The sequence below is a fragment of the Terrapene carolina genome, unplaced genomic scaffold, assembly GCF_002925995.2.
Source record: "Terrapene carolina triunguis isolate 2854851 unplaced genomic scaffold, T_m_triunguis-2.0 Scaffold58, whole genome shotgun sequence".
NCBI classification, from domain to species: domain Eukaryota; kingdom Metazoa; phylum Chordata; order Testudines; family Emydidae; genus Terrapene; species Terrapene triunguis.
Window position 1 is genome coordinate 38,585,820 of NW_020664409.1, and position 72,089 is coordinate 38,657,908.

The 72,089-nt window shown below is 40.0% G+C and overlaps 1 pseudogene; it reads right to left on the reverse strand.

Annotated features, from left to right (window-relative positions):
• Positions 1-11,398: 11,398 nt before the first annotated feature.
• LOC113408000 lies at positions 11,399-13,181 on the reverse strand (annotated as a pseudogene).
• Between the last annotated feature and the right edge of the window lie 58,908 nt (positions 13,182-72,089).

Below are 72,089 nucleotides of genomic sequence, written 5' to 3' on the forward strand. Positions count from 1 at the left end.
TATATTTTTTGTTTGTGTGGTGGTTTTATTTATTTAATTTATTATTTTTCATACATAAATTATCACTGGATGAGCTCCTTAATTTGTGATTTTAAACTGGCTGCTTTCTTGCAGGCATTCTGACAGAAGTGAGGAGGGATTTGAATTATGCAAAGAGATACAGAATGGACATCACTAATGTAAACTTTCCATATATCAACTCACCAATGTATTGGGGATATAATCTAAATGAGATTTTCCTCCACCCTTTTATTCATCATCACTAAATTCCAAACCTGCAAACGGACTTTGAATGCAGGACCTACTTCACGTTTTCCCCTCTCTCTCTTTGTTTCACAGATACCTATTGGAACTGAATCAAGCTACAAAACAATTACGAGAACACATCCTATGGGGCAGGAGTTAAGGATAGTGATTTTCTGTTGTTTCTGTAGTCATTTGCCCCTGTACAAAGTGGGCGTAAACTACTACCATGTCAGGAAGGTAACACTTTACACCCACTCTGCACTCTTCTAAGTTACTGCACAAGATGCAAGGCAGTGGAGAATCAGGACCATAATCTCTTTATCTAAGTCAATTTATGATGTGCATTGGACAAATTGCCAAGCCACAACCCACTCCTGCTGTGCCTGCAGAGAGCTGAGCCATATTGTGAATGGAACATATGGCCCTTCTAACAGCACTTACGTTGTAATCAAGTCTCAGCATGACAGAAAGATATGTCTTAGATGCATTATATATAGACATTCTTTCAATCGTTCCCATTTGTTACTCGCTCTGTTATAGACTGGGAAGGATTTTCAGTTTAATAAGGATGATGCAAATCCCCTGAATTGTGATTTGAAAAATGCCACATATTTACATTCATAGCTAAGTTCTGCAGGCTTGAAAAACAAGTTTCAGTGCAGTGTTCTGTAAACGCTGCAGTGCATATTATGGGCCATGTAACAAGTTGTCTTGCTCCCGAAAGGCTGGAGGCCTGGGGCCAGCCAACCCTGATTACTAAGGAGCCACACCTGAGAGAGATCAGGTGATTTCCCTGTTAAACATAGCAGCAGTTGGGAGGAGGAAGAGGCTGGGCCATACACAGAGTTCAGAGACTGCTAGGAGTGAGCAGGCGCTAGCAGTGAGTTCTGGGAGTTGGGACTGAGACTTGAGCCAAGTAGGGCCTCAGATTGGCCATCCAAAGCATGAAAGGCCCCAGACAGGAAGGCCTGGGACTGAGAGTAGGAAGAGGAACTTTTCTTTTGTGTGTATTTTTGTTGGACTTGGAATTCACTTTTATCTTAATAAACCCAGACCCCAAGAAGGGATGTTTTTGGCCACAAAAAGGTGTGTGGAGTTTCTTGAGCAACCCAGTAGGGAAAACTGAGGTGAGGGGCCATTATCAGGGCTGCCCTGAGGCCAACAGGGAGTGTCCAGAGATGGCCACTCATTGACCGGCCAGATTCTGTCAACCTTCCTGATGTTGATTCGTCCCTTGAAATTTGCTTGAAGTTGGCAGAATATGACCTTAAGTCATTGTGACCATGTTAAATAAAAAGATAACAAAGCGAGAGAGTGAGAGAGAAGATAAACAGGCTATGTGCAGAGGTATCAGGGCTAGACTGTGGTCAGTCCTTAAATGGTTCATACAGTGGAGAGTAGCCAGCTCCCCTTGCACACCCAACATAAGGATTGGCCAGAATTATAGCCCTGGCTCATGAGCTGCTGCTGAGATGCTGCCCCTCTGGAAGCAATTCACCTGAAAGAGACGGGATGGGCAGAGCCATTAAAACCCAACCTACAAGATGGCCATTGTATGTGGCGTATGCTGCTTTCCATAAAGGAGAGTGACAGATTGTACTTCTGAACATGACAAGGGAGCTCAGGAAAACTCAGCCTCTCTGATCCAGGGCGCCTTCAGTTTTCCTGGGCTGGGGCAGATTTGCACGGCCCCTTATTGTGGCCTGTGGCTAAAGCCACAACATAGCTCATAATTGACAACTTCCTTGCCACCTACAATGCTTGCATGTGTGTGCACATTTATTGTTATGTTATTTGTACATGCCAGTGTAGAATTAATTATCCAAGTAAGCAGTGGCAGATTCTTTTTCCAGAGTGCCCTTGACTGGAGGAGAGTATGGGAAGCTGTAAGAAACAATGCTCATCGAGAAATAATAATGACGACGATGATAACATACTGTAGATAGGGCTGTCAATTTGCTCTAACAAGTTATTCAATTTGAAACATTTTTCTCTGGCAATCAATCTTTACAAGTCAATCCAAATGGAAAGCAAAATATTTGGCAGGTTATTTATGATAAAAATAAATGCAGCATGGGGAAAAATTTGCAGGAAGTAAAGAAAAACAACAACAACAACAGAGAGTTAAAGGACAATAAAAAAAAGGAGGGAGGGGAGAGACAGTGACACATTATCAGTGACCTGTGCACTATATTTCTCATACACAAACAAAACATTATGCTGCATACAATATAATTGAGCTTCCAAATAGAATTTCATTACATGTTAAAATGAGAATACATTAGGCATGGCTGTCCCTGTAACATTGTTATGATTCATCAAATGTAGTTATGCAGTGAAAGTTTCAAAAGTACATTATAGACAGAATAAAATAAGTTAAATGAAGATCACACCAAATGTTTGCATTTCTTTGTCATAAACAAGGGAAATGCCAATAAATTCATGAGTGTACTCTCCCTCTGGGATGAAGAATGTTCATTCCTAAAAATATCAGCAGATAATTTAATATTTAGTTATTATATATAGGTTTTGATAGGTTAAAAGCCCTGTGCAAATATTAACTAATAAATCCTCATAAACACCCTACAAAGAAGGCAAATGTCATTATCCCTATTTTATAGATTCAAGAGTGTTGAGGTTACAGCACAGAACTCTGCATTAGTTCGGTGCCAGAACTGGGATTGGAGTTCTCGATTTCCTGACTCTCAGTGATGTGCTCTTTCCTCCAGACCATGCTGCCTCCCCATTTGTTTAAACAGATTTACAGGTTTTTTTTCTTATAGCCCTTATCTGAAGCCAATACCACTGGTATATTTCATTGGTTTAGTTGCATGAGCTCTGAAACTGAATCTCATAATCCATTCACTGCTCTATTGCATATTACTGGACATGAATTAGGAAGCTCTCCCCTTATTAAGTGCCAGAGGAGGCTCTGTGAGTTTCATGGATTATAGATTTTAAGGCCAGAAGAGACATTATGGTCATCTAACCTTCTGCATAAAACAAGCCATAGCATGTCATCAAGTGATTTCTGCATCAAACCCATAACTTCTGTCTTAGCTAGAGCATATATTTTAGAAAGACATTGAATCTTGATTTAAAGACTTCAAGTAACAGAGAAATCTGCCCCATCCCCAGGTAAGTTATTCCAATGGTTAATTATCCTCACTGTTAAACAATTTGTGCCACATTTCTTGTCTGAATTTGTCTAGTTTCTGCTTCCAGCACTGGATCTAGTTACAGCTTTGTCTGCTAGATTAAAAAGCCCTCTATCATCAGAAATCTCCCCATGTAGATACTTGTAGACTGTGATCAAATCACCTCTTAACAGTCTCTTAGATAAACTAATAGACTGAACTTCTTTAATTGGTCACTGTAAGGCAGAGTTGCCAGAGCTTGGATCATTCTTGTAGTTCTTTTCTGTACCCCCTTCCAGTTTTTCCAATATCTTTTTTGAATTGTGGACACTAGAACTAGGCACGTATCCCAGTAACGGTCATGGAATTTCATCCTAACCATTGCATTCATGAATAGTGTTTGTACTTTAGTGCACTGGGCATCAACCTTCCATTTACCGATGTGCTGTATGGACCTTGAGAAACATGTTGAGATCAAGGGCCTTAGTGAGTAGAGGCCCATTGTGTCACTGCCAGGAACATGGTCTTTCCCATCCACTGGCAGTATCCCGTCTCTCTGTATGTTGGTAAAAGAGAGAATATAGTCCTACATTTGTAAAATTGTGTCTTGTTTGCTGTGAAAAATGACATTTTCCCCACAGCAGTAATGGATCCGGCATTTTACACTGAAAGTGTCTCACTTAAAGCTAATTTTAGCATGATTTGACTATGGCAGGAAGCTAAATCAAACCACTCATATTTGAGTTTCCAGCACACTTCCACCTTTATACATGGAAAGAAGTTGTACTTTTACTAAGATAAGTTTATTAAGTATATCTTGTTCCTTTGTAATATAAATGTTCTGTTAGCATTACCAATCTATCAATTAGTTTTACATACCGCATTGCTGATTCTACATAATAATCCATTTTATCATCACTTTCCCTCTCTTGTGCCTTGCTATCATGAATAGTGTAAAATAAATATTATATCATATCACTAATCCTTTTGACTGCACTGTGGTTGAGGGTATGGATGGATACCTTAGTCTTTATGGATGGATCTCTTAGTCTTCATTAGCCTGAACAAAGAGGAGATTGCTTGAAATGTGGCCTCAGCACATAACATGTCCCATCATTTTAAATTTAAGACAAAATAGAGGCGCCATACTGCTTTTGGAATGAATCTGGTCATCCATTAAATTTCCTACCTGCATCAAATGGGTGACTGCTGAATGGACATGAAGATAAGGTATCTAGGAGAGGGGTCTGTAACAAATAGCATACAAGCAGACCTTGCTCTTAGGTTCTTCTGGTCTTAGGTTTGTATAACAGTAAAGAAAGTAGGGATCGATGGGTAATGGTTTTCCTGTCTGGCAAAAAAAATGAGACTTTTTTTTTTAAAGTCTCTGTCCCAAAATAGGACATAAAATTGTAATCTCAAAAATGTTCTTGAGCCAAAAATCAAAATCAGTTGAGGTCAATCAAAATATTTCATTTTGATCATTTCAAAAAGTTTAGCTTCATATTTGACTTTTAATTTTTTTTTTTTTGGAAAAAAGTTAACTAACTTAAATTTTGAAATGAAAAGGCTTTATAAAGCAAAAAAAATTGAATTTTTGGCTTAAAAAATGTTGAAATGGGACATTCTGACAATTTCAGAACTTTCATTTTCAAATCAGGAAATTTGTTGAATCTGATCCTTTCCCACCAAAAGGTTTCAGTTTCAACAAATTGGCATTAAAAAAAAAAAAGTTTCACTGAAAAATTCCCAAGCACCTCTACATGGTGCCCACAAGTGATCAATAGGAACAATGGTCCTGGTGCCTTATTTTCCTTATTAATAGCTCCAGAAGTACCTTAAAATACTTTAAACGTTAAAATCTGCCATGGAGTATGCTTGCTTTTTCTCCAGAACTGATCCTTGCAGTGCCATCTGTAACTCAAGTTAAAAAATGCATATGTAGAGGTAGAGTTCCCTGCTTGCTTAGGAACATCAGCCTTTATGCATCATCTAAAAGCTGTCATTCCACATTGTCTGACAGCACCATCTGGTTCTGAATGTGATATTTTAGCTCTGGCCATTTCTGGAGATAGTAGTGCCTCCACCATATTTAACTCAAGTGCTTCTACTTCTGCTGCATCTGCTGAGAGTGTCATGCTGATGCTGTCTCTCCAAATGATCCAAAAGCCAGATTGTTTAAATAGAAGCAATGAATAATTCAATAAGAAAAAGATAGAAAAGTAAGTGGGCTAGATCCTTAGCTGCAATGGTGCTATGATTGGTGCAGCTGAAGAAGGAAGGCACCCTTCACAAGCTGCCCAAAGCTTCAAGGGTTTTTTACAGTAGCTGAAAATTATGGGGAGAGAGGGGAGACGTGGCCTTTGCCCTTCCCCAAATTCCAGCCGCTAAACCATGACCCTGGAAGGGAGAAAGTATACCATATGATGTCTCTGCACTATTGAAGTATCCTTTTATACAGGTGAAATCCTCTGGAAATCAGAGTTGAGGGCAAAGCTGTAGACCACCGCCCAGATTGGCGCCCATATGCTAAACTCTTTATTTAGCAATGGTTCTAAAATTATAGTAATAACTCTTCCATTTTCTGGAGGAGAAACTTTATGCCAGGAGATATAGGGATGGATTTATTGGTATGCTCAAACTGCCTTCCACCACTCTGGTGACAAAAATCAGCTATAAATCTGACTTAAGGTGCTGGTTAAACTGGGTTTATGGCTGCCTTGCATCACTGGGGTGGTGGAAAGCAACAGTTTTTTCCTCTGGCCCTCTGTCTGGAAATTATCAAGCCTTAGGTGTACCCTCAAAGGAAGAGACAAGGGGACAAAAAAAGGGAGAAGGATGCACATCTATCTACTGATGTCTGGACTAGGAGTCAGATATTAGATCCCCATTTATTGGTTTGCTTTACCTTCATCCTTTCATAATGCACAACTGAAAAATGGAACGATAAAACAAAACAAAAAGCTCAGATAGGTCTCAGCTTGCCAGGGAAAATAAGAGCACCAATTTAAAAAGTGACAATTGGATGAATAATTGCGTACACAGTGGACTGATAGTGGCACTAATATTTCAGGAGTATTTGAAGACAGTTGGCCGATATCAGGGCCGAGGAACTGGCCTTTTGCACCACTGTGGGAGTGCAAAAAATCATAGAAATGCAGGGCTGAGGGGACACTTAGTCTAGGACCATTTGGAGCAGGGATGAAAGTAACATAAAAGACTTACCAGTATGGGGGTCTGGCTCCTGGCCCCTGGAAGGGGCGGGGCTTTGGGCAGAAGGGGCGGGGCTGGGGGGGGGGTCAGCCCTTCCAATTTAAAGAGCCTGGGCCTCTGGTCACTGCCACGGTAGTGGCAGCGGCTGGGAGCCATGGGCCCTTTTAAATGACCGGGCCCCGGGCCAGCTGCCCCTTTGGACTCCCCCCTGCTCTTGGCGGTCCTACTGGTAGGGTCCCTACCTGCAGGGCCGCCGACGGGAGGTGGCAAAAGTGGCAGCAACGTTAAAGCGCTGCAGTGGCCTGTACCTGCCCACTTTCACCTCTGATTTGAAGGGACAACATCTCTGTTCTGAGGCAGGCCAAGTATACTTAGTTCATTCCTGAGAGGTATTTGTCCAACCTGCTCTTAAAAACCTCCAATGATGGGGATTCTACAACCTCCTTTGGAAGCCTATTGCAGTGCTTAATTATCCTTATAGTTAGAAAGTTTTTCCTAATTTCTAAACAAAATCTCCTGTGTGCAGATTATGCCAATTACTTCTTGTCCCACCTTCAGGGGACATGGAGAACAAGTGATCACCGTCCTCTTTATAACGGTCCTTAACATATTTGAAGACAGCCCATTTTTTTTAAATCTTTCCTCATAACTCAGGGTAAACATTTTATTATTTTTGTAGCTCTCCTCAGGACTCTCTCCAGTTTGTCCACATGTTCCTTCAGGTGCAGCACCCAGAATTGGACACAGTACTCCAGCTGGGGCCTGACTAGTGCTGATTAAAGGACAGTTACTTCCTTTGTCTTACAGAGGACACTCCTATTAATTCAATCTGGGATGATATTAATCTTTTTGCAACTGCATCACCCTGTTAACTCATTTTCAATTTGTGATTTTACTGTGATTATAACTCCCTGATCCTTTCCAGCAGTACTACCTCCTAGCCAGTTATTCCCCATCTTGTAGTTGTGTATTTGATATTTTCCTTCTTAAAAGGACTTTGCACTTGTCTTTATTGAATTTCATCTTGTTGATTTCTGACCAATACTCCATGTTATCACGGTCATTTTGAATTCTAATCCTGTTCTCCAAAGTGCTTGCAACCCCTCCCAGCATGGTGTTACCCTCCAATTTTATAGGCATTCTCCACTACACTATTCAAGTCATTAGTGAAAATATTAAATAGTACCGGACCCAGGACAGACCTCTTCGGGACCCCCTTAGATACATTCCCCAAATTTGACAGTGAACTATTGATATCTACTCTTTGAGTATGGTCATTCACCCAATTTTGCAAAGAGGTCATAAAGCTGACCTAACTAAGCAGTTGAGGATTCACTCAGAATGGGGTAATCCCTGTTGGGCAAAGTGCTGATGTAGAGAGCTCTACACCACCACCTAGTGGCCACTCTGGCACAGGGATATGTTCAGGGCCAAGGAGCCTGGCAGATTCACTGCTGTCTTCTAGTGATCCTCTCAGTCATAATAACCTCTTGGAGGCTGTTACCAGCCAACATAAATGAGAAGAGCTTAAGGCTACTCTTATTTATGCTGAGGGCCAAATTGCCCCTGGCAAACCCAAAGGATCAGGTGGGGCCACCTGTGGCTCTCCCCTCAGGTGTTACCCTGAGTTCAGCTCAGATGGATCCAATAGGTTACATATTACACCTTTGGCCTAGTTTCATGGCGTCTCAATGTTTTAGTGTAGAGTTTTTGGGAAGATGAATAAGGAACTACACAATTAGCAAACAACAACAACAAAAATGGGGTTGATTAATTTAGGGTCTCTGAAGGCTTCTTGTTTTTTGGAGAACTAAAACAAATCTTATTGGTGTTCAAGGTAGAATTCTGTCCTACACTCTTCACCAGAGAATACTGAACAGTAAAAATTACACACTACAGAATCATTGCTTAGCGTAAAGCACATTCTGAATAGGGATATGCCACAGCAGAGATATCCTTCTTGCCCGGATGCTCATTGGTACCACTGAACTACATTCTTAACCTACAGGTATTCTGAAACAATGGAAGTAAGTCACTGTTTGGAAGGATGATTTCTGTAAAACAGAATGTTGCAGATTCAGCCAGAGTGCTGGTTGGAGCTATCCCTAGGATAACAGTTGTCATTAAAGGTGGGTAAAATAATCAAAATCCCCAATGATCTTTTGCATGGAGTTATTCAGCAATCATCTTGTTTTCTTTAAAGCTGATCATCTAGAACAGTGGTTCTCAAACTAGGGCTGCCGCTTGTTCAGGGAAAGCCCCTGGCGGGCCGGGCCGGTTTGTTTACCTGCCGCGTCCGCAGGTTCGGCAGATCGTGGCTCCCACTGGCTGTGGTTCGCTGCTCCAGGCCAATGGGAGCTGCGGGAAGCGGCGGACAGCACATCCCTCAGTAAACAAACCGGCCTGGCCCGCCAGGGGCTTTCCCTGAACAAGCGGTGGCCCTAGTTTGAGAACCACTGAAAATGAATGGAGCAAAACTGGGCTTATATTTGGGGGTGCGGGGGGGCAGGGCGCTGTTCTGCAGTTGTGGGGCAAGGAGGAGAGTGAAGCAGTAGCATGCAGCTACATTGGAATCATCTTAATACCAGGGATGCTGCATGCTGGGCTGGCTCCTGGCACAAAATAGAGCCAACTCACCAAGCTATGGCAGCGGTAGACAACCTGCAGCTCGTGGGCCACACGCGGCCTGTCAGGGTAATCCGCTGGTGGGCTATGAGACAGTTTGTTTACATTGACTGTCCACAGGCACAGCCGCCCACAGCTCCCAGTGGCCGCGGTTCACGCAGGGATGTGCTGGCTGCCGCTTCCTGGAGCTCCCATTGGCTGGGAATCGTAAACTGCGGCCACTGGGAACTGTGGGTGGCCGTACCTGCGGACGGTCAATGTAAACAAATTGTCTCATGGCCTGCCAGTGGATTACCCTCATTGGCCTGAGGTTGAAGCTCCCTGGTCTTGCCACCATTCCCCTGGCTACAACTCTGACATGCATTTTGTTTACAGGAACAATGAGAACAAGCATAAATTACTACCCATCATAAGGCATGAATTCAATCATTGCTGAAATAGTCCTTTAATACAGACATATTCAAAAATTCCTAACATATAAACACAATACAGTAGCTGAAAAGGGATGATCGACCAGTTGCAGAGTGAAAGTCTAAGAGGAGATTAATTCCAGATATTAAATCTTTGCAGCACTCCAGACTCCTCAGTTTGAAACCTCATGACTTCCACCACTAGCCACAGAATAACACAATCATTCTGGAGGTTCAGTCTCGCCTACAGGCAAGAACTTGTCCCATCATAGCAGGAACAAAACTAGCACAGCGGGATATTCAGTACCAGGCATGGCAATAAGAGTCATCAACCAAAGAAGCAGTGTTCTTACATGTGAGTTTAAACTTGGGAATGTCATCTTTATAAATGTCTTTCTCAAACTGTTGCTATACCAAACTAGATGCATAATTAGTATAATCAGTTCCAGCAAATAGTGTGGCTTATCTCTAGAGCACCTACTCATAGTTACTGAAACTTTATAAGCATACCGGAGAACAAAGAAATGAAGCTGAATGGATTTTCTCAACTTAACCTTTTGGTTACTTAAATAGCTGCCCCAACAAGTGTATCTTCTGAATGAACACCCTGTGTGACTGGAGAGAGATCATTACAGATGCAATGACAATGACTCTTCTCCAACTATGGCCCAAAAGGAAACTTTAATGGATCAGAGAATGAGTGAATCCTGTTAAATATATCAACATTATCAAACCTTTTGTTAAAACACATTTATGTAATGAGAAAACATTGTCTAGCTAGGCCATAGCAACAAAAATGAATTTGTTGCCAGATTATATTTATGCTCTTGGCTTCTAGCTAACACAGAAACTGGGCACTTGATAGATAGATAGATAGATGTAGGGTGTTTGGGTTGGATAATTGTCTCTAATTGTGAACCACTAGTGTAGTCAAGGGTAAACAGAGTTTACCCACTTCTTATTTGGGGAATATGGAGTTTACTTTAGGTTAGTTTACCCAATTCTTTTTTCTACCACTGCTGTCAACCCTTATTTACAGGCTTTTTGCTATAAATTCCAGTGTAATATACTACTTTGTACCCCATCTCTAATTCACGGATATATTGGCAAGAGAGAAGAGGCATAAATCATAGTGTGTTATAAAGAAATACAAGATGCCTGTTGATCATTTTTAAATTTGAGGAATATGAAGAATAATTTCTTTTCTGCCTATAAGTTCTATGATTCTGTAATGCTCTTTGAGGCAGGAGAGATGGATGAAAGTTGAGAATGGAAGAAAGATGGGAGTTCAGGGAATCCACAGTTAATCAGTGGAGGTGAAGGAGTAAAGCTAACATGGCTGTTGGAGAGCTTTAACCCAGAGCATTAGGTACATTTGGGGATATTTTAATGAACCATTGGTACCTGAAGCCCAATGGAATTTCTGGTGCATTCATTTATAGTGCAGAAAAATCAAATCATGGATAGCTTTGGTCCACACATATTCATTGATGAGCAATCACCATGGGGTGGGGTGGGATGAGGCTGAGTGATATATAAAGAAGAGGAGTCCATTTAGAACATTGGTTCCAAAACTTTTTGGCATCACGCCCCCTTTTTAATTTTTGAGAAACCTTCACGCCCCCCCACCTCTCCTTTACCATCACCCAACCCCCTTTTAACAAATGTAATTTGTAATTTAAAATTAAAAATAAACATAGTTTTTCTTGGCATAAAAAATTAATAAAAATGTAATTTAAAATAAGAAATAGCATGCACGAAACAAATTTAATGTGAAGGATGTTGCTGCATTTTCTTCATGAGTTGGGAAATCCTAGGTTTGAAAGATGAAAATGTGCAACGCAAATCGTTTTTGACATCCAGTCGATTCCTTTGTTTTGTTTTTATTATGACTAAACTTGAAAAGCTTTTTTCACAGAGGTACTTCGACGAAAACGGAAGAATAATATATAGCACTTCTTCTCCATCTTTCGGGTAAATTGAGAAATATTTTATCCAAAATTCCTCCAGGCTTAAGTTTTCAAAAATATCTTTCGCACTTGAATCGTATTTCATTTCGAGTGCTTGTTCTTGCAATACTTCTGGCAATGAATTGACATCAATGTTGAATGGATTACGTGCTAATTTATGAATGGGGTTGCCAGAAAAGTTGTCTGGAAAATAGCGGATGAATTCGTCAGCAAGGCAGTCCAGATGAAACAAAATGTTGTTCTTCGGATCCTCTTTACAAAGTTCAGCGAGTGATGAAAATGTTAGAAAAGATGAAAAGTTATGCGTCTGAGCTTGCATTCGACATTTCCAAAGCTTTATTTTTTCTGTAAACGCTTTGATGGCATCATGGTGCACTATGTGTTTACAGCGTTGTTTCCTTGCAGCTTCAAATTGAGATTGTTCAAAGATTCAAAAATGTCCACGAGGTATGCCAATGAAAGTTGAAACATTTGGTTCATAAATGCATGATATAACTCTTCTTTTTATTGTTGCTTGAGGAAAATTTCCACTTCGTCTTTCAGTTCGAATAATCTCAAAAGTATGTTCCCTTTGGAAAGCCATTGTACCTCCGTGTGAAACAAAATAATTTTATGATCCACTCCCAAATCCACACAAAGAGCTGCAAAAAGTCTTGTATTTAAAGCTCTGTTCTTCACAAAATTGACATCTTTGATGGACAAATTCAACGAGTCATGTAAGTCATCTGGAAGGGTTTTAGCAACCAATGCTTGTCTGTATATGATGCAGTGAGTCGTGGTTACAGCTGAATTTTTTTCTTTCACCAATGTCACAAATCCAGAGCGAGAGCCAAGCATCGCTGGAGCACCGTCTGAGCAGACTCCAACCAGATTTTCCCATGAAAGTCCATTTTCTTCAAAAAAGTCAGAAACCGTTTTCATAACATCAGAAGCCTTTGATGTGGTCATCAATTCCTTCGAAAAAAGCAGTTCTTCTTTTACAATTCCATCATTAATGAATTGAACGTAGATAAGAAACTGACGGCATTGTGCTACATCAGTGGTATTGTCGCACTGAATTGCAAAAAAAGGAGAAGCTTTCACTGCCTCCACAACTTGAAGTTTTAGATCTTTCGCCATGTCATCGATGCGAAGTTTCACGGAATTGTCAGAAAGCGAAATTTCCGATATTTTTTCTTGCTTTCAGCACCAAGCACAATATCATAAGCTGCTTTCAACAAGCAAGGCTTCACAAGAGTTTCTCCTATTATATGTGCTTTCTTGGCTTTAGCGATGAGCAACGACAGTTCGTAAGATGCTTATACCACTTTGGCCGATGCTTGATGAAAAGCTCCAGTAGTGTCCAGCTTCATGCGTTTTAAATTTTGAAGTTTATCAACAAAAAACTCTTTTGCTTTGTCTTTCAAAGCGCTGGGGTTCTTTGTCAAGTGTCGCTCAAGACGACTGGGTCTCAAGGCATCATTGCTGAGAAGTGTGTGCCATACTACGCATTGAGGATGATTGATCCTGTTTTTTTCCATAAAGGTGAAACCATATTTAATGTAGTCTTCATTGTACTTCCTTTTCTTAATTTTGGCCATAATATACTAATAAAAAAAATCTATAAAAATATTTTTCCTGATTCATGAATAATAACGGACGCAAGTTAATTTGAGTTATTGTGAACGTTTATTTACTACTACTATTACATACGGATGCGTACTGCCCTATATATACACCCCACCACCAGTCCGGCAAGTAGCCGGTCTTGCGCGGTGAGTGGTGGAGGAAACCACTCCCATGATAGAACAGTCTCAAACACTCTCGCAAGCGAGCTAGGAAGTTTTAAAAAGTTCCATCGCTTTCTACATCATTCTTCGGCTTCCCTGTAGACCAAAATCGCACTCCTACACATCAAAAGGCAAAAAAATAAAAAATATTCGCATTTTGTGGTATGAAATTTGAAAATATTGCAGTTATATACTTTTATTTATAGTTGTATTTTTATTATTGTACTTTGTTATACCTTTATTCTTGTCTACTTATATTCATAATCAAAAATGAGAAGATTGTTAATACTTTATTGTAGTTAAGTAATATAGGCTGGTAATTGGACAATTTTATGAATAGTTATTATTATGTATACAGAATATGTATAATTTATTGTCTGTTGGTCTATTAAATAAATAAAATATTTTTTTTATGCGTCCCCCTTGGAATTTCTTCAGGACCCCTCGGGAGGCAGCCCCCCAGTTTGGGAACCGATGGTTTAGAAAGTATAGTCCAATATATGGCAACAGCCCAAATTCTATTTAAAATAACTGATTTTATTCATTAAAAATGATAGTATTCTACACACAGTGAGGAATAGGGAACAGAAAGACAGTGCCTGTAAAAGGAATAATAAATATACAGCACAAATATAACTTCTCTGCAAGGAAGGCCTAGCTTACTTAATTCATCACAGCATTTGATGCTGCACCCTGTATGACTTTTGGAGAGCTCTCTAATTTGTATCACACAAGAGATGGGTTTTAATAAATAAAACATTTGCATTGCACGTGTGTTGACATCCCATCCTCTTCAGCTGGCCTACTGGAGGATAGGGTGTTCTGTACCTAACTGGCAGGAAAGCACTTTTGGTTAGTTGCTCATCAGTAGGACACGCTCAGGAGTATGCTCCAGTTGCACTGCCCTCTCTCCAGTAATGGGAGCTTAATCGCTAAAGGCCCTTCTATAAACCCATCTTAACTGGCAGTTCAAAACAGTCAGAGTGTACCAGTGAAACCGACTGTAAGAGTTTTGGCTTATTATCCGGGGTATACAAAACTGCCCTTCGAGATAACTATATTTTTCATAGGTATTTGCCAACAAGAGGTAGTGTCTACATGAAATAAACTTTACTCATTTCTCTCCTCCCTATATTCAATATGATTAATATGAAGATGATAATTCACATAAATCACTAATCGTCACTGTTCACAACACATTTACCAGATATTATTGCTTCTATCCTCATTTTATATCTATAGGACATCTAGGGACTGATTTTCAAAAATGACCTCCAACTTGTGGGCTCACGTTAATCATGCCAATATATTTGCATGTGTAAGACACTTTTCATTAAAGCCCCTTGAAGCATTTTACAATGATTTACTAATTAAGCTTCAAAACACCCTTAAGCCGCACAAAATAGGAATATGTAGCTACTGTATCACTCACTTCTGAAATGCAGGCACCTTTGGAGCAGAGCAACGCGGCCGTTTACAAGCACACAACAATACACAACAGTTTAGAAGAAGAATTCTATGTCTTACTGAAATTGTAGGGGGAATCTGAGTAATTAATTGAGTTGGAGTTTGGCCAGGACAATGAGGTTAACATCTTTGCTCTTACAAAAAAAAAAAAAAAGGTGCTATGGGACCTTAGATTTTACAGGAATCTGGTTTTACATCTCATCCAGAAGACAATAGCCCTAATTCTGCTCTTAGCTACACCAGTATAAATTAGAAGTGACTCCACTGAAGTCAGCGGAGTTACACCAGTGTCTCCTGTCATCATATCGGGAAAGGCAGCACCTAATGAATCACTAATGCTTCCCACAACATCCAGTTATTCCCTGCTTAACTTGTGAGATCAACTAAGAACACAGTACAAGATCTGGTTGTAGGCTCATATCTAACTATGTTCATTGGACAAAGTTGGATAGCAGAATTGAACAAAAGAAATAGTTAAAACTAGAAAGCTTTATGTCTATGACTCAGGGCCAGATTCTCAAATGGTGTAAAATGAAAATAATTTCTGGAAATATTAGACATGAGTACTGATGGCTATTTGAATTATTTTCACTTGTTCTTCTACACATTTTGTACGTTCTCTTTAACTTTAATGGCATTACAAACATGTCACATAACACACTACATATTTACTCTGTTCGGTTATCAAGATCTGTGTTACTTACCAGTATTTTATTTTATTTTATTTTAAAGATGACATTAAAATGCACAGCTGTTTCAAATGGAACATAAAATCCACCAAAAAGCCAGATTTGCAGAATTTTGTAGAAAATTGCAAACATTCAGCTGTCATACTACCACCCATTATAATGAGTATAAATAACCTCCATTTAATATGTGAGGATTTTTTAAAAGATGTTTGCATTGAAAGAGAACTCCAGGTGCTTTTAGAGTTATTTGGGACATTTTCCAGTTAACAATATGGAAATACTGTCACTTAAGCCAGGGAGCTTGTTGCTATGGGGACACAATAGCAGCAGCATTTGATAACTTGGCAGTTGTTACACTGGCAAAGAGAGAAACTCAGCGACAGGGACTGTTGAATAATTTCAGGTGGATGTGCACTAGGGATAGATGAAATGGTTCAGAACATTTAAAAAATGAAAAATATCTTTCTTTTCAACTCGCAATCTCTCCTTCGCATATGGTCTTTTTGGTACACTACACTGGCTCAGCAGCTTTAACACCTATGAAACTAGTAGGAACGACAGCCCTATCGACACATCTAATAATGGATTCACAAATGAATTTTGGAATGGATATGCAGTAGACAGCACAGTGTAGCAGAGATGACAATGAGATATGGAAGCAGAAAAAGCCAATGTGAGTTTTGGTTGGTCACTTTTTAGAGTATACACAATGTGCCTCAAATGGCATGTGACCAGGATTCACCACTGAATTTGGTCCGCTGGTTGGATCATTAACTTCCCTGGCCCGGGCCAGGTACTGATGGAAAGTGCGATGTGAACGCTGATCCAGGCCCCCAACTAAGACATGTCTTAGGATAGAACAGGGAGGTGATAGTCCCTTTCTAAATCACTCTGATGATACTGTAGCTAGAATATTATATCCACTGCATCTCAGGACATAGAAAGTTGTGGACAAACTGTAGGGAACTCAGAGAAGAGTAACAAATGTGATCAAAAGCTGGAGGGATTGGTTTATAATGAAAGATTAAAAAACTAAATTTGTACACGGCTGAATGGTTACTAAAAAGAGGTATGATAACTGTCTAGAAATATTTGAAGAGTATGAATGTCAGAAATAGGATGAAATGTTTAGGAGAGTCAAAGATATCCTTGGGAGGAATTGGGATGAAATGAAGGAAAGAAAAATCTAAGTTAAAAAAAATCTCTATAGTGAAACCTATTAGATTGTAGAATAGTCATTGTCATCTAAGGGGAATGGTGAATGCCTCATTGAATCATTATAAATGGGACTGGACAATGCAGAGTAGAAAATATACTTTAGGGAACAATCATGCACTGTCAGGAGGTAAACTAGATCATGCAATAGGTCTTTCTATCTCTAATCTTGGAAGGCCAAATCCTGTTGACCTTACTGGAACAAAATTCCAATTAATATCTGTAAGGACAGCAAGCTTTGACCTATGATTTTATGATTAAGCACAAAGAACCAATACACCAATGACAATTCAATAGTGCACTTGTGGTAGTGCAGGGAGCTATGGAACAGTGATCTTGGATTCTGCTATATCTACCAGTATTACATATCATGTGTAAAGTAATTACATATCAAACCACTAGAAATTCTTACAAGACTATGGTGATCACACTCGATCTTTGTTCCAACAAATGAACTTTCTCTGTTCCCTTTTCTAGTTTCTCCTTCCATTATGTACTCTTAAACTTATCCCATTCATTTGTAAAATGCCTGGATTTGTTTTTCTTCTCAATGCCAATACAAAATCAAAGATATAATACACACATAGGGCTAGATTTTCAGAGACCCTTTGTATTCACAATTCCAGTGGAAGTCAATGAAAGCTGCAGGACACAATATCTCTGAAAATCAGCCTTATGTAGATAAATAAAGAAAAGCATATGGATGTTGTACATGACACACCATAGGAGAAATCTCTTAAGAGACCGTGAACTAATGCAGCTACATGCTTTATGCTGCAGTCCAACTTGCAATCACTAGGCCATCTCACCACAGGGGACAAACGGGTATTGAGAGTTATTGAACATTGCCAATTTTCACCGTGAAGTTATTTAGCACAGATGTTTCCATAATTGTGACACACTGGGAAAATCCACATGCTCAATAGCCCTCAAACTCATGCTTCCATCTGTGCAGTGTGATGGTCTACAGTTACTGCACATGTCTGCAATATCAAACATACAGGAATACTGTCTGGCACAAGTTCTATTGGAAGATTTTTCCTAGTACCATCTGTGCTTTTTTATTTACTTCTATTCCTGTGTTTCTGTATTTATATTTAACACAATTATAAGCAGGCAATATAGATTTTATATGTGCTGGTGAAAATGAGAGTGTATAAAGAACCATATAAAGTTGGTGGTAGAGTTATAAAGCTCTCACAAGGGATAACAGCTGACAGAATGGGATTTAATTGTGGCATCTATAACAGTTTTCCGATCTGCGTCACTGACTCAGTTTTGACCCACAACGGCAGTGTCTGAAAGTTGTTACTATAGCCATACCAAGGATTGTACCTGGACTAAGTTTCAGGGCCAAGATTCAGTTAAGAATTTGATGACACTGAAAACACTGGAAGTGTTCTTTTGTGATTTGGCCCAGTATGGTGAAAATCTTATGAATTCAAATGATATTGAAAGATTTCTGCCATCAGGTATTTGAGATCAGCCATTCTTATCAATTTCCATCCATGTTCAAATTGGTTTACCAGTTAATCTGGAACCACAACAGTGGGGATGGATTCAGATGCAGGGATTAAATTAGGAGGTTTTTCATTCCCTTTAAATTTATAGTGGCTTGAATTGGAAGTTTTAGCCCTTCTCTTGTTATTACTATTTGCTGAGTGTTCCATGGCTCATTTGGGATGAAGTGGTAGACTCTGTCCAGTTTGTAATGGCCAGTTGCACACATCACAAAACCTGTTTTAACGGTGATCAGTCTCAGCAGAGAAGCCAAGATCTGAAAAGCCTGGAGAGTGAACTGTTCTCTCACCCCTACATGTGGTCCCTAAAGGTTAGGGCTGAAAGACGTTGGAGGAGAAGTCTGAGGAAGCTGGCCATGCCATTGATCACTATCTTAGTTAAAAGATTTCAATTTTTAGTGCTGTCAATTTAGTAATAAACTGTATGAAAATAAATCTTACAGAAAAGATACCAGACCATTAATCTTGGAGTTTCTCATACTTCAACAATGTGCAATGGCATATACATAAATCACATGCAGTCAGAGGTTATGAGGTCTCACTCATTTCTATTAGTGGTGTTTTTATTCAATTCAGTTGTAAATATCTCATATTTTTCAAGTGGTTTGCTAGATGGGTAAAGCTATGGAACTGGATAGGAGGGCTAAGCATAGAGGATGGCATGTATTTGTAGTTCTTTTGTCAAAAATCAGATTGCAATATACATATCACTGGTAACAGCTGAATTTTGAATTGTTTTCATTCTCTTTCCTTTTGGTCTCTGCAGTATTTTCTCTTTCTGAACACCCCTTCCTTTCTGCAGTAGTGTTGTATGTTTGGAAGAAGAGACGAATTATAAAAAAAAGCACAAAAGAAGGTAAGTCTTCTATTGTGCTTTTTGTATAATTCTTCTCTGCTGCCAAACATATAACTTTTTTTGTTGCAACCTCTCAGAAACAGCATTGAAAGCCATATCAACACAACTTCATCACATTAAATACAGAGAGAGTCTGCCTTTCTTCTTGGATTTCATTCTGTTTATATTCTTGTTTGCAGCCAAATATTAAGTGTGCCCACTATTTATTTGGGGCTTGATGATTCATTTAGGCAAAGCAAGAGATGCTGCACAAATTGCACCACTGCAGGAAAGATGGTCCCTCCCTGTTTGCCTTTGTTCTAAGGGAGAGGTAGTAATTTGATGCTTTTCTGTACCAGCAGCAAATGATGATACCTCCTATGCTGGCTGGTTCATTAGGTGGTGGAGCTAAAGTTACATCAGTCCTATCTCTCCCTATCCACATATTATATGGGGAGGAAGTAGATACACATCACTCTCTGATTCCTTTGTGTCCAGACCCAAGTTCTGGGTAGCCTTCATAGATGTGTAAGTGCGTGCGTGTGCATTTGTGCGTGTGTTCTTATGCCTCTTTACTGCCTTGCATGAGCATGAAATATGAGTCACAATCTAGCCATTATTTTTAAAACAGCCAAATTCAGGCTACTTATATTTGAATCAAAATACTATCCACAGTCTTATTTACTCCATAATGAAGTCAGTGAGAATTCTGGTATCCAAAGACTGGTATTTGTAGTAGGAAGGAATGCTACATCTAGTCATCAGATAGGACAGTAATTCTGCTGGTAGTTCAGACTCAAGGAGGCGAGTGTAAATAATGGCGAAGGCAGCAAATGCGTGGGGGAGAGCATCAGAGAGCTTGATGGAAGGGAGTAGGAAGCGGTGATTGGTGATGAAATCCGTTAATCGCTGTCTCTGGCAAAATAAAGTAGCAAAACAGAAAGTGTGCCAAGAAGTACAAAGGGAGTAAGCTAACTTCAAAGTCATCCAAAGAGTCCAGAAAATTTGAATCAGTATTATTTTCAGTCACTCTCCCTAAGCGGCCATTGATTCCAGAAGCACCAAGACAAAGAAATCAGCTGCGGGACAGTTTTATACCCTGAAGCAGTAAATCCTTGTTGAGGCATTTGCACAAACTGCCCTAAAAATATCAGTCAAAGGAGTGAAAGGGTGGACACCTAAGGACAACAATGTCGTCATGCCATTTAGAAAGGAAAACTTTGGCTCAGGAGGAAAAGGGCCATGAAAACAAGAGCGCAGGTGGCCATGATAATGTATGTATAAACCAGTCAAAAAATAGATGTGCTTCTTGCTTGTAGATAGATATAAACATATGGCTAAATCCTGCTCACACAAGGAGTTGCACGGATGGCAATGGGCGTTCTCATGTGAGTAAGGGATGCAGAGTTTGGCCTATGAATATGAAATTACACTTCATAGAAAACATAACTCTTAAATAATCTGTGTATTCCACAACAAGTGAAATATTTCAGAAAGCAAATCATGTAGTGGCAACAGTGAGATGTCAAGCAATCAAAGACAGAATTGGTGGAAAGATACAAGGGCAGTTTTAACTTATTAACAGAGTCCTCTGTTCATTCACTGGCTGTATGTACATATTGCATGTTACTGCAGTTGCAACTAAAACCATGATTCATTGGCGGAAGCTCTACCATGTGAGCTAAATAGGAGTCTTCCTCTGGTCAGTAGGATCTGTCAGCAGAAAGCCCTCTTTATCTAACGGTTTATTACAATACCATGTATAGGCAAAATTCTGAAAACAATGGCCTCTCTATATTCCCTTTAGTTTCCAGAAAAAAAAAAATTTCATGAGACTGAAGGTACCATATTGTCTAGAATATCCCTGAGTGCAAAAGGGATTAGTAGAATATTGTAGATGATGTAATATCTTTAACTGGATCAACTTATGTTTAAAGAGACAGGCTGTTGAGCTCCACAGAGCAATTCTTGTCTTTTTCACTGACAGAAGTTGGTCCATCTTGTCCAGGGGTTCTCAAACTGGGGGTCATGACCTCTCAGGGGGTCACGAGGTTATTACGTGCGGGGTCGTGAGCTTTCAGCCTGCTTCACCTCCATCATTTATAATAGTGTTAAATATATAAAAAAATGTTTTTACTGTATAAGGGGAAGTCACACTCAGAGGCTTGCTGTATGAAAAGGGTCACCAATACAAAAGTTTGAGAACCACTGGTCTTGTCTCTCTCATATCCTGGAACCAACACAACTACAACTACAACAACACTACAAATACTAGAATACTATCAGCTACCTTTATATCAGCAGCAAAACAAAAAGAAAAAAATTGTGTAAGTTTATCCTTCTCCAATTTCTCCCTGAGTTGTCCACCATGTTGTGTTCTACTACTTATCTATCATAAACGTAGCTGGAGGCATTATGATATACCAGGCAAGATTTTTAGTCTAAGTAGTGAGAATCCAGATCACTTTCTTAAAAAATGTGCAACTCCCCAAAATTATATATTTACCCTTGTAACTCAAAAGAGGAGGCAGATAAGTGACAGAGTAAAGAGGATTAATAGACTACAGCTATGACTAATCCACAGTGGGTGAAAAAAGTCTCTACTGTAGCAGACAAATAATACAATTCAAACATCTATGTGCCAGGTGTATGTTTATTTTGGCTGCTCAAGTGGAGCTATGTGTCTTCCAGCAATGGTCTCACTTAGGGTTAAGCAGGAAGAGGGGCCCATAAAAGAAAAAAATAAATCTACAACTCACCACGTTTGTTTTCTCTGATTTCCTTTAAAGAGTTCTTTCCTAGAGTCACCACCAAACACCTGGTTCTTAGTATGACCCATTGGGGATGAATATGAATTTGTCTAGATAGCTAATGGAGAGATTACTATGCACAGTGCAGTTAACTATGAAGAGTGGATATTTTGACTCTGGCTTGTCTCTAACCTTGCCCTCTGTGTGTCAAGATAATATTCCATAAAGATTTAATAAGACATAATGAGTAAGTGAAATTTATGAAGCATGCTTATGGGATATTTTTCTTACACTGAGATTTTAATTCCTGCAGGTCTTGGACGTTAAAATAAATGGAGATTCATTTTACAATGTCAAAAGTAACTAACTGCAAGTCGTTTATTTAAATATCTCTACTCATTTTGCACATGCACAAAACAATGATGTTTGGTATTTAGTATTTATGAGTCCTTGGGAACATTAACAGTGCTAATTTGGCACATCACCATGCTGTAGCTCTCAAAAGAGAGGGGAAAAAACCCTATCCCCCTAACAATGCACTGATTACAGTAATAATGTAATGCTCTGAAAATATCCCCTCCATTTTCTGAACCAGGACTCTGGAGCAACTGAAGAAAAGAAAGACATCCCCTAACTATGCCATCTCCAAGTTTTATACTAGACCCACTGCATGCTGGGAAAGGATATTTTGGGATGTGGGTAGGAAGTGTTGCGGGAAGATAAGAGCAGAGGACTTTTGGGCTTTAGTTTGGACTCTGCCACTGACTTATTGTGTGATTATGAGGCAAATCATTAACATCTCTGTCTGTTTGTAAAATGACTATAATAATAGTATCCTACAATAGAGAAATATTTGAGGCTAAATTAATTAGGGACAGATTCTGCCTGCACTTTAATTGGGTGTGCAGTAGCATAAAGTACATCTGACCATCTCAAACTCTGCTCCCCTCTACGCCTCCAGGGACACAGGCCACCTCAAAAAGGGAATGGGAGGAGGTGGGGCCATGGTTTGCCTACTCTGTGTAAGGGCCACCCCTCAGGAGTGTATTGCTCAGGAGTACTGGGATTTCTGCTTCATCATTCTCTCACTAAAGCTTTGTGGATTCAAACTTCTTACTCTCAACAATGGGTTGCGTATCTATGGCACTATGAGATCGCCAGATGAATGATGTTGCATAAGGGCAAAACTTCAATTTGATATATACAGTGTTACTTCGGGGGGGAGGGATAGCTCAGTGGTTTGCGCATTGGCCTGCTACACCCAGGGCTGTGAGTTCAATCCTTGAGGGGGCCATTTAGGGATCTGGGGCAAAAATCTGTCTGGGGATTGGTCCTGCTTTGAGCAGGGGGTTGGACTAGATGACCTCCTGAGGTCCCTTCCAACCCTGGTAGTCTATGATTTGAAATTTGCAAGAATGGCCTATATTTGAGCTTTCACAGACTGCTGCACGTGATCATAATTTTCCAGTCAAGTTCTTTGTGAAAATACCAACAAGAAGATGAATGAGACAGTCTTCTATTTATCTCCTGTTGAATTTATACCTTCTTTTCTGCTCCTAATAACCAAACACTACCACTACCAAACCAAGTAGGAGTTGCCTGAACCTATGAAGTGTTGCGGTCATGCCAGTACCAGAATATTAGAGAAACAAGCTAAGTGAGGTAGTGTATTTTATTGGACCAACTTCTGTTGGTGAGAGAGACAATAAAAGCAGGGCTGTCAAGCAATTAAAAAAATTAATCGTGATTAATTGCACTGTTAAACAATAATAAAATACCATTTATTTAAATATTTTTGGATGTTTTCTACATTTTCAAATACATTGATTTCAGTTACAACACAGAATACAAAGTTTACAGTGTTCACTTTATATTTATTTTTGATTACAAGTATTTGCACTGTAAAAAAAAAGAAATAGTTTTTTCAATTCACGTAATACAAGTACTGTAGTGCAATCTCTTTATCATGAAAGTTGAAATTACAAATGTAGAATTATGTAAAAAAAAAACGGCATTCAAAAATAAAAATGTAAAAGTTTAGAGCCTGCAAGTCCACTCAGTTCTACTTCTTGTACAGCCTATCACTCAGACAAACAAGTTTGTTCACATTTGCAGGAGATAATGCTGCCCGCTTCTTGTTTACAATGTCACCTGAAAGTGAGAACAGGCATTTGCATGGCACTGTTGTAGCCGGCATTGCAAGATATTTACATGCCAGATGCACTAAAGATTCATATGTCCCTTCATGCTTAAACCACCATTCCAGGGGACTTGCATCCATGCTGTTGATGGGTTCTTCTCGATAACAATCCAAAGCAGTGCAGACCGATGCATGTTCATTTTCATTATCTGAGTCAGATGCCACCAGCAGAAGGTTGATTTTCTTTTTTGGTGGTTCGGGTTCTATAGTTTCCACATTGGAGTGTTGCTCTTCTAAGACTTCTGAAAGCATGCTCCACACTTCAACCCTCTCAGATTTTGGGTGGCACTTCAGATTCTTAAACCTTGGGTCAAGTGCTGTAGCTATCTTTAGAAATCTCACATTGGTACCTTCTTTGCGTTTTGTCAAATCTGCAGTGAAAGTGTTCTTAAAATGAACAACATGTGCTGGGTCATCATCTGAGACTGCTATAACATGAAATATATGGCAGAATGCTGGTAAAACAGAGCAGGGGACATACAATTCTCCTCCAAGGAGTTCAGTCACAAATTTAATTAACTCATGTCCTCTGGAATGGTGGCCGAAGCATGAAGGGGCATATGAATGTTTAGCATATCTGGTATATAAATACCTTGAAATCCCGGCTACAAAAGTGCTATGCAAATTCCTGTTCTCACTTTCTGGTGATATTGTAAGAGGGAAGAGAGCAACATTATCTCCTGTAAATGTAACCAAACTTGTTTGTTTTAGCGATTGGCTGAACAAGAAGTAGAACTGAGTGGATTTGTAGGCTCTGAAGTTTTACATTGTTTTGTTTTTGAGTGTAGTTGTGTAACAAAAAAAGATTGCACTGCGGTACTTGTGTGAGGTGATTTTTTTTTGTTGAGTTAATTGCGCGAGTTAACTGCAATTAATTGACAGCCCTAAATAAAAGATATTGCCTCACCCAGTTTGCCTGAATCTGTCCACCAAATTCAAATGTACCTACTGAAGCCTAAATTCTGCCTTGCGGGCAGCAATATGTAAACCCAAACACTAAAATACGACAAACCTGGAGGAAGAAGCTTTCCACAGTGATCTCCCTTGAGTGAAAAAGGAACCTTCATTAATGAGGTTATGAGACTGTGACCAATTTTTTCTCTCTCTCTCCCTTTCTCTTTTCTTTGTGTTTGAAAGAGAGAGAGGGTCAAAATTATATACATTTTTTTTTTACAAATGTGTAAATATGAGCCAGAAACCAATAGTTTTATGGGGAATAGTCATGGAAAGTGAATTCTTAACTTTAAACTGTAATTTTTTGTCCATATCATATTTTGAATTGGGCATTTAATTGTACAACTAGCAACTAATGCTGATCTATTCAGTTATATAAATTATCCACTTGGGAACAGAGACAAAGCCCTGTGGCTTATACAACTAACCAACACTTTGCATGTTGTGAATTAAGGGTATTTGCAATACAATTATTGTGATTCATTTGCAGACCCTGGATTATACATCAAAGAGATTTTAAACTATTTAGGAAAATAAGTAAACCTGAGAATTTTGTATACTGGTTGTCAACAATTTGCAAACAGAAATAATGATGAAAGCCATTGCTTTACCCAGTTATTAGTGGTAATATATTCAGAAAGCTCTAATAATAACTATCACAGGCAGCATTTGATAACTGACTTCATATATGTGGTTTATTATTTGACAGATAATCTGTTAATTCAGGGGGGTTTTTTTATTTAATTTCCTTGTCTTTTTAATTGGCTATACGAACTGGAATTTTTAAAGAAACAAATGGAAAAATACAATTATGTAATTTAAATAGAATACAAGGAAAATATTTTCTGAGAATACATTTTCCCAAGACGTAAACATATCTTTTAGAGATTCTGCATTGACTTCCATGAGCCTAAAGGCAAAAATGAAATTAAAGTGCTTCACGTTAAAAAAAAATAGAATAAAAATAAAAATCTGGCACCTAAAAACACGTGTCTTTACAAATCAAGGAAGTTTGCTTCTATCTTGACTTCTGGACAAATGTGGAGGCCACTAGGACCTGACCCTACAAATGCTTATTAATACAAGTAGTCCTGGTGAGCTCACTACAAGGCTAGTTGCTTGAGCGAGGACATCCAGGACCAGACAATTTGTCCTTTCACAGGCAAAAGTTCTATTGCCGTGAATGAAAGTTTTGACTGAGTAAGAACTCAGTAAAAACTAAGTAAAGATTTCAGGATTTGGGCCTATATTTGTGAAATATGTCCTCAACTGTACAGAATTGGATACACATTACACTGGGTAACTCCTCCTTCTACTTTTGTTAAAGTATTAGTCCTTTTTCATCTTTTCAAAAATGATTAATTCTTATTGGGCTTCAGTATTAGAGTTCAAATACCCAGAGACAGGGGAATTTTAACACCTACTATTGTCTGTTTCTATCTTGGAGCAGCCCAGTAATGTCAGCATTGCCACTGACATGCCACATGCTTAGATTCCGCTGTGTTGGCCAAAGGTTAAATACGCTGTATCCACTCTGCTACTCCCTACCGGCTACCTAGGCCACTGGTGCAAAATTCACCAAACAAGAATAATTTAATACAACTGAACCAAATGAAGATGGAAATGGAAACATTTTATGAAAAGCTTTTGTGGATCCCTAATCTCTCTATTGTCCATTGTTTGTGTCTCTTTGTGTACTATTGTCCTGAGATATAGCCCATTCAGTATAGAGGGAAATATGTCACTGGTTACCTTTCCTGACCTCTGCAGGTTATGCTTTCAAGAATGACAGATAAACATTGAGTTCTGGTGATAGTCATTAGTAGTGCAGGTGTCAAAGTATCTGCTGTAACTACAAGATGCTATATGAAGTTGAAGCCATGTCAGTTGTAGGATATTAGTGAGACAAGGTGGTTGTGATAATGTCTTTCACAGAAGAAGAGCTCTGTGCGGCTTGAAAGCTTCTCTCTTTCACCAACATAAGTTGGTCCAATAAAAGATATTAACTCACCCACCTTGTCTCTGTAAGTTGCCAGTCAATTCCAACATTCCCATATGCACATCTGATCCAATCCATTCTTGGATATATGCCACTAGTCTAGGTGCTCTCCAATTTATCTTTCACACAGATGACAAAATACTGGGCCAAATTCAGTGATATGCTCTGGTTATTTTGGCCAAATGACAAAATGCATCCAGAATAACCATAGCTTAATCAGCTAATTAAATTTAGACTTTCTAGCTGCTTTGCATCACTGGAAAGGCACTAAGCAGCCAGAGTGTTTTGGTAAATCTGGCCTGCAATTTCCATGTCAAAACAGTAAGGATTTCCATAAGACCTGAAGCACAAGTTTGTAGGTTCTATATTTATCTAGCTTTTTTCCCCTGGTTGTTCTTTGTGCAACCTCAGAGGATAACAAGAAGGTAGCTAGATGGTTTTAGTAACTATAGGATACTTGCTTCCTAGGAGTAAAGTAAGTTGAGCAACAGTAACTACTGCAGCTAGTTGAAAAATGCTTGATGGAACAGGTTTTTTTTCAATCAGAAATTGCAGTTTCATCAAAACTGAAACATTTGTGATAACATTGATTTTAATGACCTTGTTAATGGGAAAAGGTCTAAATGAATATTTTTATTTTTCTCATTTCAATTCGGTAATGTCAAAATATTTTATTTTGATAAAGTAAAAATGTTTCATTTCAACTTTATTGTTTCAATTCATTTTGTTTCAACTCTATTATATTTAGTAATGTTTCAACATTATCAAAAAACAAAACATTTTTACTAAAACTGGTCAGAAAAACTTTGACAGAATAATACTTTTTATCAGATAATGCTGTTCTAGCTAAATGAGAATGCTTTGCAAAATTATGTTTATTTCACAGAGATTTCATTTCAGAGAAAGAAGAGAAAAAATAAGTTCCTACTGTGTCCAAAGTCCCAGTTGAACATTTTTGGAACAAAAGGTTTCAATTTTTCCTTTCAAATGAGTTCTCCTTTTGAATTTTTTTTAATTATATATTATGTTATAATATTACATTTTAAATAGTCAAACTAAATGGTTCTGACATCAGGAATCATAACACTCAAAAACCAGTAGGAGAACACTTTAACCGGGCTGGTCATTCAATGACAGACCGGCGGGTGGCAATTTTGCAACAGAAAAGCTTCAAAACCAGACTCCAGCGAGAAACTGCTGAGCTGGAATTGATATGCAAACTAGATACAATCAACTTAGACTTGAATAGGGACTGAGAATGGCTGAGCCATTACAAACATTGAATCTATCTCCCCTTGTAAGTATTCTCACACTTCTTATCAAACTGTCTATACTGGGCTATCTTGATTATCACTTCAAAAGTTTTTTCTCTTACTTAATTGGCCTCTCAGAGTTGGTAAGACAACTCCCACCTTTTCATGCTCTCTGTATGTGTACATATATCTCCTCAATATATGTTCCATTCTATGCATCCGAAGAAGTGGGCTGTAGCCCATGAAAGCTTATGCTCAAATAAATGTGTTAGTCTCTAAGGTGCCACAAGTACTCCTGTTCTTTTTGTGGATACAGACTAACACGGCTGCTACTCTAAATGGTTTTGTCAAAATTAAACATTTTGATTACACCAAAACAATTTCCTTTTGACTTTTCTTACATAGAGAATTTTGAAATTTTTGGATTCCATTCTGAATCAAAATGAAAACAAATTCTGAAATCTCAAATTCTTGCACAACATGGAACTTCCATTCTCAACATGGAACTTCCATGAAACTTCTTGCACAACACTTCCACTGCACTGTTCTAGTTTTAACCTTACTGAAATAAAAGAATTTGACTTGATATAAATGAAATATTCCAATGGTTTCAAATAGGGTTGTTGTTTTTTCTGAATTTTCCTCTTATGGGAAATTTCAAAATTTTGACTTTTAATTTTGATTCAGAAATATCAATTTATCACAGAAGAGAAATTCCATTTTCTGACCAGCTCTAGTAAGTACTTACAAAACATGGAGCAGTAACCTCAAATATATTGGTTAGCAAAATTAGCACTCAAAATTAAAAATCTTCTCCATTACATTGTTGTGTGCCAGTTTACATCTGTTGTGCCACATTACATTATTTCACTCTTTGCTATTTGCAGACAGCTCCGTTATTTCAGGTAACCAGTGCCATGAAGAACTCATGGACTGTACTCCTCACACACCAGTGGATGCTTCTTGTTTGCTGTGACTGAAACTAATTTTGTTTTATTGTTCATTTTCAGTTGTTCTCAATCTTTCTCAAATGGGCATCTTAACAGTCCTATGATCAGTGGTTACCTCTTGCTGGTGCTCTGCAGGTTATGCATGACAGGCTGCAGAGAGGGAGCTCTGCAGGACTCCTGCTGCTAAGAATCCCATAGTAACTGCACAATGCTTATTGAATGAATCAGAATGAGGACTCTTTTCCGGGTAACTTCAAACATTATTCTCCGGCTTTCATTTATACTGGGAAGCTCATGTCTCCTAAGATACACTACCCAGCACAGGAAACAAAAACAAACTCACTGGCAACTTAGTAACATCAGCTCCTAACAGTAACATTTCAAATCTGAATTAGATAGATTCACACACACACACACTCCCTGCAAAAACTTTCTGTGTTCCATAATCTGGGACGTGTGAATATCCATGGGCTGCTTGACCTTTAGAATGTGTTTGTATAACTGCTCACTCAATTAGAGCAACTCACTCTGACCCAGTCCTGGAATTGTTTTGGACAAAATAATTCATTCAGAGGAAAAGGCTCCTCTAGTTATTCCCAGTTTCTATGAAACCTTTGGTGGTAATTCTTATTGGCAGCAGTGAGTTGTGACATTTATCAGTGAGGTGAGGCTGAGCAGGGTTCCTGACTGATTAACTCAGTCAACAAGCTGCTCATGACTCCAGCCAAGTATTGACTTAGTTGTCGCCCCCCCCCCCCCCCCCCCGCACTCCTTCAGTTAAAGAAAAAAATAAGGAGGCATCCTTTTGTACCATATTTTTATTTTTACCAGTCTACTTGAGGTTGAAAAATGGAGCATAGACAAAATCTTGTTTTTTTAACATTTTTTTCTAATATGGAAGTGTGTCAAATATTTATCCAGGAAAGAAATCCAAAGCTCAATTTAAATGGATTGAAATACATAAAATAAATGGGCAGGTTTTACCTTGCATTATCAGGATCATTTATTTCAACAGCAATGAGCTTTGGTCTTGTAAACAACCTCTCGGTGCTATCGAACGACTTCTGGGAAGAAAAATAAAATCACATTAGGGTCTTTTTTTCCCCATTGTTCAGACCCTCAAGTGCAAACTGTGCTTCATGGTACGAGGTGCTTTCACATCCTTGTTTGTTTGTTTGTTTTAAAGCTAAGAAAATGGAGTCAAGGACAGTGATTTCTTGAATGTTGCTTTATTTTTTCTTTGTTAAAATGAGCAATATCGTTTTAGGTCAAGGATTGCAATGAATTGTTTCTAATTTTCAGTAGCGGTACATTCTGAGTCCTCCAAACAGAAACTGGTTGTGTTCCTGTGGCACTGGAATAAAACAGTGCTTGAAAAAAGCCCCATTTATAAATATATCTCCACTATCCCAACTACGCTTCCTTGTAGGAAACAAGGAACAATTTAGTATTTAACCAAGGTTATTCACACCAAGTTCTTTCCTCCACCTTCATCTCCAGCTTCAAGCAGGAATAAAGAACAATGAAGTATTTCTGCCTGGTTATCAAATTGGGAGACATGCATTAAGGTATTTTACATAAGTTTTGGCCTTGGAATGGTAAATTCACATATCACTGTAGCATAAGGTTCATGGTGAATTTTTCTGCAGTGAGACAGTTAAAACCTCATAGTTACATAATGGGCCTGGTTTTCCTCTTACACCAGTATCAATCAGGAGTGACTCCAGTGTAAAATTATTATTAGTCAGAGTAGAATCAGGTCCAGTGTATTCAGTGTCTATCGCAGGTGCTAATTTCATATTACCATGTCAAATTTAGCATGCATGACTAAAAGTGCTGCAATGTCCTTAGGCCTTTCTGCAAAACTATGCATGAGGATGGCCCATCAGTTATACACTATTTCCCGCAGGATCATTAGGTTAGAGTCCTAGTTAACAAAATTGGGTTTACTGATCAACTCAGACTCTCTTGGCCTTAGACAAGGGAATTTAGATGGGAACACCAGTTGTTTCAATGGGACACATGCATAATAAAAGAGTCAGTATTAGATTTTCTTCTCTTTCTTCCCTTCTTTTCTGGAGTAACATGAACAACAATCCCCCAAGCTTTAGAAAAAAGAGTAAGTATTTCTAGAACTGACATTTTTAAGTATCAGTGAATTAGTGAATCACCCATTATTGGCACTGGCGTGTTATTTCCCTAACTCATAGAATATCAGGGTTGGAAGGGACCTCAGGAGGTCATCTAGTCCAACCCCCTACTTGAAGCAGGACCAATCCCCAGACAGATTTTTGCCCCAGATCCCTAAATGGCCCCCTCAAGGATTGAACTCATAACCCTGGCTTTAGCAGGCCAATGCTCAAACCACTGAGCTCTCCCTCCCCCCATTGCTATGTTTGAGAAGATGATATTTCTAGACATGGCAATTCAGCATGGCAAAGGACATATTATTGGGATGGTAAATCAGAGGTGACAAAACCAAATAAGTGGGTGGATAATCTGGTTACCTTACACTGAACATCACAGAGCTGCAAGATCAGTGGAGCTTTGGTGCGCTCAAGGGTAGCAGTGATACTAACTTCTTATTTTTGTGCATCAAGTATCGGCCAGGATTAACACAAAGGCCATAACTGAGGCCTTTAAAATTCCTGGAACAGAGCCCAAGTTAGAGCTGAGAACCACACAAGAGGCTGGGGGAGGGGCAAAAAGGCTTGGTATCAGTCAAACAGAAGAGGGCTTCTGAGAGATACAAAAATGAGGTCAACTGGCATCTGGAGGGAGACAGGAAGGGGCTTGTGAGATGACAAGAGTGCTTGCAAGCTGGAGTTTACTGGCTTATAACTTCTCTCCAGTGTGACTACAAACCAAGTAAGTTGCAGAAACTCGAATACATTTGAATCAGGACCCTGTCAAACTATACACTTAAACTGAATACTATATAACTATTGTATGTATGTGTGCTTGTATAGACAGAGATAGTATATATATATGAATGTGTAAAACATATGTATATACATATAACCATCTTTTTCTTGTATAAACATCTTACCATGTCCATATGAATAATGCATGAATGCTAAAGAACATGTGGACCTCCACACTCTGGAGGAGAGTGAATTTTCCATCTGTTCTTATAGCAGGTCCTTTAAGAAAAATAAATAAATTAAAACTGCACATTTGAAATATTGTGGTTTCTTTAAACCTAGCTGAGAAAAATGCCATTTTTTATTTCATTTCTCTCCAGTGCATTATGTTGTGACAAGGCAGTCATGTTACATAGCGTAATAGGATGTGACTGATACCAAATGGTGTGTAAAAGATTTGATCTCCTCTCCTAGTACCATAAAGATGCTACAATTTATGCGGCTGGACTTGGGGGTTTTGTCCCTCTTTAAATAGGAGTGAACAAAAGATGCTCAGTTTGATAGTCCTTTAACAGAACTGTGTTTAAAAGCATTGCAAATACCTCGTTTAGACCCACTAATTCAAAAAGTAGATTCACCTTTGAAATATGCACATATTCATATTTCATTTCACAAACTCATTGAGAACAGATTTCTATTAGGACCTATAAAATAGGGTTTTAGACTCCTAATCATGTAATCCTGTTCTACTAGCTGACCACATGGCTGGATATATACTGCACGGTCACTGACCCACTAGCTTGACCCAGTTTGTTTCCGGTGTTGAGAAATAAAAGGGGAGGAGGAGAAAGGAGGACAAGAGGGGGGAGGCTGGATGGAAGGAAATTTGTTTTCACTCACACTTCATTCCTTAGCAAGGTCAACATTCTGCACTCCCTGAATCCTGAGTGTTTGAGAGAGATGCATTGTTTCATGATTATGGCAGAGACACCCACATCCACCATAAATGCATCTGCCAAGATTTATCTCATTCTCTGGTGTAAGTATACTGACTTCAATGGAGTTACACCAGAGACACTTTGGCCTATCAATTTTAATTGGACTGGGTAAACTAGGTCTGAGCAGACAGGTTAATTGGAGGTTCAGATCCTTACAAGGCCCTTTGCAAAAAGAAAAGCACTTTTACAATAAAACAGACTATACTTACTGTAATAAAACAAATAATAAAAACAAAAACAGACTTCAAGAGATTTTATTGGTGGTCTGTACAAGACATCTCTGATGTTCAAAGATCAACACAACCAATTCAAATACATCACAGAGGGCTAAGTGGGAAGAAGGAAGACAGTGTATACACAGAAAAGATAAGGGGCAAGCTCAGGAAAAACCGTGGGAGTTGCGGATCCACAAGAAACAAATTAAAACAAACATTATTCATTTGGGTAACAAGAATGTACAATTAAGTCATAATATTTGCAAAATACTCCCTCAAATTTAAACTGGCCTAAATCCAAACAGTGACAATAACTTTGTGTACATTTCAGCAGTATCAATGGCATGCACTTCCAGTCACAGAGTTAATACAGAGCTCTCAAAGTGAGCAAATAGTGAAAACATGGTTTTTAAGACAGAAAATATCATACTCCCTCAATATAAATCCATGGCATGCCCACATCTTGAATACTGCGTGCAGATGTGGTTGCCCCATCTCAAAAAAGATATACTGGAATTGGAAAAGGTTCAGAAAAGGGCAACAAAAATAATTAGGGGTATGGAACGGATGCCGTATGAGGGGAGATTAATAAGACTGGGATTTTTCAACTTGAAAAAGAGATGACTAAGGGGGGATATAATAGAGGTGTATAAAATCATGACTGGTGTGGAGAAAGTAGATAAGAAGTGTTATTTACTCCTTCTCATAACACAAGAACATGGGGTTATCAAATGAAATTAATAGGCAGCAGGTTTAAAACAAACAAAAGGAAGTATTTTTTCATACAACGCAGTCAACCTGTGGAACTCTTTGCCAGAGGATGTTGTGAAGGCCAACACTATAACAGGATTCAAAAAAGAACTAAATAAGTTCACGGAGGATAGGTCCATCAATGGCTATTAACCAGGATGGGCAGAGATGGTGTACCTAGCCTCTATTTGCCAGAAGCTGGGAATGGGTGATGACGATAGATCACTTGATGATTACCTGTTCTGTTCATTCCCTCTGAAGCACTTGGCATTGGCCACTGTTGGAAGACAGGATACTGGGCTAGATGGACCTTTGGTCTGATCCAGTATGGCCGTTTTTATGTTTTTAATACAATTCCTCTGAAGAACAGAGAGCATATCTAAAGTGTTCAGGTTAATATATGAAATGTGTCAAATTAATATGTTAATAAATCAGTTCTAGAAGCAAGTACTTCAGATGGACACATTCACAAGTGCTTAGGTTTATCATCATGCTTACAAAATTCTAGAAAGGGTGCTAGAAAATCTGGTCTTTCCTTCAGTAAAACCTTGGAGTTGGACTTTAGGAAGTCATTCAAAATCCCTCATTCTATTCCATAGTCAAAACTATGTAGTCTGAATGTGATATATTATAACAGACCTACACAATACATCATGCTGCTTCAGGAGGATGGGAGTTACTAAACTGGAACAAACCAAAGGTCCCACTAATACTATATCCTATCTCTAATACAGCCTAGAGCTGATGTTTCAGAGGAAGGTAAATTAAACTATAACCCACACTTCAAAATGCAAGCAGTTCAGCAGGTGAATAGTTACAAATCCAGCAGAGCTGCAAGGAAGGGGGCTATGTAAGTAATATTAACAGGCCAAATTTTCAGAGCTGTACATGCACACACAGTTTAGGGCCTCAATCCTTTGGACAAAAGCACTGTTTTCTGCTCCCACGCTCATCCAGTTACATTAGCTGAAAATGTTCCAGTGTCAGGCAGGAATCATCCAGAACACAGTGACACATTGGCATGCCCCTTCCCCCACACACTTCACCTTGGTGACCCTGACCCAGGTCAGGTGTCTGGGACCAGGAAATCAAGTTTAATTGTCTCTCACCAGCTCTCCTGTTATCACATCTATCCATGCTAGTATGTATTATTATTCATTTGGTGCCCAAGCAGTAAGTGGGCTTCACAGAGCAGTAAAGTGGACAGAGTCCCAGCACTGAACCCATTACAGTAGCCATAACACAATAAGTGTTAGTTACACTGAACAGTTGAGAAAAAAGGAAGAGGTTTATATAAGCTCCCTTGGTTAGGCATGTACATGCTTTAATACATTACACGTAGCCCTGATCTATACTACCAACTAATGCTGGTATAACTGCATCACTCAGGGTCATGGAAAATCCACACCCCTGCGCGACGTAGTTATACCAACCTAAACTCCGGTGTAGACAGCGTTATGTTAACGGAAGGGCTTCTCTCAGCCATATAGCTACCGCCTCTCAGGGAGGTGGAGTACCTGCACCAGAAGCTCTCCCTTCAGCGTAAGTAACGTCTTCACTAAGCGCTACACTTAGGCTTGGTCTACACTTACCCCCCAAGTCGAAGTAAGGTACGCAAATTCAGCTACGTGAATAACGTAGCTGAATTCGACATACCTTACTTCGAACTTACCGCGGTTCAGACGCGGTCCACACGCGGCAGGCAGGCTCCCCGTCGACTCCGCGGTACTCCTCTCGTTGAGCTGGAGTACCGCAGTCGACGGGGATCACTTCGTGGTTCGATTTATCGCGTCCAGACCAAACGTGATAAATCGAACCAGGAAGTTCGATCCCCAGCCGCCGAACTAGCGCGGCAGTGTAGACCAGCCCTTAGTGTTGTAAGTGTGGACAAACCCATACTGTCTCCCCCTCTCTGTCTGTGAGTTTGTTCTAGGGTTTCATTTTGGACAGTGACAAATGGAAGGCTGTTGGAAAGCTGCTTTTAGCATGCTTTGTAGATTCCAGTTCATGGCAGGGTCAAACAGGCTTGAGCTTTTCTAATTTTTTTGGTTAAAGATTAACTAAAGGGCAATTGTGTACCTATTTGGTAGCTGTGTATTTATTTGGAATATTAATGGAGTCTTAAAACAGGAATAATAGAGGATTTCTTCATTCAAAGATAATAAAACTTAGCTATTCAATATTCATACCTCTTTACCAGCCAGAATTATATAGTGGGACCTTGACTGATTGTAAAGCATGTAACTTGAACACAAATAGCATTATCAAAATGGGACTCTAGCACCAGACTCTTGAAGAGGACTATCAGGTTAATATGTATATACTGGAAAGGGAGAAAAGATTATATTGCAGCATTTCCCATACATTATAATGCATGAGCTCAATTCAATTAAAATTATTTCACAGCTTCCTAAGTGCAAAAAAAGGCATCAAAGGCCACTGAAGCCATGAAAACTGGCTTCACGTCTGGCTGGTTGGTTCAGCAAGAAATCAATAGGCCCACAGAAAAACTTCCAAAAATGATTTGTATGGGATGCCTAGAATCCAAAAGTTGCAGTGCCCTCTAGGAAGTGAAAAACACAGCCGTACAAATTAAGAGTTGGGGAACTGCGTGGGAAAAATTAGAGCCAGTCTGAACCTTCATCTGTTCCTCAAACTCTGTTTGAACCAATTTCAGAGTCAGACCTACTTGCATAAGGCACTGCTACTGCTGGAGCTCCCTCCCTTTCTCTCCGTGAGGGCCCAGCTGGCCCCCCTTTCATTCTTCTAATGTGTAGGTCCCTCCCTCAGGCCCAGCCTGTTTTCTGAATTCTTTCAGTAGGACTTGGCTTCGTTCCTGCCAGGAGGTCTGTCTGTAAACAACACAAATGAAAACAAAATAACCAACCTTCCCTTCCTCCCCCAAAAACAAACAAAAAACCATCAACCTGTATGTTCTCTTATATAATTATTTCCATTCAACTTCCCAAATTATGTGTCTGTCAATAGTCTCATGGCCTCCCGGGGCATTCTTTCCTTTTATTCATTTCTTTGTGTTATTTCCTATATAAAGTCCTTCCTGCCCCTGTTAACTAACCATTTTTAAACACACAAACTAGAGATTTGCCTCTGTCTGACTTATGAACTCAAACACAGATCTATAATGTAGAGAACTTCCCATGCCAATGGAAGGAATGGATGTGTCCTTTAGTCACCTGGAAAGAACTTGCCACTGGTCAGGGCAAAAATAGAAGAATGACTACAGAGAAACTACACCTTTAAGGACAATTGGGAGAATAACCTTATGGAACAACAGACAAATATCTGTATTACAGTACTTGTGGGGAGATCAGGATGCTTTCAGGTTCAAAGACTACTATGCCTGAATGTATGTGGGGGAAGGTGGGCTTGAGAATTTTCCATCAACAGTATTTTTTGATGAAAAATTGGGTTTTCAACAAAATGAATTTTTGTGTGTGGAAATTGTCCATTTTCCACGGAAAAAGTCAAAACTATCCTCAGAAATGGCCCCCAGTTTCCAACCAGCTCTAGTATGCTAAGCCACCCCATCCAGTCCAAAGAATCATATTCAAAATCGCACGGACCTGAGTCTGTGTTCACTGGCAGTAATATAAATGAGGAGTAAACTCTCTCAAGATAGTGGAGTAAAACTGGTGTTAAGAGAAGAATCAGGTTGTTAGACTCCTTGGATCTATAGGTTCAAATCTCAGCAAGATATGCTCAGCCATTTATTCTTCTGAGTTGGGTAATAAAAGGAGTCCCACATAGCTTGCTGCAGTTTGTTCTTTCAGATGAGAGCTCAGTGCCTAGGCCTTGCTGTCGGTTCTGGGTGGATGTTAAAAAATTCCATTGCACTTTTCATAAAACTAAGGTTTTACCCTGGTGCCTTCCCTCTTCCCACTTTGTTGTACTACAGTGTATGCCACCCTCCTGCCCCTAAGGTGTCTGCATTTTAATAGTAAGCATACAGCTTGCAAAGTGCTTTGGGATCCTCTGGGATGGAGGCTGTTATCTAACAGTAAAATATTATTACAACATGTATACTAAAAATCTCCCAAAAATGTAGACTGAAGGAAAAATGGACATTTTTATGTGCTTGTATGAGTGAGTGAATGCTTATTGACGTGGCTACAGGAGAGATGTTAAATGTATTTCACCTAGTTGGTAGGATGTCACAAGCTGTGTTACTCAGTTGCCCAAGTTTCTCTCACTGTTGAATCCGGTGTGAGCCAGGTTGTCATTTATAATGTTTAGTATGTTTCCTGTAAACATGCAGGAAATATTTGTTTGAAGTTCTGAAGAAAACAGCATTGATGTTCACAGAGAAACGACAAACTACTTGATGAAAGAAATAATTTTCAAGCAAGAGTCCAATGGGAGAAAGAGAGCCTGTTTATTTAAAACAAAGATCAAAGCAACTTTCTTATGAACTGATGCTAAATACTTAGTTCTTGACTGACTAATAAAGGTGACTCTAGACTGCTTTAAAAAAAGGAGACAAATCACTAGTAAGGCCACATATTATTTTTATTATTTGTATTACCATTGTGTCTAGGGCCTCAGCTGCTCTGGGTCTCATAATGGTAGTTGCTGCACAAACTCTTAATAAGGACAGTTCCTGTCCCAAAGAGTTTATAATGTGGACATACAAAAGGTGAGAGAGAAAATACATACGGATTAGATTAGTATGAATTTTCCTTGTAATTTCCAGAAACATATTGCATTAAATGATTATTAGTAAGTCAATCTAGACTAAATTTCAGTGGAATTACATAGTCAGCTACATGCATGGCGGGAGCATTGACTATTCACATCCAGTGAATGTCAAATTCAATGATAATAGTACATTTAAAAAAATGCAAACTTTACCCAATTTCCTGCAGAATTTTGTGCCACTCTTTACCTGAAATAGACGGTAGTTCTATCCCTCCAACCCAGTGGAATTCAGTCCTTCAGCAGGAGACCAGACCCATCTATGGAGCAACCCTATGCCCCTGCATTGGCTTCCGGATAATGCAGATTGATTGGAACAACACTGAAATGGCTTTCTCACCTGGCAGTGCTCTCAAGCAACTGTCCGTAAAGTTGAGTTCTCAGGCTTAGACAAGCACTATGCAAAAGTTAATGGAGTCAAGTTTTCACCAGTTTTCTTGGACTCGGGAGGGAGAAGGTGAGGCAAGAAGGGGAATAGTGTGCATCCCTGTATGCCCACCCTCTCCCACCCATTCCCTAGCCACAGATCCCCATCAGTGAGAGGCCTCTCAGTTCCAGAGGGACAGTGGCCTTGATGCTGCTGAACCCTCCCCTCCATTTGAGAGGGGGAGATAAACACACAGTGACCTCAGTTATGTTGATAATATTGGGGGAATGTTTGGGTAATGAATTCTCCAAAACTGAGTGTAATCCACACTTTCTATTCTATTCTATATAGATTCCTATACCACTCTCAGCACTGTAGTATCTGAGCACATTTCAATAGTGCATTGAGCAACGGTCCCTGGCTAACATCTGTGACACATGGTTCATTCTTTCTGTCACTTGAATTGCTCTCCTCCAGAGCAAGATACAAAGAATAAGGGTGAGCGGGGAGTGGTTAGAGGGGAGTTAGTACGTGAAAAATTTATTTTTGCTCAAAATGAGCCACATACCTCTCTGAAAAGGATGTCATTTGCTTTTTACACTGTTACACACTCACACATTTTGAAATTCAGGACAATTCCTTGAAGACAGAGTCACCACACTTACACTTTTTACACTGTTGTGCAAAGAAAATGTGTTTTTTTAAACTCCAATTTATAATGAAAAAATATAAGAATTATGGTTTTAGACTGTAAGGATTAATCTCTCTCACTATGAGCTGATAACATGTAAGCTACATTAGCAAAGTATGATATCTCAAATTAAACAAAACATCATCAGCTTTTTAGATCTACAACATGGGGAAATAAATGAGAGAGGGGAAAAAAGGCCTCTTAGGTTTTGTAGTCATCTCCCTCTCAGGACAAGAATGTTCCCTATTGGATAATCACTAATATTTTGTGCAGTTTGGTTTTAAAAGTCCCGAGCAATGGGGATTCCATCTCTTCCCTTGGGAGATCAGCCCACAGTCTCATTGATGTCAGAATGTTTTTTTCTGATATTCATCCAAGTTTTTCCATTCTTTAATTTTATTTAATGTAGTCTAGGTATTATTACTATTTCTGGTACTGGGCCTGAAGGCTTATCGAAATATACTTATTAGAGTTGATCACAACATTTTTACATGAAATTATTTTTGTCATGAAAACCAAAATGTTTCATGGAAACATGAATTTGAACAATATTTTTAACTGAAAGGTTTCTGAAGTCCTCAGTGGACTCTGGTCAATTGTTAAGAGAAAGACTCAAAACCTGACCTTACAGTGCAGCATTATACAACAGTGAAATTAGCAATACAGGAGTCTGTACTGGAACCAGTTCTGTTCAACATATTCATAAATGATCTGGAAAAAAGGGTAAACAGTGAGGTGGCAAAATTTGCAGATGATACAAAACTACTCAAGAAAGCTAAGTCCAAAGCAGACTGTGAAGACTTACAAAGGGATCTCACAAAACTGTGTGACTGGGCAACAAAATGACAGATGAAATTCAATGTTTATAAATGCAAAGTAAAGTAATGCACATGGGAAAACATAATCCCAAGTATACATACAAAATGATGGGGTCTAAATTAGCTGTTACCACTCAAGAAAGAGATTTTGAAGCCGTGGATAGTTCTCTGAAAACATCCACTCAATGTGCAGCGGCAGTCAAAAAAGTGAACTGAATGTTGGGAATCCTTAAGAAAGGGATAGATAATAAGACAGAAAATATCATATTGCCTCTATATAAATCCATGGTACGTCCACATCTTGAATACTGCAGATGTGGTCGCCCCATCTCAAAAAAAGATACATTGGAATTGGAAAAGGGCAACAAATATAACTAGGAGTATGGAACGGCTGCTATATGAGGGGAAATTAACAAGATTGGGATTTTTCAATTTGAAAAAGAGATGACTAAGGAGAGATCTGATAGAGGTAAAATCATGACTGGTGTGGAGAAAGTAAATAAGGAAGTGTTATTTACTCCTTCTCATAACACAAAAACTAGAGGTCCCCAAATGAAATTAATAGGCATCAGATTTAAAACAAACAAAAGGAAATATTTTTTCACACAACGCACAGTCAACCTGTGGAACTCCTTGCCAGAGAATGTTGTGAAGGCCAAGACTATAACAGGGTTCAAAAGAGAACTGGATAGGTCCATCAATGGCTATTAGTCAGGATGAACATGGATGGTGTCCCTAGCCTGTGTTTGCCAGAGGCTGGCAATGGGTGACAGGGGATGGATCACTTAATGATGACCTGTTCTGTTCATTCCCTCTGGGACACCTGGCATTGGCCATTGTTGGAAGACAGGATACTGGGCTAGATAGACCTTTGGTCTGACCCAGTGTGGCTGATCTTATGTTATTATGCAATTTCTTAATATATAAAGACTATTCATCATGATAGCTAGGAAATTTTTCAGCAAAATGTTGCAAATTCTATTGTACTTGGGGAAATAAACCAATATATAAGAATCTAGTCAATGAAAGTCTTTCTGTAGAGAAACACCCTTGTTTTAGGCTTTGTCTACACTAGCACTTTTGTCGGTAAACTTTTCTTGGTCAGAGGTGTGAAAAAACACCACCCAACCGACAAACGCATCACTGTAGACAGCAATATGCTGGTGGGAGATGCTCTCCTGCCGACATAGCTACTGCTGCTCATCGGGGTGGTTTAATTATGCTGGTGGGAGAGCTCTTTCCTGCCAGCATCGAGCGGCTACACTGGAGATCTTACAGAAGCACAGCTACAGCGGTAAAGCTGTGCAGCTGTAAGGTCTGTAGTGTACAGGGCCGGCTCCAGGCACCAGCCGAGCAAGCTCATGCTTGGGGCGGCAGATTTCAAAGGGCGGCATTCCATCTAATGTTTTTTTTTTTTTTTTTTGGTTTTGTTTTGTGCTTCACCGCTTTGGCTGCCCCTGCAGGTGTTTTCTTTTTGGTTTACTGCTCCCGCCGCCCCGTAGGGGGCGGAGGAGGGGAGCGCCCTGCATCAAGCCCGGTAGGGCAGCCCGCGTCCTTCCCTGCCTGCCAAACGGAGCAGCGCGGAGCCCTCCCGGCAGGCGGTGGAGCAGGAGGGGCCGCGTGGCAAGCGCCCCGCTTAAGGAAGCCCTGGCCGCCCCCCTTGTCTCCCCCCCCCGCTAGCCGGGGTGCGCACTCCGCTGCCCGGGGTCTGCAGGGCCGGGAGTCCCCCTGCACCCACGCTCCCACCGCCCCACAGGTATTTTTTGTTTGTTTTTATTTTTTCTTTCCTTCGCCGCTCCAGCAGGCGGGCCAGTTTGTCGTCCCCCCCTTCACCGCTCCGGCTGGGGGCAGGTTTGTTTTCCTCCTCCCCTCCCCCGCACCCTTGCTGCTCCGGCCGGCCGGGCGTTTTTTGCTTTGGGCGGCAAAAAAGCCAGAGCTGGCCCTGGTAGTGTATTCATAGCCTTAGCATTGATTCTTGCCCTCTTTGGCTAGCAGTGTTAATGAGCACCTCTTTCCAAATAGATGGTTTCTTCTTTTATCCGTCAAGCAAATACTCCAAGAGACTTGGGGTTTGAAGGTGAGAAATGAAGTACGATCAGATACAGGCCTGGGTGAGTGGTTCAATGTTGTGACTAGAGTTAGACAAGGGTGTGTGTTATCACCAATCCTCTTTGCATTAGCAATAGATTGAATGATGAAGCAGGCAGCAAAAGGCCTTGTGGACAGTGTAAATTGGGTTAGTTATATGACCTTGACATTGCTTTACTAAGTATGATGTGGAATGGAATGATTGCCCTTTCATCAGAGATAGAACAGGAAACAGTAAAAATTAGATTAAAAGTAAATGCAGAGAAAACTAAGATTATGAAGGTAGGAAACTAAATAACAGGTGCAAAGGTGTACATGGATGGTAAAGAAATTAACTAAGAAGAAGGGTTCTGCTATCTGGGGAGTGAGATGAGATTTGAAGGTGGCTGCAATAAAAATATTCGTACAGGGTTAGGAAAAGCAAACACCACTTTTGGAAGGATGAAAAACATCTGGTCAAACAGAAGTTTCCACATCAAACTAAAGGTCAGATGCTACCATGCGATTATACTGACAATGCTACCTCAGCCTCTGTCTGAGGCAGAGACTTGGCTGTTGACAGTGACTAACAAAAAGAGATTGGAGGCATCCCATCACATATGGTTGAGGAAGATACTACATATTTAAATGGAAAGACAAAATAACAAAAGCTGATAGAGCAGGACATGTTAGAAAATATCACCAAAGAAAGAAGTCTCAGGTGACTGGGACATGTGCACCATATAGAAGGTGGGAGACATACTAAGCAAGCATGAGTGTGGTAAGAGAAAGAGAGGAAGGCCATGTAAAAACTGGCAGAAGACAGTGACAGAGAATATTGAATGTGCTGGCATCACCTGAAAAGAAGTATCACAACTAGCTAGCAACTGTAATCAGTGGAGGAAGTGGACTGCCTGACGTGTCAGCACCACAGGAGGAACTAAGGTCTAAGGTGAGGATCATGGTAAGTACTGTGAAAAGTAGTACATTGTTATGGATTTTCATAGTATCTTTTGCAAACCTTTATACATACAGTTCTATGTATGTATAAAGAAACATTTCACTTTATCCACCACCGAAGTGCAGTTACTTCTAGCCTGGGCTTTGGAAATCATAACTGTGCCATCCACAAGACATGCAGCTGAAGAAATGAGATTTTTACCCACGAAAGCTTATGCCCAAATAAATCTGTTAGTCTTTAAGGTGCCACCAGACTCCTTGTTGTTTTTGTAGATACAGACTAACACGGCTACCCCCTGATACTTGATCCACAAGACATGGCAGTTGTGAGGACAGGAACTGGAGAAGATATGAAATCCAGTTAAAGTAACAGAGAAAATTAAGTTAAGCAGAATGTAATGCTATAATGTTGGTTGGATCCCAGGTCTATGAGATCGCTAATGGTAATTTGATATTCAATCAAAAAGATATAATAATCTTGATGATTTCCCAGCTGAAGTAGCTTGATGTGGTATATGAAAGACCCTGAGTAGCACGCCCGATATGAATTTTACCCTTTGTATAAATATTCATTATTTTAATGCAAAGACACTGATTTGCAGAAGGGCCTCAATTCAGGGCTGAGAATATAAGTGCTGTATAATGTGCCTGTAAAATTTCAGCCACAATTATTTGCAAGTCTAAAATCAGAGACCAAGTTGTGAACATTTTAAAAATCAGGGCCATGGTGTTCTTTAGGTATGTGTCTTAAAGATATATCTTTATAGCCTTCTGAAATATCCGTAATGTTGTTTACAGTTGTTATCCCTACAAAGGAATGAGTTAATTGACAACTATATGCAAATTTTCAGAGTCCGTTGAATAACTGGCCAATTAACTCATTCACAAACTGTTACTACAAACAAGTGGACATGTTAAGAACTGCTGGTGGACATTAAAATGAAGGGAAGGGTGAGAAAGAACCAGCAGTGATCTGAAACTGAAAGTAAAAGGAAATTATCATTTTAGTCCATGCTGGGGTCAGGGAATGTGGCATCGGTACTCTGTCTATCAATACATAAAAGGGGGGAAGGATGATTGCTGGGACTGTGGTGCTGTGGGTCAAAAACAATGCACAGTGATTTTTCTGCCATCCATGTTCAGTGGGTAACATTCTTACTTTGCGAACTGATTTTCCACTCAGCAGGATTCTTCATGATAATAGCCTGGTTTGTGTGTGTGGTTTTAACAGACTTTTACAATATGTTATATTATCTCTTTCTGTATTACTGCCAAGACTAAATATTCTTTTATTTAAGATGACCTGAACTGAATCTAGGAACTGTTAAAATGGACAGTCACTGACAAAGGCTTCAGACAAAAGAAATGATACTGATTCTAAGGGTGGTAGGTCCAGGAATATGCCCACAGAATATCAGGTCTAGAAAACTCTTGGAAGAGGTTGCCATCTCCCTCCCCAAACAGTACCAAAGAAGAGTATGAGGAGAAAGAAATGACCTTAATGGTCTTAACCACAATAACACCAAAAACTCTTCCTCACTCATCCTACTCCCCAGTGCATTTAAGCTTAGGGCCTATGTTTTTCTCACTATGGCCTGGTCCACACTACCCCCCCACTTCGGACTAAGGTACGCAAATTCAGCTACGTTAATAACGTAGCTGAATTCGAAGTACCTTAGTCCGAACTTACCGTGGGTCCAGATGCGGCAGGAAGGCTCCCCCGTCGATGCCGCGTACTCCTCTCGCTGAGCTGGAGTACTGGCGTTGACGGCGAGCACTTCCGGGATCGATCCGGGATCGATTTATCGCGTCTAGACAAGACACGATAAATCGATCCCAGAACATCGATTGCCTGCCGTCAGACCCGGAGGTAAGTGTAGACGTACCCTTAGTGATGGTGTGACAAGAAAAGAGTAACCCTGACTTGTCTATAGTTAGCAGGTGCAGGTGAAATAAACTTGAAAATATGTGAGATTCTCTAAATAGGAAACAATTTCCGCAGCACAGAAAAATGTTAATAGCCACCAGAAACCTTGTGACTTGATAAATAGAACAGCAGACCAGATAAGAAGAAGAAAAGAGTTTCCATTTTAGGGGAAAAAAATCTTATCAACCACCCACCATGTGCTATAATTTAAAAGCTTTTGAGCGGAGAATATCTCTTTACTGCTAACAGGTTTAATATGTTGCAGCATAGAGACCCAAACCCCTTGATTTGTGGCAGATGAATCAGCAGAGAAACAGTGCACAAGGCAGTGCAACCCTTACATCAACATATATTGTTCTGGGATCCCCAAAGTCATCCTGTAGAGGCAAAGTAAAAAAGGGTTTAACTAAGGAACTGGAGGGTTGGAAAAAAGAAAAGGGAAGCTTAATATCATGAGTTTAACCCTGGGAATATCATAGGGAAAGGGATGTAAAAAAGAAGAACATGGCCTTCTTCACCTTCATTGATTTTGTTGAGGCTTTTGATTCAGCATGTCAAATTTAGCCATTTCAGTGGCAGGGGATTTCTTAAGACATCTGTGTAGTGGATTCTGCCGATGCACTTCAGTTAGAAAGTGACAGTTACAGCTGGAGAAGAGCTCATGACTTAATATTACACATGTATAACATTTTTCCCCATTTTTTTTGAAAGGGAGAGAATTTAAGCCCTAACACAAAACAGGATTGTGTAAGTACCCACAGTGCAGATGCCTACAGTCATACCATCTTGGGATGTGATCATGTTAGATATAATCAGCAAAGCTGGTTAGTTAGGCTGATTCAGTATTTGGACAGGACAGCCCCCAGAAATGTCCAGATTCTTCAGGAAGAAATGTAGGTCCAACTCTTCCCCTTGAATCAGTACTAAACTAAAGATATAGATTGATGTGTTACCCTATAAGGTAAGATGTAAAACAGAGGTCCTGACTCCCGGCAATCATTAAAGACCCCATGGCAACTGTAGGGACATTCACCTTAGAATCTTGTCCACATTCTAAATTGGGTAATTACCTTCTGGTTGGTTTTTTGGTTAGAGCGCTAACCTAGCACTTGGGAGATCTGGGTTTAAGTCCCTGATCTTCTGCAGTCTTCCTGTGTAATCTAGAGCAAATCATGTAATCTCTCTTTGCTTCAATTCCTCATCTGTAAATGGGATGATAATACCTCCCTACCTTACTGGGCTGTTCTGAGGAGAAATGCATTCAAGATTGTGAGGTGCTCTGATGCTACACCTAAAATATATAGATTGCCTCTGCAGTTTCAATTGGACATGATATTCACTTCCAGTTCTTGCCCAAACAGTTGCGTAGGATTTCTGTGTTTTCCTTATTCTAATAAAGCTTTTTGTTCAGTTTTAGAAGCAAGCAGCACTGTGATTCTTTATCATTGTCACAGAAAAGGGTGTTTCTGCATATCAGAGGTATTGAAATGATTCCCACACAAATATTTAATGAACCTGCTGGCTCATTACTAGGCAACGTCTTGAACCTCCAGTCCAACATCCAGCCAGAAGAGGGTTCCACAACCCTCAACAAGCAAGGGACGTATAACCAAAGAGAACAGGCCACAAGCACCTTCTGGAAGTGGAAAGAAAGCCTAGGCTAGGCAGCAGCCTAAGAACTGGGACTGCAAGGTTGAGAATTGGGCCAAGATTCATTCTGTTGTTGGCAGGAGAACAGCAGTAGCTGTATGTGGGAGACTGGAGAACAGCAGTTTGCAGGCAGCAAGATGATAAGGAGGGATAACACCAAGACTCTATTACCCCCCATAGGCCTGAATTAAGAAATATTAGTTTATCTTTTGTTTGTAACCAGGGGTTGAATTGGGTGATACTCCTGTAAGCTCCTCCCACAAGATAAGCTCCATCTACAAGAGTTGCCCAAATGAGTCACCACTCACAGTGGCTTGTGCAGATATTCAACATATGATTGTGTGCACCATTTGATCCTCTAGGCTTTGTGCTCACCTTTTGTGAGGCTTCAATATGCCCATAGTCTCTGTTAGATCACATGGGCTTGGCTCCTTCTTGATTGGGGGTGGGGAAGGTGAAATAAGCAGTGTCATCTCACAAACGCCACCCACCTGTGGTACCAAATGAGACCACTCACAGTTATTCATGCAGATCTGGGAACCTCCCTCTCTTTTCTTACATGAAAAATAAAATCCTTCACAGTGTTGCTTTTTCTTGTGATTTTCTCATGAGGCTTGGAATATCTGGTGTTTTTCTTGAATCCCCAGCTGCAGGAATCAAGAGATGCAAGAGAATCTCAGCTTTAGTGTTAAAAAGGTAAGTTTCTAAAGATTGTAGTCTTCACTGTTATAGAGCAAAGCTTGAAAATGTGAAGGGAAGTGAACTTTAAAGCCTCAAAATACACAAGGCAAAGAAAGAACCACATTTGTCAGTGGTGGTTTTAATTTTTAAACCAGTATTATGATGGAAGGAGGGCTGACTCATGATTTTTTAAAGCTTTAAGTTAGCAATACTGATGCTGATTTTTAAATTATCACTGGACATCTGAGTTAACACCTATTGAGATGAATGGGACAATTCACACCTCTTAGAGCTACTGTTCCAGGCTCTCTGTATGCTCAAATAGACATCTCTAAATCAATTACATTCAATTCATATTTTCTTTGCATCCATACCAACTAGAGATATACTGTCTCTTTTTTTTTAATGCAAGCTGATATTCTAGAGAACAAGACAGTTATTTCAGACATATTGTCTGTCTTTTGTATGGTCATCTACAAATTATTTCTGAGTCCTTTAAAGCCATTGCACTTAGGATATTTGCATTTTTAATTTCAGAAGCCCCAATAAAGGAATTCTGAGTTACTTGAGGTATGTAAGCATTTTGGTGAATCCACAGAGGGTTTAAATCTGAAGAGTCTAGTGCTTGTTACACAGAGTTTTCCCAAGCTCAAGATACATGACACATGGTACCAGACATCAGATAGGATGGGTGTCCCACAACCCTCACAGTGACTGACACCTGGCAGCAGGGTCAATTACAATAGTATACATATATTTAAAATCCCTTTGGGATCCTTTGAAATGACATGTAGCATATAAATGCAAAATATAATGATTACATATTACACCAGGAGCACTTTGAGGCATTGTTGAATGCCCAGTACTTTCCAAGAAAAATAGCTTGGCAGTTCAGCCATGAGACTGTTACTGCCTATGGAGTGGGGTAAATTAGGCAGCTCCTCTGCTACACCATTCTATGCTGAAGAGTTTATTTCATGCCAAAAAATGTGTAAAAAGTCATAGGAAAAAAATAGACCTCAAAACTCATCAAAAAAAATGTGTATCATACCCTATACTTGGGGTTGGGAATGATCTCTAGCCAAACACTCCAACCACTAAGAAGCCTCTCTCTCACACCCCAAATTCCTTTTGCCCCTGTTTCAAACCTCCCAGATGGAGGCTTTCATAAATGTAGGTTCAAACAGCCCACAGATGAACTAAGCCATCCAATTACTCCACTCCAGTTAGGCCCAACAAGATCTCTTATAAAACTAAACGGAGTGGTTCTCTTGCTGTCTCTGCTTCATTACTGGTTGCTGAACCAGGCTGAATTTATGGAAGGGCTATTTTTGGGTCTGTATTAGAATATGCTGGGGTTTTAGATTTTGAGTTCCTCATTTTCTCTATCTCTATCTGTCAGTTGGCGTGATTTGACTGTTCATGTTTAGAATGTTAAAGAGAAGAAATGTGCTATCAGTAGTTAGAGAGAGCAATTGCAGTGATTGTGTTAGATGCTATTTGATCTGGAATCTTCTGTGTGATCTTTTGGTTAAGCACATTAGAAACCATAGTCAACAACTTAAATAGGGCTAAATGCTATGCTGAGGAGCAGGCAGTATAGCTTAGGAGGGTGGGGTGTAGTGTAGACAATTTATTTATCTGCTCCCAGGACTGTGGTCAGCTGTGTATGAGACTAGTCCCAGCATAATTTAGGTTAGCTTGGAAGTTGCTCTAAGTTACACCTACCCCCGATGGGCTCTAGATTCTATAAAGCAGAAAGAGATTGCTGTAGTGTAGAAACCCCAGGACAACCCCCATTCTACTTGTTCATACACTCTACACTAACAGTATGAAGCATGTGTGAATTTATGGGGGGGGGGCACTATATCCCTATGCTGGGTCCAGTTACACATGTGGTGCAGCACAAAGGCATCACAATGCAGCACAGAATCTGCGCCATAGCTCTCTTTGCCTTTCTGACTGGCTGGCAAAACAACAACATGTTGCCATTGATACACTATGTTTACATCACCATATTCTAAGTGGTAAATCAAACAAGACACAGATCAAGATTCTCCTGCCACAGTCATGCAGCAAATCTTAGGCTCAATTCTAAATAACACGAAGCCCTTTTGATACTACTTTGCCAACCTGAAGGGGGGAATAGAGCCCTGAGACTATCCCTTGCATAGTGGGCCACCCCTGCCAGCATTGGGCTGCTGGAGCAGGCCCATCCCAGTTCTGCTCCCAGCCTCCACTGGAGGCTGTTGGGTCAAGAGAAGTGGCTGGAGGCCAGAACCAAAAGCAGAGTGGGGTACAGCCAAATCACATTGTTCTGTCTATTCTCTGCTTCCCAGGGCTCACAGGAATCAGAATGTAAATTAGAGCTATTCTGAGGCTTCACTAATTAATGCTGGTGGCTTGGAAGGACACTGATACCCCAGAACACAGGGAGTACAAAGAGGGCTCTATGTCACCTAGGGTGACCAGATGTCCCGATTTTATAGGGACAGTCCCGATATTTGAGGCTTTTTCTTATATAGGTTTCTATTACCCCCCACCCCCGTCCCGATTTTTCACAGTTGCTGTCTGGTCACCCTACACCTAACCCATGTGCAAGAATAAAGGATATGACAGGGCCCTTGTCTCTGATATTTGGCTTTCCCTACTGTCACGGAGTGTGGGGAAATCAGGGCCCTGCACCCCCACTTCCTGCAATTCACCGTGACTCTCAGCCAGCCAGTAAAATGGAAGGTTTATTGGATGACAGGAACACAGTCCCAAACAGAGCTTGTAGGTACAACCAGGACCCCTCAGTCAAGTCCTTTTGGGGGGCGGGGAGCTTAGATCCCAGTCCAGGGGCTCTCTCCATTTCCCCAGCCAGCTCCAAACTGAAACCCTCTCCAGCCGTCTCACACCCCTTCCCCTTGGTTCTTCCTCCAGCCTTTGTCTAGTTTCCCGGGCAGAAGGTGTCACTTGGCCCCAACCCCCCTCCTGGGCTCTCATGTTACATGCTCAGATATCTTCCCTCAAGGAAAGTCTCCCATCCCACCCAGAGTCCCAGTAAAACTCCCCTGCAACATTCCCAGGTCAATACTCCCCACTCCCTGCTGCATCACACCTACTTGTGCAGAAGTCCCTTGATCCATGTGACTTGTTTGTATGTAGGGAGAACAGAATTTCAGAATCAAGTTCTAAAGAATTTTGCCCATGGGCAGGAAAATATGCATGTTTAAATTTAATGTGAAGAATGCTTACATGCTTTACTGACCAAACATTTTGAAACTACTAAAATTTCCTTTTAATTTCTGTAATTTAATGAAGAATTTTTATAGGAAAGCTTGAATGGAAATGCAATAAAGAACAAGGTGCTGCTATACATGCTGTTTCAGATCTGACTAGCTGGGGAGATTAATGTACACGCCTGCGGCTCGTGTATTACTCTCCCCAGCTAGCCAGAAATGAAACGTCACATGCAGCAACTTATATTTTATTGCTTTTAATTTGTAGCCTATCTTTGGAGAGGACAGAGAATCAATGTCATTCTATTAGGCTCTACCTTTTGTTTTATGAGTGTGATCCCTGACCAGTCTAGTCTTTGATGAAACACTTCATGTTAATAGTTAGTCACCAGATGAGTACAGTTCTGTCTCCAGAGTCTAGGGGATTAATGCCATAGAGAGAGTAATTAAAAGTTATAGATAGATTTTTTTTTTTAACCCATACAGAAAAGAAAATGTTGAAGTGCTAGAATGTTCAATAAAGAATAAAACATAAAAACTAATAAAATAGAGCCTCCTCCTCCAATAAATCTGCAATTAGTGGTTGGCCAGAGATCTGAACTGTGATGAACCAACCCCCTCCAAACTCATGGCTTTATGGTTGTTTTGCCAGTAAGTTCATGAAGGATGGAAAAAGTACATAGAGCAAGCTGCTGCAGAGAGGGAGAGAGAGAAATCAAACTCTTCCAAGCATGAGAGCTGGCAGAGCTGCTGAGATCACAGGGCAGTAATCTGCACATGATTGCCATGTTGTGATTAGAGCTGGAACATGATTATTTATTAAGTGTGGGGGTTGTTTACAAGAAGGGTTAGGGCACCAGTAACTGAGGCAGGAAGATTAGGAAAGAATCGGGATGGAACCCTAGGAGGACGCTTGTGAATGTTTTTATTTCCGAGGAGCAGCAGAGATGCCAAGGGGAAGAAAAATGAAAGGGAGGGCATGGAGGGGAATGAAATGAAAAAAACAAATGGAGGGTGTGCCAAAGCAGGACTTATATATAGGGGCTTTTTCTTTTTTCCTTGGGCATCAGAGAGAATGAAATGATATTCTCCCTATGCTCATGAGCTTGGCAAACTTTATTAATTTTTTGTAAGAGCAGGCTTGCTTGCCAGATAGATTTTACCAAGCTTTCACAGCTCTTGTCTAAACTACTCTGGGCAACAGAAAATCATACATTAAGCCAAAGTAATAATGATATCAATCACAAATTAGGCTCAGACTGAAGACTCTTTGCTAGAAGAATTGTGATGCTGATAAGTAATAGGGTTTCTGTTTTCATGTGTGCATCATTAATTTGCAATAAACCATGAATTAGGAATAGTTTTCTAAGTATGCCTTCCCCTCGCTTTGCAGTATGAGACTTGTTAGGAAATGTTATCTGTCAAATGCTTTTAAGAGCTGCTGTTCCTGGCTTGCATCTGAAATAAGGATAATTTGTGGGGAACAGATGTGTGTTGTTTTTGTGTATTCTGAACTTCTTCCTATTGGTCTATTCTATTAGTGATTTAATAAGATCCTAGTGGACTGTCTTTTTAATTTATACACTAAGAGAGTGATGAGAACAGGTGTACAAGAATGTACAAGAAAAGACCATTGTTAGGTGAACAAAGGTCAATAACGTAAGAGATGAGACCATGTTGTTTTGATTACAAGACAGAGGAAGGTGTTCTGCTGGTGACATGTGGGCAATAGAGCAAAAAACAGAACTTCACTTGCATTACCCAACACAAATAACATAAAACCAGTGGCTCAGACTGTCACCATGCAGAGACTGGAACCTGAGACTTGTGAGGTCAGGAGGTATTTGTCAGAACTCATGCAATCAAACCACTGTATGAATGTTTTGATAATCTTATTGAAAATGACATTCATATTGTTCAAAGTGAACCTACCAATGCCATCGTTACATATGATTTTCCCCTTCCTTGCTATGTTACGACATCATTAACCTTTTCCCCAAGCTTTCCTAAAGGGAAGCAAATGGCATCAGGCATTGTACATTGTGCTGCTTCTCACCACTGTAAAGAACCTCACCAGGAAAAATTTTCTATTAAAAAATTCCCAAAATAAGCACCCATTCTGACCCTCCAAAATAATCAGAAAGATTTGTCCACTAGGAGTAGAACCACACCGAAGGAACTAGCAACAACAGATGAAAAGCATGAGTATAAACAAAAAATCAGAAAAGCAGGTTTCATTAGTGTCTTGCTGTAAAAGAGAATGGTCCCTGTAACAATTGTTAATACAGAAAAAGGAATGGAATGATGCCGCACATCAAATTGTATTACTTGTATCTACTTAGGGACAATGCTACTAATAAAATACACCTGAATTAAAGCTCTTTCTGGGTTAGTCAGTTAAAAAAAGGACTGATTAACTGAAGCATTAAAAAAAGAGGAAGACAGAGAGTAAAAGCCTTTTAAAGGAATGGGATTGAGAAAGATGCCTTGCTTGTGTTGAGAAGACAACAGAGCAGTGACTTGGGACTTAATGTCCTTCATCTGGAACAGCATATATTCAGAAAAGTAAATCTTTTAAATTGCAATGTAGGCTCTAAGAAAGAGCAGGCACATTTAAGAGGCTGCATGTTCACGTTAGCAGGCAAACTAGAGAAGGAACATTTTGAAGACAGGGATTTCAAGAGAAGAAAAAAATCAATTGTATATTCAGGTGACTCTATCCTATACAAAACTTGGGATCTATAATTCATCTTTTTCCTTTTATGTTCACAACACTGAGTGCTTAGTTTGCCTCAGCTTCTGCGGCTTAGCACCACTCTGGGATGAGTGTATTTGCTTAATGGAAATGATGGGGCTCATTCTGCACTCACTTGCAAAGGTTTTACACTGGTGCAATCCCAGTTACTTCACTGGAGTTATGACTGATTTGCACCAGTGTAACTCAGAGAATCCAGCTTGGGATCTGTTTTTAGAGAGGCTGTTCTACTCTGTGTCAGCACATAAAGAGTTATTTTTTTACAGACAAAAACAGTGAGAGTATTAAAATAGTTTCTTATAGAAATTATTCACAAAAAATGAGATCTATTGTAAAATGTAAGGATTAATTTATTAATCAGAGCTTTCTGAAGTCTCACATTAAGCAGCTTTGTTATGCTAATTCCCTTATAAATGAATAATGGACTTATTCTCCCATTATTGCCTATCATTTTAAAAGGCCCAATTTAGAAAATGAAGATGTCCTTTTTGCTTTCAAATTATGATGTCTTTTAGGGCAGAAGTTTGTTTTAAACTGAATCCTTGGTTCCCTCCCCCCACTAACCGTACTCATCATTCATTGTTTCAATCAGATTCTTACAGTCCCAACCATTTACAATAGAAGAAGAAAACTCTGGGAAGAAAACACAACTGAGTCAAATAGGTAGACGTTGAGAACTTAATTCAGATGAATAATTTAGGACAAAATCTGCCTTGAAATATGACATGAAGGGAGAAGAAATTGAGAGGATTCATTTGTGGAAAGGGAGACTCAGTTTCATAGACAAAGTCATGACTTGGTCTTATACTAATATGGTCAAATAGAGACGTTTGTCTCTGAACTGGGAATCAGGAATTTCTTGGTTCTGTCACAGACTTCTTGTGTGACCATGTGAACATCATTTAAGTTGTTTGTGCCTCAGTTCCCCATCTGTAAAATGGGGGCAATAATATTTCCTTTCTCCCACCTCTTATCTGTCTTTTCTATTTGGATTGTAAGCTCTTCAATGCCGGGATGTTGCAAACTATGTGTATGCAAAACACCTAGCACAATGGGGCCTAGTTATAATAAAAAACTCAGAAAAGAATTTGTGTAAGGAACACTCTGAGTGCTAACAGGCTGATTTTCTAGTTCTGGCTGCATATGCTAGAAAAGATTTTCTTAAGAGTTCTTTCAGCAAGAGAGGTCAGATTCTTAAAGGTACACATACTACAAAAGCACGCCGATTTCTTAGAATCACTGATATGACATTGCCATTTTTGGCAATATCTTCCTATTCACATTGTTTTTCATCCCCTTGACCAACAATCATCGTAGTTCTCCTCTGCCACCCCACAGGATTCCTAGCAGTCATAGAATCCCATCGGCCTTCTCTCTGCCATTACCCCATCCTTCCTTGGCTTTCACTGACTAGTAGATTTTTATAGCTGCTGAAAGGATTGCTGCCATGCTCTTGGGTCAGCCCAATTTCTGTACCTCTCAGCTGTCTGTCTGAGAGTCAGCCAATGCATCGTGCGAACAGCTGCCTAGTGGCAACCAAAGGTCTCACAACACAACAAGGCCATTCTTGACACAGGTGAAGCCATTGCAAGGTGATCTGGGGTTTTACTGAAACTGGGACAAACCCCTATCTAGTCAAGACACCAAGGTTGTCCTTCCAAACTGGGACAATCATAGTAAACGGGGTCATCTGAGCACATTACCCAGCTCCCTCCCACCTTCCTCTCACTCACACACACACACACACACACACACACACACAAACAGTTAACTATTACACAGAGGGGAAGGGAAAATGAGAAAAAGAGCTATTACCAAAATCCTTCAAGACATAACAAGACATGAAATGAACTTCAGTTTCACACACTTAACAGAGCTCAAAAATATAATCCCTAAAGTGATCAATTACACGCATTACCAAAATAATGTAGAGCTCTCATTATTAATAACCGCTCATTAGGTATTGCCCCATGTGTTCTTACTGGAAATTAAATGGAGCCAATATGGAATTTTTAAGCTAATTCTAAAACTGTGGCTTAAAAAATGACACCACAATTCAGCAGTGTCATGGAAAAAGAAAAGACTGTCTATTTACTGACTAATTTAGAGCTAAGTTGTCTATCTAGTTTCTTATATGGGTACTCATGTCTGTGGCATCTGGGCACATGTGGAAAATCTCCCAGTATGGGGGTAGGAAGAAAACTCATTGAAGGCAACTTCATCAAAGAAGAGGGATCCAATATTCCCCACCCTGTAGAATTAGTAAGGAATTTAGCCCTTAAACCTGAATGCCTCCAATCCTGCTGCAGACCAAGACCACTATACATAGGTCCTGTGCCTTTGCACCAGTTCCAAGACTCCCTGCCTTCCATTCTGGGGATGCTCCCACTCACTACTGCCATTGCAACCTCCCTATAAAAGATGCTGTAGTAAGGACAGTGTATGCTGTTCCCAGTCTACACCCATGTTCACAGAGCTCTGATTCCTTGAACCCTCTGTGGACTCCATGGTCAGGGATAATGATGATGCGTAGACATCTTTTGTGTGGAACCAGGGAGATCTGTGTGCACATGGTACATTTAACACCAAAAATATTATAGAATTATAGATGTTTTAAATATTTTTTTTAGGAATGATAAGGTACAGTGATAAAAACAGACTTGCTTTTCCTAGTTAGTAAAGAAATACGTTTCCAAAATAGAAATGGGCTTTATTTTTATTTTTCAACTCAGCTGTTCATTTATTTATTTATTTTGTATTTCTGAACTTCCAGGCTCCACAGATCAATGGCTTGGTAAACTCAATGCTGCATTGGATTGACTCCTGCATAACTATGAGCAGTTTGTCCTCTATAGGTTTGTCTATAGGTTACTAGGAAAGGTAAAAATACAGACAAGATAGGGATGAGATCTGTGTGGGGTACACACAGTACTTACTTCCGGCTGACTGGCCTACTTCTAGCACTCTGAAATAATGTGTCTGTCTGCTGTGTAGATTAGTGTAGGGGTTCTCAGGACAAATTATTTGGTGGTCTCAGCGTGTGGCCACCAACTCATGCTGGTTGGTGGCCACTTTTTCCTAAAATATTTAATTAGTCATCCCAGCAAAGTGATGAAAGACATATTGAACAGATTGAAGCCGCAAGCGAAGAATATCATCGCTGAAGAACAGGCTGGCTTTCATGCTGGAAGAAGTACCACAGAACAGATTTTCAATCTTCGTGTTCTATGTGAGAAGTACTTACAACACCAGCAGGACATCGACCACATCTTTGTTGACTTCAAGAAGGCATTTGACAGAATATGGCACAAAGTTCTCTGGGCAGCCATGAAGAAGTGTACAATGTTGGTTGTAAGCATATTCTTACCATTAAACAACTGTATGCCAAGGCCAACAGTGCAGTTCTCGTCAATGGCACAATAGGAGAGTGGTTTCACACTACTGTTGGAGTCCAGCAAGGCTTCTTTCTTTCTCCCACACTGTTCAACATCTGCTTGGAGCACATAATGACTGATGCCCTAGAAGATCACATGTGCACAGTCGGCACTGGGGGGCGAAAAATCTCAAATCTTCGGTTTGCTGATGACATTGATGGCCTGGCAGGTAGCAAAGATGAACTTGCCACCCGTGTGAAATGATTGGATGAAACCTCCACAAAATATGGCATGGAAATCAGTGCAGAGAAAACCAAGCTGATGACAAACAAATGTGATGGGATCAGCTCACATATCACTGTCAATGGAGAAGAACTGGAGACAGTGAAACAGTTCAAGTATTTGGGGGCAATCATCACTGATGAAGGATCAAAGGTAGAAATTCTGGTAAGAACTGCGCAAACAACAGCAACAGTGGCAAAGCTAAAGCTGAGCTGGAGGAACAAGAACATCTCCCTGGAATCCAAACTGAAACTGCTGCACGCATTGGTCATCTCCATTTTTCTGTGTGCGTGTGAGACATGGACCCTTACGGCAGAACTTAAACGGAAAATAGAGGTAGTAGAGATGAGATACTTCCGTAAAATCCTGGGCATCTCCTACTTCGACCACGTCACTAATGAAGAGGTCTGCAATATCATCACCCAATGCGCTGGGTCATATGAAGACCTCCTGACGACCGTGAAGAAGCGCAAGCTGAAATGGTACGGCCATGTAACAAGATCATCTGGCCTATCCAAGATCATCCTTCAAGGGACAGTACAGGGGAAAAGAAGAAGAGGTAGATAGAAGGAGATGGATTGACAACATAAGAGTGGACAGGATGGACTTCGCGGAGACTCAAGTTCTTACACAATTGTCAGGGGTGGAGACAATTGGTTGATTGCTCATCAGTGATGGTGCACCAACAACCAATGCTGTTATGGGAGTGATGATGATGATGTATATAGTGGAGTACAGATGTGAGTGAGGGCTGAAAAGACCTTTCATTTTTATTCCTGTCAGTTATCACCTAAAAGTCTAAACAGAACACAGTGATCTACACCCTATGCAGTGCAGCCATGAGTGGTGTTGGGGAGAGCGGGACAACAGAAGTGGTAGCAGCCTCCTGGGCTACTCTAACTTAAAGCAGCTTCCCCACAGCTGCTAGTGGTGTGGTCTATAGCCCAGAAGCTGGAAGCACAGAGAACTTTGGGTATTTCCTCTCTTGCTCCCACAGGCATGCCCCTATGCCAGGACTTCTGGGGGTAGGGCATCAGTGCTGCATGCTCTGGCCCTGTCCTGATTCCTGCGGACTGCTCTGCCCAAGGCCTCCAAGACTGTGAAAGAGGCAGGGTTGGCGATTTACATTCTTTACAGTTTATGAAAGGGTTAATGAATTATGACTTTGTGGAACAAATTGATCTCTAGTGTAAGTGGGCACAATTCCCACTGGAATTGTGTACTTTTATGCCCTAGCTGAAATTAACCCTATATATGCCAGAGACTTTTCCCCCTAAGCCAAGGCATTCCCAGTGCTGGATCCCACCCTAGGGAACATCCTGCAGGAAGAGAGTAGAATGAACTATAATCTGCCCATATTCAGTCTTTTGAAACTCACATTTTGTCTGAAGCCTACCTGAAAATATTCCCGCACCTGTGATGCTATTGCATGTGCTGAACTTCTGCTGCCTCTCTGCCAATACAACGAAACACATCTCCTAGCCATTCCACTTTGCTGTTGCTGCTACAGGGCACTACACACCTACGGAAGGGTACAAATATGGGTACAAATAAGAAAACATTCTTAATCCTCTTTTATCTGCCGCTTTTGTCATGCTGCCTGAACCCTCATGCATCTGCCTATCATCATTCATATTTTACCTCTATTACTGCCACTGTACATTTTCCTGAATGCAAATGAAATATTCTCAAATATTTTCCAAATACAAGTACCTCTGAAATACAAGATTCCCAAGTATTTCTGATATTATGGGTGTTTGCTTACAGATATCTTCCAAATATGAATATCAGCCTCTTTGTGTTAGTTTTTCTTCTTCTCTTTACATTATTTTTATCCTTATGTATGAAAAAAAGATGTGGAAAGAGAAGAGAGATGTGAAGATAGGAGAAAGGGAAGTTTTAGTTTTTTGGGTCCATATTCTGTGAGGTTCAGCGCATCATGTAAGATTGGCCCTTTTTGTAGGGCAAAATGGTCCCTATATGTTATCAAATAATCCATTTCAGTTGCATATGTAGTCCAGGCCTTCTATATTTTCTTTTAAGCATTATACTTCAATGATCATGTCATGCTTCCCTCAAGCCCTCCGAGCATCTTCCTGGAGTGTTCAAACCCTGTTACACTGGACACTCATGATATTCAGAGTTTTGCTGCTCCCAGAGGAACGATACACCTGAGCTTACCAGTTCCACCTCAGATCACCTCTCCACTTGACACGCAGAACTTAGATACATTTCTAGTGAAATCAAATAAAGTTTTATTTAGCGAATTATAGAGATTCAAGTGATAGCAAGTAGAATTATTGGAAGCAAATAATTACACATAAAATACAATCATCAAACACATTCTAGAACCTAGACTTACTTAACTAAATACTTTCATGTCTTATAGACCGAAGCTCACTCCAAGTCCTTCCAGCATTTTACAGCCAGGATTGGCTGTGATCTTCGGTTCATGAAACAAGTCACACTGTCAGCTTGCCTCCTCCATGAAATATCCAGGGTATCTGTTTGCACACCCAGATATATCAGAACAATCCATTGTCCTTTTTCATAAGCAGAATGCCCCCTGCTAGTTGTTTTCCCCAATATACTACTTGTGTGTAGCTTTTGCAATCTTTCAATCAGCATCTGGCTCAGTATGCAAATAGGCATACATTGTGAGGCGCACAATGACCAGCCAATGTGATAAGCATCTGTTACCCCCTGTCTGAAAGGAGCCTGTCCGGGACATGTCACTTCCTGGTTATGTGTTCAGTATAGGCACATAACTCCTTAAATATTATCCGTACATATATTTTGCAATGATTATAATGACTATTGGCTCTCAGCAGATACCTCACATGCCACCCTTTAGTGAATTATTATGCATATTTCTGATACAGAGGATCCCTGTAATCTTAGTGTGCAACCTGTACCCTCTGCAGTATTTATCTATAGGGTACTTTCTTTGGCTATTTTCCAAAATCTAGATGTAACATGTAATAGGCATAGTTCTGGCAGCAGTGATCTTTCTTCTGCTTTGGCCTATTTTTTCCTGGTATTCAGTCTTTCTTTTTCCTCTCCTTAATGTGAATATATTTAAAGATTGCTCAGCAGACAGCAAGAGACATAGCAACTATATGCGCTGGTTGATTTCACACCATTACATTTTTTTCAGCAAAAGTATGTGTGTCTCCCATCTGTGTTTTTCCATTTCATTGTGCAGTATTTTCACCTGCAGGACACAGAGCATTGCCAGCATTTCAGAATCTGACCTTCCTGATGCAGCAGGAGGTTGTTTAAGCTGGCAAAGCAAAAAATACAAAAACAAAACAAAATTGCATTTCAGGATCTATATTGGAAGATACAGATTTAACTGATATTTTACAATCAGGCTGGAAAGGTAGGTTCTAACAAATGAATCTGCAACAACTACCTGGTTTAAGACTCCCTATCACATGAAGCAAAAACATTTATTTTTGTTAAACTACTGGTGTTATCACTAATTATTAAAGATGGTTCATTTTGTTTTACTTCAACTTTTCTTCACATAGTTCATCTCCTTTTGATTCTTCTTTCTGCAATGAAATCAAATTATTTTACTGGTAACACAGCAGTATAATCATCTTGAAATCACTTTATAAAGACACAGAGGAAAAATCAGATGGACAAAGAGTGAGAAAGAATTGCTGTTCACATTAGTGCTGTCATCAATTAGCTTGTAGTCCTCATGAATGTGTTTATAATTGCATCACAAAATTATATATGCACATTGTGATGTTGTGAAAGGTTTCCCCGGAGTTTGAAAGGTGCTCTTTAAATAAATGTATTCATTTTAACTTCTTTTGAGGTTGTAAATTGGATACGCTATTAAATTTTATTTACTACCTGTTGAGAAGCATGAAATAAAAATAAATTCTCACTACCATTCTACATTGTTTTTTGTCACAGTGTATATTTTTATTATAAACAAATGAGACTGTACAACCTCTTCTGCAGGTTTTAGACTGAGGATTCATCATCCCAACAGAGGTACTCAAATACATGTAGTATTGCAGAAGTCTACAGAGATTGAAAGTATTCCAACCGGAATATCCTGAAAAGGGGCAGCACAAAATGAATTTAGTCCATTAACTCAATGTTTCTTGATGCTTTCTATAGTAGAACCATATGGGTTTTTTTTATTTCCGTTAGGTAACACTGTAGTAAGAATCTGGTCCAATATTTGAAAAATGGACTGGGAAATCACAACAGTAATAGTTGCATGCTTCAAATCTGCATTTGCATGCATCCAGGTAATTGTGTGTCTAGCTACTTATTTGTGCGTGCTAGATTGAACTTCAATCACCTATCTCTTATCCATGCCCCAATCTCTCCCAAGCATAAGACTAGACTTTCAGCAGCACCAGTTAGATCTGTGAGATAGAGAAATAGACTTGGGTGTCATCAGCAAACTGAAACACTGCAGCTTGTGCCTCCTCACTAACCCTCCTACTGGCCCTATATATGCACGGAATAGGAGAGAAGACGAGATGGAAGTCAGCCTCACCTCAGTCCCTGGAAAAATCATGGAGCAGGTCCTCAAGGAATCAATTATGAAACACTTAGAGGAGAGGAAAGTGATCAGGAACAGTCAGCATGGATTCACCAAGGGGAAGTCGTGCCTGACTAACCTAATTGCCTTCTATGAGGAGATAACTGGCTCTGTGGATGAGGGGAAAGCGGTGGATGTGTTATTCCTTGACTTTAGCAAAGCTTTTGATACGGTCTCCCACAGTATTCTTGCCGCCAAGTTAAAGAAGTATGGGCTGGATGAATGGACTGTAAGGTGGATAGAAAGCTGGCTAGATCGTCGGGCTCAACGGGTAGTGATCAATGGCTCCATGTCTAGTTGGCAGCCGGTTTCAAGCGGAGTGCCCCAAGGGTCGGTCCTGGCGCCGGTTTTGTTTAATATCTTTATTAATGATCTGGAGGATGGTGTGGACTGCACTCTCAGCAAGTTTGCAGATGATACTAAACTGGGAGGCGTGGTAGATACGCTGGAGGGCAGGGATCAGATACAGAGGGACCTAGACAAATTGGAGGATTGGGCCAAAAGAAACCTGATGAGGTTCAACAAGGACAAGTGCAGAGTCCTGCACTTAGGACGGAAGAATCCTATGCACTGCTACAGACTAGGGACCGAATGGCTAGGTAGAAGTTCTGCAGAAAAGGACCTAGGGGTCACAGTGGACGAGAAGCTGGATATGAGTCAACAGTATGCTCTTGTTGCCAAGAAGGCTAATGGCATTTTGGGCTGTATAAGTAGGGGCATTGCCAGCAGATCGAGGGACGTGATCGTTCCCCTTTATGCGACATTGGTGAGGCCTCATCCAGAGTACTGTGTCCAGTTTTGGGCCCCACACTACAAGAAGGATGTGGAAATATTGGAAAGAGTTCAGCGTAGGGCAACAAAAATGATTAGGGGTCTGGAGCACATGACTTATGAGGAGAGGCTGAGGGAACTGGGATTGTTTAGTCTCCAGAAGAGAAGAATGAGGGGGGATTTGATAGCTGCTTTCAACTACCTGAGGGGGGGTTCCAAAGAGGATGGAGCTCGGCTGTTCTCAGTGGTGGCAGATGACAGAACAAGGAGCAATGGTCTCAAGTTGCAGTGGGGGAGGTCTAGGTTGGATATTAGGAAACACTATTTCACTAGGAGGGTGGTGAAGCACTGGAATGCTTTACCTAGGGAGGTGGTGGAATCTCTTTCCTTGGAGGTTTTTAAGGCTCGGCTTGACAAAGCCCTGGCTGGGATGATTTAGTTGGGAATTGGTCCTGCTTTGAGCAGGGGGTTGGACTGGATGACCTCCTGAGGTCCCTTCCAACCCTGATATTCTATGATTCTATGGAACCCTATGTAACACAACATGACAGCACCCCCTTAGGGTGGAGAAACTAAGGAATGCCCCCTGCGGAATGACCAGCAAGAAATGAATGGAGCTGTCCATGAAAAGCATCCACTCTTGTTGGGTTTTACGGGTGAAGTAAGGGCTTGTCTACACAGGAAAGTTAGTGAATAGCAAGCCAAGTTGTGAATTTACAGTGCACTAACTTCCTTGTGTGGACTCTCTTGCTGCATGCTAAAAGTGCCCTCCAGCAGTTTAGCTTCATACACTTCAAAGTGTATTAAGCTAAAGTGCACAAAGGAATGGTGTCCACATGGGATGTTGTAAATTCTCACCCTAGTTTGGAGCACACTAACTTCCCATGTAGACAAGCCCAGACAAACAGCACCTCCATGATCAATACTGTCAAAGGCAGATACTATATCCAACAGTCCAGCCTGGATATCTGGGGCAAAATCCTGACACTCATTCAAGTCTATGGCAAAATTCATTTTGATTTCAATGAAGCCGGGATTGCACCACAATGTACATCCATTTCCAGGAGGAAAACATCTACCAGTGCACTCTGTGGGCCATGTCCAGGTCTGTAGCTAAGATGACAAAGGCCAAGGAGATACTTAGTTTTCTTACTTCATAAGAGAAATTTCATTATCTAGCCAACATGAATAAGGGAGCTTGCATTTACGTCAATGGATACAGAATCAGGCCCAAAACCCATAGAGGATCAGGCATAATTTGAGATTTGGGCATTTTCATTTCACTCACTTTCCTCCATGTGAACTTTTCACTTTCATCCTCCAGCTGTTGTTTGTTTTTGTTTTAAACATTTCCTTCTAAATGATCATTGTAAATTAGGTAACAATATAAATCATAGACAAACCACATGGTATATTTTTAAATTGTTGCAAACAGGTAGTTATAGGTCATGCAATTGCTGATGGTTGTTTTTAATTGAATGGACTAGTCAAAGCATTGGCCATAACGGGCAACGAAATAAATAATAATGATACTTTGCACATGTATAGTGCTTTACATCTGCAAAATGCTATTCCAACTAGTTAATTAATGGAACAGTGCTTTTAATTCCAGTTCTGTGCTAAAGGCCAGAATGATAAAAGTCTGTCAATCTACAGGTTATACTCCCCATAGTTATAGTTACCAGATTATAGTTTTTGTATCAGTTCTTGTATCAGAAAATAATACCAAGGAAAATTAGGAGAAAATCGGCATAACCATAAATCCTGTTTTCAGATAATAAACATGTCTGAGGAAACTAATATTCATGAAGCTAGAGCACTGAGCTACAGTCACACTGGAGCTTACAATTTTGATGGAAGACATGAGGAAAATATCCAGAGCATAAATCACCACCTTGTTAACCATTTAAAAGGCTTCTAGTCTATTTGTACACATCCTTCCCACAAGCCTCACCAGTCGGAGCCCAAACCTTACCTCCATTTAAATTAAAAGGGTAGGATCAAGATTGTGCTTGTCAGAATCTTCTGTAAACTTATCACCCTTTATGATCTTTAATATAGAGACACATTTTCTTCCCTAAAGCTAATCAATGCTATAGTTATTAAGGAGATAGTGTCACAGTAGTAGAGGGACTGCTGTGTCATCACTAAATTATAATTAATAAAATAATGTGATTTATTCAATAACTATGGGCTATATACAACAATTGTTCCTCACACAGAACTACTGTTGAAGTCAATGGGAGCCGGGGGTACAGACAGACTGCCATATGTGAAATTGTGTAATTAACTCATTATCATTATACTAATGAAGACAATAATAGCAAAACTAAGGGTCTGACTTACCAGTACACTCCAGCTGCTTTGCACTGCTCTGGAGACACAAAGCAACCATTAAACTGGGGCTTAACTAGAAGCCAAGGTAATGAATAGATTTATAGATTCTAAGATCAGAAAAGCCCACTGTGATCATCTAGTTCGATCTCTTGCACACACTGGCCATAGAATTTCACCAAGTGATTCCTGCATCATTCCCATTTTTGGGTGTTTTGCATCTGAGTGCCACATAGAAGCCCCGTTGTCTATATGTGAATCAACATCACACACCCCTTCCGCTCATATTTTATTTACTCATATTGTATACAGATGTACCTTGCCAGCAATTGCAAATTCTTTTAATGTAGGAGACCCCATTCAAGTTCAAGCCTAGCTTAAAATACTGATGCCAAAATTAGAAGCTGTTTTATATAATATAACATTTTGCCGTTCTATAGCACCCAATGATTGGAAAACACTATACAAAGGGTATATAAGTATCATGATCCCTGTAATACAAATGGGGAAAGTGAGGCATATAACTGTGGCAGGACTTGCTTAACGACACACAGGTTGTCAGAGTTAGACACAGGAATGGAATCTACAGTGCTTGGTTCTCAGGCCCATCTTCAATCCACTAGACCACAGACTCATATGCTTTGCCGACTTAAAACCAGGCAGCGGTTGTATTCAGTATCTCCCACTCGGCAGAGCTTGGGGGTTCAATGAGAAAAATAATTTTGGCTTTTTCCTAGTTCTAGGTTGTTGTTGTTTTTTTTTTTAAATGCGATTGAAAATTAATTAAAACATGCTGGGGCCTGATTTTAAATAAATCCTGCTGATTTTTATCTAAACCAAATCAAAACCCCAAATGTCTAGCAAGTGTTTTTATGGTACAACTAAATATTCAAAAATTGCAAGTAAAAGTATAAGATTTAATACTTTTGAATACAATTGAAAATTGACCCATCATAATTACCAAAACACTTCTACTCAATATTTTTCTGCTGACAAATTCTGCACAAATCTTGAGAGCAATAATCTTCAATGTTTTTAATTTATGCTGTGGTGGTCTAGTGGTTACCTATTGGGCTTCCAAATTTACCCAGGAAAGTCTCAGCTAAAATTTAACATCAGTTTTTACTTCAGCTCATTTTACCCAACTGCCTAGCTAGAATAAAGATGTGAAGGAGTGAGGTGATTAATCCATGCTTAGAGTGTGAATAAGTATTTGTAGTGATAAGGTTAGGGCTGCATTCTTTTCTCTACATTCTTTACATAGACGTAAATTTTGGCAAACTCCTTTGGTTTCAATGATGTTATACAAAATTTCCAACAGTATAAGTGAGGGCAGCATTTGGTCCTTAATGCTTAGATACTTTGGAAATGCGTACACTTGAAGTACCTAAAATTAATGATAGATTTAGAAGTAGGACCCTGTTAGTCCTTGGTATTTTATTCTATTACTTCTAAATCTAAAGTTCATTGAAGCCAATGAGAAGACTCCATTGACTTCCATGGACTTTGGATCATGCCCTTAGATCTCACGGTAAAGATATTAGCTCAATAGACTGTTTTGATACCAACTATAGAAGACACCTTGCTTAATGTCTTTATACCTTTAATTGTATTTATCACATTTTAAAGATGGCATAACAGGCCCTTCTAGTCACAGGACTTCATTTGAAAAATGTTGTTATCATCACATAGAACATCCACTGATAGAGGATTTATTTCTAAACAGTAGAATGTGATTTGCTTGTTTAGAGAAATATTGAATGCATAATTATTCTGATGTTAATATTGTTACATGGTAAATCTCTTGTAGAAAATATTCATATATATAAGGGGATAAAACAGGTATCCAAAAATGATTTTGTTATAAAAACACTCATTAAGGGGAACAAAGACACAAGTAAACCAAGCAGTCTCTCTTGCTGTAACCACATGACTTATTAAAAAGCCATAAGAATTCAACACATGAACAGAGAAAAAAAAGTCATTTTTGAGAGTTTGTTCTATATCTTTAATAAATTTAATGCAAGGTGATTGTGTGCATCTTTTATGTACTGAAATATTTTACAAGCAACATTAAAATATTTAAAAAGATTAAAGGAGAAGAGTTAAAGAGGGGTATGAGGTGACATGGCTAGGTGTGAGGGACATTCACTCCCACTTAATGTGGAGAACAGTAACTGAGCTATTGAAATAGAGAAGGAACATTTTGGAAGATTGAGGAGACAGACAGCCTATGTCAACTTTGAAGTGTACAACCCCACACATCTGCCATTCAACTGTTCTGATGTGACTTGATTCCACAAAATGGAGACCTTGTGTAGAGGCCAGACTTAAACAAGGACCAAGGCCTAGACAGGAGGTGAGCAGAATCTGAGGATTTATCACTGAGGCTTCATTATGAGGCAGTACCTTTTCTTCCCTCCTCCCCCCATGAACACAACTTTTGGCTTTCAAGGCTCATCATCACTGCTTGAAAAAGCAACTCTGAGAAACAACAATGCCAAATTAAGGACAGGAACCAAGAATATGATCTTCCTACACACATTGGCTAATAATAAAAATGATGCTTGGCCTTAAAGACTGAGCCATACATGATTAGATTAAAATTAGATGTGTTATTTTCACAGATGTAAGCCTTCATTCAAAGCCCACTGAAGTTGATGGGAGTCTTTTTGTGGACTTCAATGGACTTTGAATCAGGTCCAGAGAAGCAAAATGGACTTTTATTCCAATGTTTAATGTACTACTCTATCTGGCCTTCCTATCATCTGACTCAAAAGAGAAGAGAATTATTTTTATTTCAGGTCAAGAATCACTCCTACAGCCCTGCAGTCTCTGAAAATACAGATCTTTTTTCTTCAATCCACAAACATTTTAAATCTAAAACACACAATCCCAGTGCATCTAGTATAAATCTACAGAAAAAGAAATCTAGAGCCTCAACAATTGTTTTCCAGATGGTTTAAACAAAAGAGAATAGCACAACAAACATTTCTTTGACCTGTACTATGAACATACACATCTGAAGTCTGGAAGGTATGCTGATAGAATATTCCTTGTAGCTTTCAAGTAGAAAGAGCTCTCTTCTGACCTCAGGATTTTTACATTTTCCCATTATGTAGATTGACTGTTGTGATACGCTAAGGTGACTGATGATAACTGGGTCTCAAGGTGGGAATGAATCTGATTGTCTGTGAATTGGTAGAGAAATGAATACTCAAAGCAATTGTCAGTTACATTATTGGCATTGCATTAACTGCAAATCAAATAAAGCTTTGAAGCAGCTAATAATTTTCAGAATGGTCATTGAATGACAACATTGGCAAAACTGAAATGATAAAGAGACCAAAAAAAAAAAAAAAAAAAAGAGTGAGATAGAAAAATAAAAAAAGGCCTGGATATTGTGTTTCTGATGAGTATCATTTTTATTGTCTAGTTATAAGAAAAGATTAAATGAAATGAAATGATCTCTGTGGCAGCGAAAAAAAATTGTCACACAGCTGCAAACTGAAATGGAGAGGGTCCATTTTCCTAAGGAGCTCAGTTCCCTTTGGAATTGCATTGTAAGCATACCTGTTTTTAAAGGTACTATATTTCATAGGGTGGTGAGTGGCAAATGCTACTGTTTGTTATCAGATGGCAGTCAATGGGATTTAGGCCTCTACTGCTTTCATCCCTTTGAAAAATTAGACTTAAGTTCCTAAATTAGTTAGGAATGCTGCACACACAACACCTAAATACCTAGGCTTAAGTGACTTGCTCAGGGTCACATGGGACATCTGTGGCAGAACCAGGAACAGAACCTAGGTCCCCTAAACTCCACTCTAGTGACTTAAGGACAGGACCATACAGAATCCAATTACCATGTCATACAGCAGAGTGGTCAAAGAAGCATTGCTAGTAATTCCTCTAATCTGTCCCAAGAAGTGAGAGAACCCTGGATGTCAGGCCTTGCTTAAGGGCTGACTGCATTTCTATAATTATCTCTAGACATGGGAGGGATAACCTCTCACTCTGATTCTCTGAGAGGAGTTCTGAAAGCAATCCAACTGCTTCTTTGGGCGGGGAGACAAAAAAGATGTGTGTTTTTAGCCAGAAGATTTTTTTGCTTCCTGAAGCAAAGGAAGTAAGGAAGGGACCTGGTAGATAGCTTCATCTTTTGACCCAGGATTATGCAGGATCACAACTTATAGGTGACTACATATCAGTTAATTGGAGAGTTAGCCCTTCTCATTCCCACCAGCCCTTTAGAGAAGGATCCTTTAGAGAGGAGAGGAAAGGGATTAGTATGGATTCACCAAAGGCAAGTCATGCCTGACTAACCTAATTGACTTCTATGATGAGATAACTGGCTCTGTGGATGAGGGGAAAGCAGTGGATGTGTTATTCCTTGACTTTAGCAAAGCTTTTGATACGGTTGTGACGTTGTGCAGTCTATATGGTTTTATAAAAACATGATAATAAGTGAATATAATGTAACTGGGATAGTTTTATAAAAATTTGATAAGTGACTATAATGTAATTGGGATATGCTTCATGCAAAAGGTCTCTTGTAAGGTATCATTACAAAGCTCATAATCTACTGAGTGTGATCATCCTATTTGTAGAAATGTACCACTCTTGTATCTAAAACTAGAAATATAAAACATAACTCTGAGGGCCTATTGTAATTATGTAAAGTGTGGGCCATTAATGATGGTTTGGAATCTTGATGACTCCCATTAACAAGGACCATTGTCTGCAGATGACTGTGTTTACCTGTGAGTCTTCCTGTATACGTGTGTGCTGGCAAGTGAGTAATGAAGTCTTGCAGTGACATGTGATCATGTCACCTGAACTGGAATCCATCCTTAACCTGGTGCTTTTCCAGTGAGGGGGGGTGGAAACCCAGAGAGACAAAGGGTTCCCGCCTTATGCAAAAGATATATAAAGGGGTGGAACAGAAGAGAGAGGGAGAGGAGCCATCATGGAGAAGCCCCTAGATAACACCTAAGCTGGAACAAAAGCTGTACCAGGGGAAAGAATTGTGCCCAGGCCTGGAAGGTGTCCAGTCTGAGAAAAACTTACTGAAGCATCTCTGAGGGTGAGATTATCTGTATTTAGTTTGATTAGGCATAGATTTGCGCATTTTATTTTATTTTGCTTGTGACTTACTTTGTTCTGTCTGTTACTACTTTGAACCACTTAAATCCTACTGTCTGTATTTAATAAAATCACTTTTTATTTAGTAATTTACTCAGAGTATGTATTAATACCTGGGGGAGCAAACAACTGTGCATATCTCTCTATCTGTGTTATAGAGGGCGAACAACTTATGAGTTTGCCCTGCATAAGCTTTATGCAGGATAAAACGGATTTATCTGGGTTTAGACCCCATTGGGAGTTGGGCATCTGAGTGCTAAAGACAAGCACACTCCTGTGAGCTGTTTTTGGGTAAACTTGCAGCTTGGGGACAAGGGATTCGGACCCTGGGTCTGTGTTGGAGCCAGACTGGAGTGTCTCGCTCAGCAAGACGGGGTGCTGGAGTCCTGAGCTGGCAGGGAAAACAGAAGCAGGGGTAGTCTTGGCACATCGGGTGGCAGCTCCCAAGGGGGTTTCTGTGATCCAACCCGTCACAACGGTCTCCCACAGTATTCTTACAAGCAAGTTAAAGAAGTATGGGCTGGATGAATAGACTATAAGGTGGATAGAAAGCTGGCTAGATCACCGGGCTCAATGGGTAGTGATCAATGGCTACATGTCTAGTTGGCAGCCGGTATCAAGTGGAGTGCCCCAAAGGTCGGTCCTGGGGCCGGTTTTGTTCAATATCTTCATTAATGATCTGGAGGATGGTGTGGATTGCACCCTCAGCAAGTTTGCAGATGACACTAAACTGAGAGGAGTGGTAGATACGCTGGAGGGTAGGGATAGGATACAGAGGGACCTAGACAAATTGGAAGATTGGGCCAAAAGAAATCTGATGAGGTTCAACAAGGACAAGTGCAGAGTCCTGCACTTAGGACGCAAGAATCCCATGTACTGCTACAGACTAGGGACCGAATGGCTAGGAAGCAGTTCTGCAGAAAAGGACCTAGGGGTTACAGTGGATGAGAAGCTAGATATGAGTCATCACTGTGCCCTTGTTGCCAAGAAGGCTAACGGCATTTTGGGCTGTATAAGTAGGAGCATTTCCAGCAGACTGAGGAACATGATCTTTCCCCTCTATTCAGCATTGGTGAGGCCTCATTTGGAGTACTGTGTCCAGTTTTGGGCCCCACACTACAAGTAGGATGTGGAAAAATTGGAAAGAGTCCAGCAGAGGGCAACAAAAATGATTAGGGGGCTGGAGCATATGATTTATGAGGAGAGGCTGAGGATTATTTAGTCTGCAGAAGAGAAGAATGAGGGGGGATTTGATAGCTGATTTCAACTACCTGAAAGGGGGTTCCAAAGAGGATGGATCTAGACTGTTCTCAGTGGTAGCAGATGACAGAACAAGGAGTAATGGTCTCAAGTTGCAGTGGGGGAGGTTTACGTTGGATATTAGGAAAAACTTTTTCATTAGGAGAGTGGTGAAGCACTGGAATGGGTTACCTAGCAGGGTGGTGGAATCTCCTTCCTTAGAGGTTTTTAAGGTCAGGCTTGACAAAGCCCTTGCTGGGATGATTTAGTTGGGGATTGGTCCTGCTTTGAGCAGGGGGTTGGACTAGATGACCTCCTGAGGTCCCTCCCAACCCTGATATTCTATGATCCTACCTCATTTTTTTCTGGCTTTGCCCTGTATTTCATATAGTGGTAAATTTTAATGGAAAGCTCACTATTAAAAGGCTATTTAAAGAACTTTATGGGACCAATTAAATTAATGAAAGCAAAAACAAATGTTTAAATTTACCA